Source organism: Oncorhynchus tshawytscha, linkage group LG07 (assembly GCF_018296145.1).
Source record: "Oncorhynchus tshawytscha isolate Ot180627B linkage group LG07, Otsh_v2.0, whole genome shotgun sequence".
NCBI lineage: Eukaryota > Metazoa > Chordata > Actinopteri > Salmoniformes > Salmonidae > Oncorhynchus > Oncorhynchus tshawytscha.
Genome location: NC_056435.1, coordinates 16711414 through 16782950, shown reverse-complemented (window position 1 = coordinate 16782950; position 71537 = coordinate 16711414). Strand labels below are relative to the sequence as shown.

Below are 71537 nucleotides of genomic sequence, written 5' to 3'. Positions count from 1 at the left end.
GGCTTGAGGTGGTCTCCCACAGCTCTGCTTATGTCATGTTCTGTGGCCTTGCCGTTCCATTTCTTTACTGCATATATTCAGTGGCCTGACTGCATCCAGACTGTCAAAGGCCCATCCTGTTAGATCTGAACCTAATGCTGCTTGGAGTGATCAGATGACAGAAGTCACATTTAGGTGCCAGGTGTAACTGAGGCCATAGATGCTCCATATCCATTACTTTGAGTGTTGTATATAATATGACTAAATGTGTTTCTGGTCAGCGAGCTGGAGCCCAACTTAAACATAACTGAAGATCAAAAGAGCAGAGACATACATAATGCTGGCAGGGAAAATCCCCAACATCTAAAAAAAGATAGATTACAGATGTCAGTCAGCGCGGTAGCAGTAAACCAAGGTGGAAAAAGTTACAAAACTCTCGTAGTCGACTTCACAGAGAATATGCTGAAAAGTAGTGACGGGGAAACAACGCTTCCTGAAGCATTGACGCTTTCCAGCCGATTGTGTCAAAAATAGGTTCATTACTCACTTACTTTGAGCAACACAGAATTTAGAACAGCCACATTTTTTGAGATTACGTCATTTATAGACGATGTTCAACGTAGTCTTTATGTCATCTATTAAACCACTGGCCATGTTCGAGAGCATCAAATCCATGCCGCATTGTGGGTAAATGATGACTGGCTGACTGATTTATAAATTATAATGAGTAGTTATTTATGATGCAAGGTGATTTGTAAATCAATCAGTCAGTCAGTCAGTCAGCAGTCACCTGTACTGGGGCTGCAGTGTCGAACAAGCCCAATACCAAACCAATCAGGTGGTTGTTTGACGAAATGAAGCTTCAGACGTAATTGATCACGCGCTGCTGATAAAGTGACACAGGCATCAGCACACTGCTTTGAAGTATAATGCTTAAAGTGCATGCCTCGTAGCTCTGGTCTCGAACATAACCCCGTTCCTGCTAAAGAAGAGGGGGTCTGCTGGAAGGAGAAAGAAGCTCTAGTGAAAGAGGAGGAAGAGGAGGCTGTTATAATACAAAAACAAGTAGAGGGTGAGGCTGTTACCGTGAAAGAAGAAGAGGAAGCCGCTTCAGTGAACGAATGGGAGGAGGGGGAGATGACTGTCACATCGAAGAGGAAACTGGAAATCTGGGCCCGGTTTCCCAAAGGCATGTTAAGGCATCCAATGGTTCTAACGATGAACGTGCCGTGGTTAACACTTGTAAGTATTGTCTTAAAAACAGAGGCACAAATTATGCGGTTGTTGAACTGATGTTTGGTGTTAAAGGGGAAATCTGCAATTGCTACATCCATATTTGGACTTATGTATAGCCATTGATTCTTGAAGAATATAACACTTGCCTCATGAGCTTAGTTCAACTGTTGTACCCCATCAGAACCCCAAATAAGATTTTTTTTTTTAAACTCCAATGTCTAGAAACAATGTAAATCAACACTATATAGCCTCAACATGGTTAAAACTAAAATGTGGATATCATGGATGGTCAGTCCTTGCATCCATAGATGGGTCTGTCTATGAACTAGAGACTAGTTACATTTCTCCAGCCCCATCCATTATCTTATTACTAAAACAGTGGTGGAATTACAGCTTTGTTATTGTTTGAACTGCAGATTGGTTGATTGTTGTGGGTTTTTTAAAGGAGCTAAATGGCACTGGGTGGTTAAATGGCACTGGGTGGTTGTATGCAGGTTGTTCACTCTGAATTCTTGATTGCGGCTGTGGTTGTGGCTGAGGGGATGTCCTGTAGCCACCCCTCCATCCTGGTGGACCGTAGAAGGGCCTTCCTCCCCTGGGTGGGCGCTGAGGTTGAGACAGTGGATATGGGCAGTCCCTGGAGTAGTGACCGGGTGTCCTACAGTTGTAGCAAACTCCCCCTCTAGGCAGTCCTGGAATCCATTGTGGCTGGAATGCAACCTGTGGTCCCCCTTGTGGTGCCATTGGCATTGGCGTTAAGTGCCCAGGGCCAGGAGCGGGTGCGGAGGTCTGCTGGACAGTTTGTTGCTGCATCATCTGGGTGACTGTTTTAGTGACTATATCAACAATGTCTGTAGATGCCTCGGCCATCATCTGTTTCTTTGGTTTGTCTCCCCTCTGCGCGTCCTTCAGCTGCAACTTCAAGAGCTCAACCTGGAGCTTTTGCACCTGGGATTCAGCTCCCCCTTTATCCTTGTGATGTTGAGCAACGTGATGATGGATGTGTGTGTTGAACTGGGTCAGAGGGAGGGAGATGAGGCCCACTGTGCCCCTCAACTGTGCTTTCACTTCAGTAGGACATCCATTTACCACCATTTCTTTCCACATCGCTAGAGTGGTGTCGGTGTGATCGAATGGCTCTTCATGCACCGACCTCCATGTTGTCTTTGCTCTATCCAGGTAGGCAGCGGGTTGTTCACCAGGTTCCATGGTAAAGGAGGTAAGGGTGGCATGGTTCCTTTCCGTAGGATATGCTCTTCTCAACTCAGCCCATAACTGAGTTCGGAATCGTCCTAGACCTAGTGCAGCTGGGGCCGTGGCCAGATCTGCGTCTCTCATGAGAGCCATCATGGTGGTATGGTCTGTAGCCCTAGCCAACAGGGCCTTCATGTCTACCAGACAGAGGCGTAGGCCAGAGGTAAGTGTCTGTAGTTGGAGCCATGCAGAGGCCCCCCCATGTAGACTGGGCAACTGTTCCATTAAAGTGGTGAGGTCTGTCATTTTCCATGGTTGGTACTCTTCGTATTCTCCATCAGGAGTGGGCCTCAACAGCATTTGGAAGCCTGTCTTTCCTGTCTCTCCATGTTGGGGATCCCAGTCTGCTCTGGAAGAGACCCCCCTGCTTCTTAGTTCTGAGAGCCTTACGGACTGTCTGACAGTTTCGATCAGGTCTGTCACTGTTCCTACCATTACCACTTCCACATGGAATGTGCTCCCTCCACGTTCAGCTTCGTCTATCATAGTTCTGGCTTGAGCTACAGAGTTCCGGATGTCCCGTCCCATTTCCTCCTCATCACGTCCAGGTCTACTTTCGTTTTCCTCGTCTTTACTGGGGTGATCTCTTGACGAAGCCCCGACGGAACATTTTCCCTGTGACACCCACGACCCTTGATCATCTTTATCTCTGCGTCCGTACCAGTCAGTGTTCGGAGTAGAGGAGAGCTGAATAAGATCGTGGCCCTCTTTCCTTAGGAGGCCCGGTTGAGATCCACCTTCCCTTGGTTGTGTGTAGTTCGTCAGGGACCCACCTGGGCCTTGTAGTGCTATGGGGCTTGAGCAATCGGGCCTTTCTTCACAGACTAGTAGGCCATCTTGAATACCCACAGTCATGTTCCCTTTTAGCTGTCCTCCCTGCACCATAAAGACCGGGGCCTGTACGGCGGCTGGGGTGGTGTGGGTTTTAAACGGGTTGTGTGGGAGGTGTGTGAATGGATTTTGTGAATAGGGAGGTGGCACTGCAGTCTTCTCTTCCTGTGGCAGTGGTGGGTATAGAGAGGGCGGGGCTGATGGGGTGGTCACGGTGGGCGGTGATGTGTTGTGGTTGTTGATTGTGCCTTCGCTGACGTCATCTGAGGCCCCGGCAAGCACGCCCATCATATCAGGTTTTTTGTGTGGGCGTGTCCTTTTTGTCTCTTCTATTGCCCACGTTCCTATTTTTAGCTCAGCTTCCGCGCTCTCCCTATTCTTCGTCCCTTTATTTTTGAAAAAATGGCTCTTATTTATTTCTGCTTCACTGTTTTTACTGTGTTCCACTGCTTCCGCTAATTCTCTCTCCATAGCGCCGAGCTGTTCCCTTGACGAGGCGACTCCACTAATGTAACCTGCCTGTGTCCATTTCAGCCTAATTCCCTCCCATACTTTCTTTATAGATTTATATTCCTGTTTTCCCCCTGATCTCTCATGTATTCTCAGATCTAAATATTCATTGAATTTGAGTTTGGGAATGGTGGTTGTGGCCATTCTGTCGTTTAACTATGTCTGGGTTTAATAACTATCTTCATACACTTAGCCCGTCACTTGGTCTAAACCAGCGACGTATTCACGGTGCTCACACAGACTTATCTCTTGTGTCTCACCCTCGTGCACAAAGTTTTGTAGAATTACTATACTATAATATCGATGGGGATATTCGCGAGATAATTATGCGTCTAAGGTTTTTTTTTTTTTTTTTTTTTTTTTTTTTTGTAATTCTACAACTACCCACATTTCTACTGCCTGGCCAAATGTTAGTGTCCCTAACGCCTACTTTTGGGTCAGTGTCAATGTATTCAACTGCCTTCTATAATATTGGTCGAATTAATTCTAGGCAACACCAACAGCACAAATGGGACAAAAATCCACTCGTTCCCAGCACGGTGGCCGCACCACCCCGCCCCACTTTTGACTCGGCGGTCAATTTAGAGTCGTGGTCATTTATCACTCGGTCTCATGAAACGGTCAATCAGTGACATTAATCTGGAGAGATCAGGTTTAATTCCTTCACTCCTAGTCCAATCTTAATCTATAACCGAGGCTCCTGGTGGGATGCCAGCTCCACCAGTCCCAGTCTTGACTACACGTCTCGATCAATTAACAAAACATTTCATAATCACATTCACATTTCAATTTCACATAGTCATCAAATCCTCACTGTACACCTAGTCGATCGCCACATCGTCTAGTGCCAGGCTATGTAGATAAGATTTACAATATATCACAGAGTCATCAAATTCCTCACTGTACACCTAGTCGATTCATGTCAGACTGTCAGACTATTTGAATATGAAATGACAATATATCACTCAGATATCATTACGGAATGCCTTTTGTTATCGGATAATTTTTCCCATAAATTTAACAGAAATTCATACCTACGCCTTTAGTACTTCTGATCAATAATTTGGATAATGACTGATATAATATGCAGATTTTGATTTAACAGGTTTCTGCCTACCTTATAGTGTCGAGCTCTTTAGATCAGTTTCCTAAGGCGAGTTGAATCCCCGATGGCTCCTAGTAAACAGGTCGCCCGTCCTTTGAATCAGTCGTCAACTTGTCTTTTCTCTCATCAACTCTCTATGGACCGAATTCATGGGTTTAAACCATCGTCTGCTACCAATTTGTTGATGAATAGGTATATGAGAAACGAGACCAAGTCGAGACGCTGGACAAGGCGGATACGGTATAGTAAAGGCCGTTTATTCAAGAGTAATGATATCTGGCAATTACGTGCACGGCTCCGTTTCGTCAAGTTCTCAAGCGAACCATTGGAAAAAGAGACCGGACACATGTCGGACAGTTCATTTTATACATTGAAATGACGTAGGTAGATTCTGGTAGTCCTGGCTCCTGGTAGGTTGTTCGTAGATGATAGACAGTCTCCTCCAGCCTGGTGTCAGTATCCCATTGGTTCTCGACAGAGTTCTTTGTCTTTGGAGCCCATCCAGAAGGGGAGGGGCTGCGTGTGTGTAGGTGTGTGCGTTCCTGTCTTGGCAAGTCTGTGTCTTTTCAGTGAGTGTGTGTGTGAGAGATATCCTGTATGGCCCTACCATGTTTTACTGTGAAAATACGTTGCTATGTGTTGTCTCAGTTATAGCAATGCAATAGCAGTAAGCTGGTCATTTGCATAGGAAATAGCACTTCATTACAGTTCCCAGATGTCGTGCTACATTCACCAAAATATGAAGTATACATGCAGAGGACACTATTTCTGTGCTTTTAGGGCCCAAAATGCAGTTCTTCATGGAATGGGCGTGGCTTCAACAAATTTCAGATTTGAAGAAAACGGCAGAAAATATGCACCCGAAGTCCGACGAGAGAGCGGATACAAATGAACTGCTTTAAATAATTATGACAAATGTTGAGCAATGTAATGACTTTTCAAATAAGCTACGTTACATGTTATGTTAGCAACACTCTCCTGACAAACCGCATAGCATATCTTTATAGCCATATGTACCAGTATGTCAGCTAGCTACATAACGTTAGTTGGCTACTAATACATCAAACTTGCCAGTATAGTAACTATATATTCTAACTAACTGCCCAATGTTTATTGACCTGATTATTCATGTCATTCTTAGCCAAGGGGTCGCGGTGCGTTCTCAAAGGACATTGTTAATTCGGGTGCGTTCATGAATTCGCTCTGGCTCTCTTCTCAGGTTTCAGAGCACTCTCGTCTGAGTGTACCAGAGCGCAGAATAACTGATGAATTTAATAACACTCAACACCTGTTGAATATGGCCGGTGTCAGTAAACGTAGGTAGAAAAACCTCAAGTTAAATTGTTGCCAGCAGCACAGTTAGTCACCAACGCTCTGGATAACATGAAACAGCCTAACCAGCTCTGCTAGGGAAAGTAAAATGGTCAGAGTGAGGTTCTCTCTCATTTGTGTCTAGCAAGCTATCCAACGTTAGCCAGTTAGCTTACGTGCTTTAATGTCATTGTGAGGTCAGAACGCTTGGATTGACCCTACTCCTCAGCCATATAGTATTAGTTTACAAACAGAGGCCTTATACCAGCTCATGTTTTGGTTTCTGGTAGGGTAATACAGACTAAACATTTGAGGCATTTATCAAATCAAATCAAATGTATTTATATAGCCCTTCGTACATCAGCTGATATGTCAAAGTGCTGTACAGAAACCCAGCCTAAAACCCCAAACAGCAAGCAATGCAGGTGTAGAAGCACGGTGGCTAGGAAAAACTCTCTAGAAAGGCCAAAACCTAGGAAGAAACCTAGAGCGGAACCAGGCTATGTGGGGTGGCCAGTCCTCTTCTGGCTGTGCCGGGTGGAGATTATAACAGAACATGGCCAAGATGTTCAAATATTCATAAATGACCAGCATGGTCAAATAATAATAAGGCAGAACAGTTGAAACTGGAGCAGCAGCACGGTCAGGTGGACTGGGGACAGCAAGGAGTCATGTCAGGTAGTCCTGGGCCATGGTCCTAGGTCTCAGGTCCTCCGGGAGAGAGAGGGAGAAGGAGAGAATTAGAGAATGCACACTTAGATTCACACAGGACACTGAATAGGACAGGAGAAGTACTCCAGATATAACAAACTACTGCAGCATAAATACTGGAGGCTGAGACAGGAGGGGTCAGGAGACACTGTGGCCCCATCTGAGGACACCCCCGGACAGGGCCAAACAGGAAGGATGTAACCCCACCCACTTTGCCAAAGCACAGCCCCCACACCACTAGAGGGATATCTTCAACCACCAACTTACCATCCTGAGACAAGGCCGAGTATAGCCCACAAAGATCTCCGCCATGGCACAACCCAAGGGGGGGCGCCAACCCAGACAGGATGACCACATCAGTGAATCAACCCACTCAGGTGACGCACCCCTTCCAGGGACTGCATGAGAGCCCCAGTAAAGCCAGTGACTCAGCCCCTGTAATAGGGTTAGAGGCAGAGAATCCCAGTGGAAGGAGGGGAACCGGCCAGGCAGAGACAGCAAGGGCGGTTCGTTGCTCCAGAGCCTTTCCGTTCACCTTCCCACTTCTGGGCCAGACTACACTCAATCATATGACCCACAGAAGAGATGAGTCTTCAGTAAAGACTTAAAGGTTGAGACCGAGTTTGCGTCTCTGACATGGGTAGGCAGACCGTTCCATAAAAATGGAGCTCTATAGGAGAAAGCTCTGCCTCCAGCTGTTTGCTTAGAAATTCTAGGGACAATTAGGAGGCCTGCGTCTTGTGACCGTAGCGTACGTGTAGGTATGTACGGCAGGACCAAATCAGAGAGCTAGGTAGGAGCAAGCCCATGTAATGCTTTGTAGGTTAGCAGTAAAACCTTGAAATCAGCCCTTGCTTTGACAGGAAGCCAGTGTAGAGAGGCTAGCACTAGAGTAATATGATAATGTTTTTGGTTCTAGTCAGGATTCTAGCAGCCGTATTTAGCACTAACTGAAGTTTATTTAGTGCTTTATCCGGGTAGCTGGAAAGTAGAGCATTGCAGTAGTCTAACCTAGAAGTGACAAAAGCATGGATTAATTTTTCTGCATCATTTTTGGACAAAGTTTCTGATTTTTGCAATGTTACGTAGATGGAAAAAAGCTGTCCTTGAAATGGTCTTGATATGTTCTTCAAAAGAGAGATCAGGGTCCAGAGTAACGCCGAGGTCCTTCAGTTTTATTTGAGACGACTGTACAAGCATTAAGATTAATTGTCAGCTTCAACAGAAGATCTTTGTTTCTTGGGACCTAGAACAAGCATCTCTGTTTTGTCTGAGTTTAAAAGTAGAAAGTTTGCAGCCATCCACTTATGTCTGAAACACATGTTTCTAGCAAGGGCAATTTTGGGGCTTCACCATGTTTCATTGAAATGTACAGCTGTGTGTCATCCGAATAGCAGTGAAGGTTAAAATCATGTTTTCGAATGACATCCCCAAGAGGTAAAACAATAGTGGTCCTAAAACGGAACCTTGAGGAACACCGAAATTTACAGTTGATTTGTCAGAGGACAAACCATTCACAGAGACAAACTGATATCTTTCCGACAGATAAGATCTAAACCAGGCCAGAACTTGTCCGTGTAGACCAATTTGGGTTTCCAATCTCTCCAAAAGAATGTGGTGATCGATGGTATCAAAAGCAGCACTAAGGTCTAGGAGCACAAGGATAGATTCAGAGCCTCAGTCCAATGCCATTAAAATGTCATTTACCACCTTTACAAGTGCCGTCTCAGTGCTATGATGGGGTCTAAAACCAGACTGAAGCATTTCGTATACATTGTTTGCCTTCAGGAAGGCAGTGAGTTGCTGCGCAACAGCCTTTTCTAAAAATTGAGAGGAATGGAAGATTCGATATAGGCCGATCGTTTCTTATATTTTCTGGGTCAAGGTTTGGCTTTTTCAAGAGAGGCTTTATTACCTCCACTTTTAGTGAGTTTGGCACACATCTGGTGGATAGAGAGCCGTTTATTATGCTCAACATAGGAGGGCCAAGCATAGGAAGCAGCTCTTTCAGTAGTTTAGTTGGAATAGGGTCCAGTATGCAGCTTGAAGGTTTAGAGGCCATGATTATTTTCATCATTGTTTTAAGAGATATAGTACTAAAACACTTGAGCATCTCTATTGATCCTAGGTCCTGGCAGAGTTGTGCAGACTCCGGACAACTGAGCTTTGAAGGAATACGCAGATTTAAAGAGGAGTCCGTAATTTGCTTTCTAATAATCATGATCTTTTCCTCAATTTATCACTGCTAAAGTGAAAGTCATCCTCTCTTGGGGAATGCTGCTTTTTAGTTAGCTTTGACAGTATCAAAAAGGAATTTTGGATTGTTCTCATTTTCCTCAATTAAGTTAGAAAAATGGGATGATCGAGCAGCAGTAAGGGCTCTTCGGTACTGCACCGTGCTGTCTTTCCAAGCTAGTCGGAAGACTTCCAGTTTGGTGTGGCGCCATTTCCGTTCCAATTTTCTGGAATCTTGCTTCAGAGCTCGGGTATTTTCGGTGTACCAGGGAGCTAGTTTCTTATGAGAAATATTTTTAGTTTTTAGGGGTGCAACTGCATCTAGGGTATTGCGCAAGGTTAAATTGAGTTCCTCAGTTAGGTGGTTAACTGATTTTTGTCCTCTGGCGTCCTTGGGAATCTGGAAGGACATCAAGGAATCTTTGTTGTCTGTGAATTTATAGCACGACTTTTGATGTTCCTTGTTTGGGGTCTGAGCAGATTATTTGTTGCAAACGTAATAAATAATAAGTTATATTTCTAAGTTATATTCTTCAAGAATCCATGGTTATATAGTAAATGGGTCTATCTATAACTGCCAGTGAAGGTTTCCCGTGGGGGTCAAATTGTTAGAGCTGTTAAGTCATTATTCTGGCAATTCTTTTCATGCCATTACATTGAAGGTGAAAGTTTGTATTTTCTTAGCAAGGTGTTGCTAAAATAATGTTAGCTGCTAATCGCTAGTTAGCAGGCTAGCTAGCTTGCTAAATGTATTAAGTCAGAGCAAATGTAGCTAACTAATACTGCCTGGTACCAGTGCTGGTGTAGGCCAGATAAGCATGTTTGTGCAGCGGTATCTTATCAGAGGGGAATAAGAGAAGTATGAATGTTGTCTGGCTAGCCGGCTATGTGAAGTAAGTCAACATGTAATGTAACATTTAATTAGGGTCACCTGGAAACACTGACCAACACTTTGGTTCCTACCATGTCTTCTTCTGAGGTTTGTCAGACTACACTCACCAGGTGTATTGCTGCTACCTACTGTACGGGGTTGTAAAAAATAACCAATGCAACAAAAAAATTGGATTAACAAATCATGCTAATTACAAAAAATAAAATCTAAAATAAACATGAACTAAATTCACTCCACTACCCTGAATTTCAAACAAAAACGGTACTATTCAGATCCCTACACAGGTTCAGGAACCTGGGCGGGGGAACCTCTTCAGACTGTACTCCCTGTAACATTTTGGCTGTAGATTTCTGGATCTCCAGGACTTTATTTGCCGCCTTCACAATGATGTCAAGCTTCTTAGATGTTTCATTAGTTTGACTAGTGCAATTTATCTCTTGCTCTATAAACACAACAAAGTCCACCTTCTACACTATTAGTGTGTTGGGATCCTTCTCCTGCATGGCATCACTGCAGACTGTGGGACATCCACTACCATCTCCTCTCTACTCACTCCTTCAGCTATTTTCACAACCTTCACATAGGACACCTGCTGGATGGGACTCATCCTAGCTACTGCGACCTCTTTCATCCATAAGGGGCACTCCAGGAACTCTGGAATGTGATTCCCATCACAATTATAACATGCTTCATCTGACTGACATATTTATTCCTTCGAAAAAACACTTGCCGTGTGTCCAAACTTTTTACAATTTTAACACTGCAGCGGCTTCTGTACAGTTGTGGCAAAGTTTTGAGAATGACACAAATATACATTTTCACAGTCTGCTGCCTCAGTTTGTATGATGACAATTTGCATTTACTCCAGAATGTTGTGAAGAGTGATCAGGTGAATTGCAATTAATTGCAAAGTCCCTCTTTGCCATGCAAATTAACTGAATCCCCAAAAAACATTTCCACTGCATTTCAGCCCTGCCACAAAAGGACCAGCTGACATGTCAGTGATTCTCTCGTTAACACAGGTGTGAGTGTTGATGAGGACAAGGCTGGAGATCACTCTGTCATGCTGATTGAGGTCGAATAACAGACTGGATGCTTCAAAGGGAGGGTGGTGCATGGAATCATTGCTCTTCCTCTGTCAACCATTGTTACCTACAAGGAAAGTGCCATTATCATTATTTTTAGTACAAAAAGGACTTCACAGGCAAGGATATTGCTGCCAGTAAGATTGCACCTAAATCAACCATTTATCAGATCATCAAGAACTTCAAGGAGAGTGGTTCATTTTTTGTGAAGAAGTCTTCAAGGCACCCAAGAAAGTCCTGCAAGCGCCAGGACCGTCTCCTAAAGTTGATTCAGCTGCTGGATCGGGGCACCACCAGTACAGAGCTTGCTCAGGAATGGCAGCAGGCAGGTGTGAGTGCATCTGCACACACAGTGAGGCGAAGACTTTTGGAGGATGGCCTGGTGTCAAGAAGGGCAGCAAAGAAGTCACTTCTCTCCAGGAAAACATCAGGGACAGACTGATATTCTGTAAAAGGTACAAGGATTGGACTGTTGAGGACTGGGGTAAAGTCATTTTCTCTGATTAATCCCCTTTCACACATCCTCCGAGAGCAACTTCTCCCAACCATCCAGGAACCGTTTGGTGACAAACAATGCCTTTTCCAAGGCAAAAGTGAGAAGTAAGTGGCTCAGGGAACAAAACGTTGAAATTTTGGGTCCATGGCCAGGAAACTCCCCAGACCTTAATCCAATTGAGAACTTGTGGTCAATCCTCAAGAGGTGGGTGGACAAACAAAACTCCACAAACTCTGACAAACTCCAAGCATTGATTATGCAAGAATGGGCTGCCATCAGTCAGGATGTGACCCAGAAGTTAATTGAAAGCATGCCAGGGCAGATTGTTCTCATTCCAGCACATCTGTTGCTTCACCAACTTGTTATCCCTTTCATCTGCACTAATTGCTGCTATTTCCCTTCCTGATTTCCATCTCTTGGATGTCTCCACCATGCTCCTACTCTGTCAGTATTTCCTCCCTGGTTTATTAATTGGTAGTCAAACAACAATATATTGAAGGTGCTGCACATTCTATTCCAAATCTAGAATTAGAATCGCCATTATGTTTCCATGATTAACAGTTCACCAGTTAACTAAGCCTATAATGTGGACACCAAGGATGTGGATACCAAGAAACTTGAAGCTCTCAACGTGCTCCACTACAACCCCATGAGAATGGGGGCATGCTCAGTGTTTAGTCATAGGGTCCTTAGCTTAGGGATGAGCTTTGAGGGTACTATGGTGTTGAACACTGAGCTGTAGTCGGTGAATAGCATTCACACATTGGTGTTCCTTTTGTCCAGGTGGGAAGTGCAGTGTGGAGTGCAATCGAGATTGCATCATCTGTGGATCTGTTGGGGCGGTTTGCAAATTGGAGTGGGTCTAGGGTTTCTGGGGATAATGGTGTTGTGAGCCACGACCAGCCTTTCAAAGCACTTCATGGCTACAGACGTGAGTGCTACGTGTCGGTAGCCATTTAGGCAGGTCACCTTAGTGTTCTTGAGCACAGGGACTGTGGTGGTCTGCTTGAAACATGTTGGTATTACAGATTCAGACGGGGGGTGAAAATGTCAGTGAAGACCCTTGCCAGTTGGTCAGCGCATGCTTGGAGCATACGTCCTGGTAATCCGTGGCCTACGGCCTTGTGAATGTTAACTTGTTTAAAGGTCTTACTCACATCGGCTGCGGAGATTGATCACACAATCGTCCGGAACAACTGATCTCACTGATCTCAACTGCTCTCACGCATGTTTCAGTGTTACTTTCCTCGACGTGAGCATAGAAGTAATTTAGCTCATCTGGTAGGCTCGTGTCACTGGGCAGCTATCTGCTGTGCTTCCCTTTTGTAGTCTGTAATAGTTTGCAAGCCCTGCCACATCTGACGAGGGTTGGAGACTGTGTTCAAGGGGTATATCAATCTCCCCAGGGTAGCAGTAATACGTTGAGAGATTTGTCCACAAAGGGTTACCCCTCCATAGGTGGCTCATTATTGGGATTCATTGCTGATTCCTACCTGTAGCTCACTATGAAGTGTCTAGTGATACAGGTAAAGGGCCCTGTTGGAGATTGGTGGTTGGTAGCGGAGTTGAGGGAACAAGCATGGTTGGACGCATTTTAATTTGGTTACTGTCCATATGTAGCTTCTTTTTGGTCACAGAATGGCTGAAGTGCAACATTCTACCTGCAGCTAACTATGCAGAGCAAAGCACTAATGGTGGATTTGAAAAGGCATATAATACTTTTAGCAAAACATTTTATCTGTGGAAACTGTCTATAAAAACATTTGTGAAACATCACAGCACAGATATACAGTGGGGCAAAAAAGTATTTAGTCAGCCACCAATTGTGCAAGTTCTCCCACTTAAAAAGATGAGAGTTCTGTAATTTTCATCATGTGTACACTTCAACTATGACAGGCAAAATTAGAAAAACAATCCAGAAAATCACATTTGTAGGATTTTTAATGAATTTATTTGCCAATTATGGTAGAAAACTTTTGTTATTGACCAAATACTTATTTATCTCAATACTTTGTCATTGCCAACAAATGTCTAACAGAGGTCAAATGTTTTCTGTAAGTCTTCACGAAGTTTTCACACACTTGCTGGTATTTTGGCCCATTCCTCCATGAAGATCTCTAGAGCAGTGATGTTTTGGGGCTGTTGCTTAACAACACGGACTTTCAACTCCCTCCAAAGATTTTCTATGGGGTTGAGATCTGGAGACTGGCTAGGCCACTCCAGGACCTTGAAATGCTTCTTACGAAGCCACTCCTTCGTTGCCCGGGCGGTGTGTTTGGGATCATTGTCATGCTGAAAGACCCAGCCACGTTTCATCTTCAATGCCCTTGCTGATGGAAGGAGGTTTTCACTCAAAATCTCACGATACATGGCCCCATTCTTTCCTTTACACGGATCAGTCGACCTGGTCTTTGCAGAAAAACAGCCCCAAAGCATGATGTTTCCACCCCCATGCTTCACAGTAGGTATGGTGTTCTTTGGGTGCAACTCAGCATTCTTTGTCCTCCAAACACGCTGAGTTGAGTTTTTACCAAAAAGTTATATTTTGGTTTCATCTGACCATATGACATTCTCCCAATCTTCTTCTGGATCATCCAAATGCTCTCTAGCAATTTTCAGACGGGCCTGGACATGTTAAGCAGGGAGATACGTCTGGCACTGCAGGATTTGAGTCCCTGGCGGCGTAGTGTGTTACTGATGGTAGGCTTTGTTACTTTGGTCCCAGCTCTCTGCAGATCATTCAATAGGTCCCCCCCTTGTGGTTCTGGTATTTTTGCTTAAAGTTCTTGTGATCATTTTGACCGCACGGGGTGAGATCTTGCGTGGAGCCCCAGATCGAGAGCGATTATCAGTGGTCTTGTATGTCTTGCATTTCCTAATAATTGCTCCCACAGTTGATTTTCTTCAAACCAAGCTGCTTACCTATTGCAGATTCAGTCTTCCCAGCCTGGTGCAGGTCAACAATTTTGTTTCTGGTGTCCTTTGACAGCTCTTTGGTCTTGGCCATAGTGGAGTTTGGAGTGTGACTGTTTGAGGTTGTGCACAGGTCTTTTTTATATTGATAACAAGTTCAAACAGGTGCCATTACTACAGATAATGTTACAGGTCTGTGAGAGCCAGAAATCTTGCTTGTTTGAAGATGACCAAATACTTACTTTCCACCATAATTTGCAAATAAATTCATAAAAATCCTACAATGTGATTTTCTGGATTTTTTTTCTCATTTTGTCTGTCATAGTTGAAGTGTACCTGTGATGAAAATTACAGGCCTCATCTTTTTAAGTGGGAGAACTTGCACAATTGGTGGCTGACTAAATACTTTTTTGCCCCACTGTATGGCAAATAGAAATCCAATATGGATGGTGTTAAGAGATAGACGAGAGGGGTTGAATGGAGCTGAAGGGTGGGACTAACAAACTCATGGACACATATTTTACGTGAAATGTATATATGTTCAGAACTTTTGTAACAGTACAGTTCAAAATATATGGAAAATAGAAATCAAACTGGATGGACAGGTTTATGGTAGAGGAAGGACAGGACGAAAAGAAAATATAACTTGTAAAATAGATTGTGTTTGTAAAATGAATATAGTATGTATCAGCTAGAAGTAGAAGCCTAAGTGTTGTTCATTAGTTTCCTCCAAATAGGGAGGGGTGGAAGGGTTAGTGGAAAATATTAAAAGCAAATATATTTTAACCTGTTGCGACGAGCAATCCCGTATCCGGGATCCTATTTATAGCCTCAAGCTCATTACCATAACGCAACGTTAACTATTCATGGAAATCGCAAATGAAATGAAATATATATTTGCTCTCAAGCTTAGCCTTTTGTTAACAACACTGTCATCTCAGATTTTCAAAATATGCTTTTGAACCATAGCTAAACAAGCATTTGTGTAAGAGTATTGATAGCCTAGCATAGCATTAAGCCTAGCATTCAGCATGCAACATTTTCACAAAAACAAGAAAAGCGTTCAAATAAAATCATTTACCTTTGAAGAACTTCAGATGTTTTCAATGAGGAGACTCTCAGTTAGATAGCAAATGTTCAGTTTTTCCAAAAAGATTATTTGTGTAGGACAAATCGCTCCGTTTTGTTCATCGCGTTTGGGTAAGAGAGAACCCGAAAATTAAGTCATTACAACGCAAACTTTTTTTTCCAAATTAACTCCATAATATCGACAAACATGGCAAACGTTGTTTAGAATCAATCCTCAAGGTGTTTTTCACATATCTATCGATAAATCATTCGTGGCAGTTTGGTTTCTCCTCTGAAGAAAATGGAATGCGCATGGACCTGGAGATTACGCAATAATTTCGACGGAGGACACCGGGCGGACACCTGGTAAATGTAGTCTCTTATGGTCAATCTTCCAATTATATGCCTACAAATACGTCACAATGCTGCAGACACCTTGGGGAAACGACAGTGTAGGCTCATTCCTTGCGCATTCACAGCCATATAAGGAGACATTGGAACAAAGCGCATTCAAAATCTGGGGCATTTCCTGTTTGAAATTTAATCTTGGTTTCGCCTGTAGCATCAGTTCTGTGGCACTCACAGACGATATCTTTGCAGTTTTGGAAACGTCAAGGTGTTTTCTTTCCAAAGCTGTCAATTATATGCATAGTCGAGCATCTTTCCGTGACAAAATATCTTGTTTAAAATGGGAATGTTTTTTTTATCCAAAAAGTAAGAGCGCCCCCTATATCGAAGAAGTTAAACACTCTGTCGATTCATAAGAATTTGTAAGACCCTTATTTTATAGGAATGGACAGAGCCCGGTCTTAAAGTCAAGTAACAGCCTTTATTCAAGAGAGTACTGAGTACTTACACATTTTACCACAGGTTATAAACTGAAAATGACGTCAGCGTTTTCTAAATGTTCCGTCTAGTAGAAAGGCTCTATAGTTCTCAAGCCTTCCCTCCTCGCCTAGAGCCAAGGTCAGCTAGTGTAGATAAGCATTCTAATCAGTCTGGAGATATAGTTCATTCATTTGTACCAAGGAACAGACTGTCATTGTTCTAAACTCTTAACCACATTCACCACATTATATTCAGTACTGGGATCAAGAAAGAAAATTCATACATGTACAGTAACATAATAGTATTCTGATTAGTACATATACAGTAACATAATAGTATTCTGACTCGTCAGGCCTGATTGAAATGTATACATAATTAGTCATTATAGGTAAAAATTCCCTTAACACACAGTTAAACAAGAAGTAGAGGTTGAGGCTGTTACAGTGAAAGAAGAAGAGATACGTTTCAGTGAAAGAAGAGGAAGACGTGTTCAGAGTGAAAGATGAGGGTGAGAAAGAAGAGGATGCAGTTTTTGGTGTGAAAGAAGAGGTTGGAGATCTGTTTAACACCACTAAGTACCGTCTCTGCAGTCGTTGAACCAATATGCAGTAAAGGGGTTCTACACTTTAGTGTTCTGTAGGAATGGCTGAAGCTACACTGTAACGTGTAGAACATCAAGAGTTGACCATCAACAGAACGTCAACAATTGATCAAATTCATCCAAAGGCAATGCCTGAAATACTGAAGTCCTCAATCTCCTATTAGATTAGCCCAAGATGTAGTCTTAAAGGGACAATCAGCAGTTGTTACATCAATTTTGGGACTTATACATTAATGATATGCACCCATCTGTTTCTTGAAGAAGTCACTTAAAGTGACTCATAAATAATAAACAGAGTAGCAGCAGCGTAAAAGAGGGGTCTTCTACACTACCCACAATGCACTATTTCTCAACATCATATGGAGGATCTACTCTGTGCTACCGAGTTTGTATGTTACCTTGATATCCAGCGCAAGCTTGCAAACGTTAGCCACACCTCATGCTTTCATGCACTGTGTGGTTGTGTTATCTAGTGGGAACCCGTTAGCATGGTAGGTTCTGGTGCCTTCTTGCCGTGGGCTCAAAATGAAAGACCTGCTTGCTCCATTTATACAGTGTTTTTATAGTAATAAAAAAAGCTTATTTGGGGTTCTGATTGGGTACGACAGTTTAACATTTATAGGCATTTATAACTCTACCTACATGTACATGTTACCTCAATTACCTCGACTAACCGGTGCCCCCGCACATTGACTCTCGACAGGTACTCCCTGTATATAGCCTTGCTATTGTTATTTTACTGCTGCTGTTTAATTTTTTGTTACTTTTATTTTGCATTTTTTACTTAACACATTTTTCTTGACTTCTTTGTTGGATTAAGGGCTTGTAAGTAAGTCTCTACCCTTGAATGTTATCCAATGTGTTATATGGTTACTGTTCCAAGTCTGTAGCCTTGAGCACCGAGATGTCTTCGATATATAACATTCAGCCATTTATTTCAGCAAAAACATACCTAGATTCCATTACATTAAAGGTGAAACATACTTAGATTCCATTACATTATTAAAGGGAAACATACCTAGATTCATCCATGATGTCATAATAATACCTAGATTCAATTACATTCATGAATTGGTTTGAAACCTTTATTTTAAACCCTTCTCAAAGTTGGTGCCTTGATGGATTTGTTAAAAAAAAGTTTGTCATAAAACACTTTTTAAATGTAACCTTTATTTTGCTGGGCAAGTCGGTTAAGAATAAAATCTTATTTACAATGGCTGCCTATCCCGAACGACGCTGGGCCAATTGTGCACCACTCTGTTACTCCCAATCACGTCCGGTTGTGATACAGCCTGGATTCGAACCAGGGTGTCTGTTGTGACGCCTTGAGCACCGATATGCAGTGTCTTAGACCGCTGCGCCACTCGGGAGCCCCAAAATCATGTTCTAGTGTTGTCCCCAACTAAAATAATTATTGGTCAACCAAGAGTCATCTGTTCTTTCTACCAATCGCCCCATGTGTTTTTATAAAATCAACTATTATGTACTTAACTTGTCTGATGTTTTAAGCACGCTGTTTGATTAAATACTTGCAGATACACAAATTACTCAAGGGAGCCAGTCATCAATATGTCCTAACCAGAAGAAGAAAATTATACTTTTATTGCCATTGCCAAGTATGTAAAAAATTGCCTACATAAAGCCAACAAATAAAAATATTGCTGCCTTCAGGTAGAATCGTCTGATAGGCTAATTGACAACATTTGAGTCAATTGGAGGTGTATCTGTGGATGTATTTCAAGGCTTTACCTTCAGGCTCAGTGCCTCTTTGCTTGACATCATGGGAAAATCTAAAGAAATCAGCCAAGATCTCAGAAAAACAATTGTAGACCTCCACAAGTCTGGTTCATCCTTGGGAGCAATATCCAAATGCCTGAGGGTACCACGTTCATCTGTACAAACAATAGTTTGCAAGTATAACACCATGGGACCACGCAGCCGTCATACCGCTCAGGAAGGAGACGCATTCTGTCTCCTTGAGATGAACATACTTTGGTATCGAAAGGTGGAAATCAATCCCAGAACAACAGCAAAGGACCTTGTGAAGATGCTTGCGGAAATGGGTACAAATGTATTTATATCCACAGTAAAACGAGTCCTATATCGACATAACCTGAAAGGCCTCTCAGCAGGGAAGAAGCCACTGCTCCAAATAGCCATAAAAAACAGCCAGACTACGGTTTCAACTACACATGGGGACAAAGATTGTTCTTTTGTGGAGAACTGTCCTCTGGTGAGATGAAACAAAAACATAACTGCTTGGCCATAATGACCATTGTTATGTTTGCAAAAAATGGGGAAGCTTGCAAGCCGCAGAACACCATCCCAACCGTGAAGCACGGAGGTGGCAGCATCATGTTGTGGGGGTGCTTTGCTGCAGGAGGGACTGGTGCACATCAAAAAATAGATTGCATCATGAGGAAGGAAAATGATGTGAATACATTAAAGAAACATCTCAAGATATCAAATGGGTCTTCCAAATGGACTATGACCTCAAGCATTCTTCCATAGGATGAGGCAAAATGGCTTAAGGACAACAAAGTCAAGGTATTGGAGTGGCCATCAAAGCACTGACCTCAATCCTATAGAAAATGTGTGGGCAGAACTGAAAAAGCATGTGTGAGCAAGGAGGCCTACAAACCTGACTCAGTTACACCAGCTCTGTCAGAAGGAATGGGCCAAAATTCACCCAACTTATTGTGGGAAGCTTGTGGAAGGCTTTACAAAATGTTTGACCGAAGTTAAACAGTTTAAAGGCAATGCTACCAAATACTAATTGAGTGTATGTAAACTTCTGACCCAATGGGAATGTGATGAACGAAATAAAAGCTGAAATAAATCATTCTCTCTACTATTTTTCTGACATTTCATATTCTTAAAATAAAGTGGTGACCCTAACTGACCTAAAACAGGGAATTTTTCCAGGATTAAATGTCAGGAATTGTGAAAAACTGAGTTTAAATGTTTTGGGCTAAGGTGAATAAACTTCTGACTTCAACTGTATATGTACCTAAATGTTTAATATCCATAATCTTTATGATTATAAATTTGAATTGCGTGCCCTCCAGTTTCACTGGAAATTTAACGCTAGCGGAACGCCTAGACTTAAGAATGTGAGTTTAAATAACTGAATAAGTTCAGTTTCCTTGAGTAGCACTCCTGATCTTGCACTGATGGTGCTCTGTAATATTCAGAATACATTGTGAAAACAAATCTTCGCTCACCATTTTTGCTCCAGGCAGATATGCTATATCCAAACTAGCGGTTTCCTCATTAGCATGGAGGAGTTTCTGCAACCAAATGGTGTGTGCATCACCCTTGTGCTGCAATTTTAGCAAACACAGAAAGTGGCCGATATTGGAAACCAAAAGTAATCTGGCACACTGCTTAGGATTTCAATAACTTTAACTTTTTTTATATCCTACAATCATCAATGTTACTACTAAGGTGAAAACAAGATGACAATATGACAATTCTTTTTCATTTTAAGACATTTGTTAAATAATTGTAACTTTTATTACAGATGTCATGGCTACGCTGTTGGCATCACCTTTTACAGTGGATTTCTGCTCTTGTGGGCCTTTAACCATCTGTCTAACTTTGTTGTTCACACAGGAGAGATACGGGACTATTGTGGATCCTCTGGGGAGCCTCAACAACATCATGATGTTGACAAGGCAGAGAATAGTCTGTCCACATCAGAACACCTCCAAGAAACACCGGCAGAGATCCAAAGAGAAGAGAACTCACTGCTGCTCTGATTGTGGGAAGAGATTCACCTCATCAGGCATTAAAATGCATCAGAGAATCCACACAGGAGAGACATCTTTTAGCTGTACTCAATGTGGGAAGAGTTTTACTCAGTCAACCAGCCTGATATCACACCAGAGAACACACACAGGAGTGAAACCTTATAGCTGTGCTCAATGTGGGATGAGATTCACCTCCTCAAAAGTTGTTAAAGTACATCAGAAAATTCATACAGGAGAGAAACCATTTAGCTGCTCTAACTGTGGAAAGAGTTTTCTTTTCTCAGGACAATTAAAATCACACCAGAGAACACACAGGAAAGAAACCTTATTGCTGTGGTCAATGTGGGAAGAGCTTTACTCAGCCACACACCCCGATATCACACCAGAGAATACACACAGGAGAGAACATTTATAGCTCTGATCAATGTGGAAAGCGTTTTACTCAGTCAAGCCACTTGATATCACACCAGAGAACACACACAGGAGAGAAACCTCATAGCTGTGCTCAATGTGGGAAGAGTTTTGCTACATCTAGCCAGCTAACTACGCACCAGAGAACACACACAGGAAATAATCCTTATAGCTGTACTCAATGTGGGAAGAGTTTTACTCAGTCAAGCCACCTGATATCACAACAGAGAACACATACAGGAGAGAAGAGTGGGCAGTCAAAAAGTTTTGTGTTTTGCTTTTAGCCAGTGCATTGCCATGGATCACAATTTATTTTAACTGCACGTTTTTCGCATTGGAGATGAGTTTGGTTTGGGCTTGTTCCAAGGGGACAACAGTTCTACAAGCTAGTGAGTTTTAGGAAGACGAGAGTTCTAGAAGCTAGTGTGGGAAAAATATAGCTGAGTTTTAGGATTCTATAGAAAGAAAAAGAAGAAAAAAACACTGTTGTATATTATTATTTAGAAATGTGTTTTTTTCTTGTTTTTAATTGTTGACAGTAGACGCCATGTTTATATTGGTGAAGGTGAAGCATTGTAGTTGATTATGTGAAATGGAAGTTTTCTGTTGGTGGTGGAATACTTGTCCAACAAAATATAGGATATATTTGTTGTCTTAAGGTGGAAGGTGTTACAGCCTTTGGTTTTTCCATTTATGTTTTGAGATTGGACTTTAGCACGTAGGAATGGGGGATACCTAGTCAGTTGAACAACTGAATGCATTCAACTGAAATGTGTCTTCGGTGCACTAATATCTCGTTAGCACGTAGGACACACTGATTGGTGTCACCTCATTAGTCAGTATGTGTTACACCTGTGCTGGCTTGTCCATCTCGTTAGTGGGCAGGTGTTTCACCTGAGCTGGTCCTGGTTCTATTTAAGAGTGTCTGGCCCAGTGTTCCAGTTGTCTTGATTGATGTGGAGAGTCAACATCTTTAGTTGCTCCACCTTTTTGGTTTAAGACGTTTTCATTTTAGGTTGAAGCTTCTTTCTGAAGAGAGCTTTTTTTTTGAAGAAAAATGAATACAAACAAGCAAACCTGGTCGGTTCCGGGGATTGGTATAGCAAATACCGTAAGATTTTCATGGACTGAAAAGGAGATGGAACCTTGGGGCAGGGAAACTTTTGGAAGGACCATATTGATGGGATGCCTCAGGATAGAGGTGAAGGAAGTACTCTGCCTTCAAGGGAACCCGAATGAGAAGGCTTTCGATGTGACGTTTCACAAAGAGGAGAAACATGATGATGTATTGAAGATGGCAAAGGAAGCGGAGAAAACGGGACCCCTGTGCCATTATGCGGTGACCAGCCTGGCGAAGAACAACTTCAGGGTGGTCACCGTAACCATGTACAATCCGCATGTGAAAGATGAAGAGGTGAGGGCCTTTCTGGGGAGGTACATGGACAATGTCTCCTCAGCGAGGTACCTCAGGGACTCCCTGGGTTTCTGGAACTGGGAGGAGAGGGTTCCAGGCGTTACTCAGGGAGTCCCCGAAGAGTGTGGATGGCTACCTCCATCCTCCGGCGATGTTCTCCCTGGGGGCTGACAGGGGAACACTCTACTATGCACGTCAGCCCCCGTTCTGCAGGCGTTGCATATCCTGGCCTCGTGCAGCGCCAAGAAATGTTGTTTTTGTGGGTCGGAAGAGCACGAGGCCAAGGAGTGTGACGAGCCCAAGGCTTGCCACGGGTGTGGCTCGAAAGTACACCTGTGGCGTGATTGCCCGGCTCGTCACAGGTCATACGCGTCTGCAGCTGGGGGGGAGCGGGGGGAGGGAAGAGAGGACGCATGCGGATTGTACGGATGGCACAGGGGAAAGGAAGGAGAAGGACGAAGAAGGAAGAGGTGAAAAGAAAGAGGAGAGAAGATGGAAAGAAGGAAAAAGGAGAGATTAAAAAGGTGGAAGAACGTGGAGGAGCTGAGAAGAGGGAGAAGGGGACAGTGGTATGAGAAGGAGTGGAAGAAGGAACGGGGACGGAGAAGGAGGGAGGAGTGGAGTTGGGAGGGGGGGGAGATGGGGGGGGGGAAGGAGTGGGGGACAGCCTGCCAGGCTTCCTCGAGGTCGAAATGAGGGATTTGGTGGAGGAGTTAGCGGGGATGGGACGTTGTGTCTCCCCGCTACCTCCTTCACTAAAGAAGAAAGGGATGAAGAGGGGGAGCTTGGCAGGAAGTGAGAGGGAGGGGGGTGGAGGGGGGGGGGCTAAGAGAGTGGCGGGGGGGGGGAGGGTAATTTGTCCTCCCGGTTTGCCTCAGCCCCTTGCATTTTAGTGGATGACTCCAGTGAGGGGTCGGTGGGCTGTTTGCTAGAGGGATCCCAACTCCTGTTTGAGGAGATGGGGTCCCCTACATGCAGCCCCGAGGCAAACAGGGAGGGGGATGGTGGGTGGGGAGGGAGGACCCAACACACTGCCTGGGTCATGGGTTGGGATGGAGGACGGGGGGTCAGGAGAGGAGAGGACGTCCCCGCCGGTGGAGATGGACCAGGGGAGCATCGGGTGAGTCTCCTGTTTTTTTTTTTTTTTTGGGGTTTTTATTTGTTGTTAATAATTAAATGAATAGTTCTGTTTCTTTTTTAGTCTAAATGTTAGGGGTTAAGGAATAATGTTAAAAGGAGGGCGGTTTTTTGTTATTTAGAGGGTGTGGGGTTTGATTTCTGTTTTTTACAGGAGGTTCACCTGAGGGATGGTGGGGATGTGTGTAGATTTAAGAGGGAGTGGGATAAGGGGGAATCTTTTGGGGCATAGGAGGGGTGCACTCAACAGGAGTAGGGATTTTGTGTGGGCATAGAGAGGTTAAAATAGAGAACACTTTTGTAATAATGCAGGGTAGAGTTTTGGGGATAGATGTTAAGTTTAGAGAAGCTAGATATAGGTTAATTGGGGTGTATGGGCCACAGGTGGCGGCAGACAGGAGGGAGATGGTGGACTGTCTGGCGCCCCTGTGTGTTACAAACAGGCACTTGGTGATAGGAGGAGACTTTAATATAGATTTAGGGGTAGGCGGTGATAGCAGTGCAGGTGCCATCTCTGGGCTAATGGCTTGCCATGGTCTGGTTGATGGTATCCTGCACACTACTCCGGCAATGGTCGGTCCTACATGGCGCAACTCCAGGGGGGTTGCGCGGAGGCTCGACTACATTTTTGTATCCAGGTCTTTGGGTCAGTTGTCTGGGCGGCTGTTGCCTGTTTTCTTCACGGATCACGACGGGGTGTTCCTGCAGGTGGGGTCGCCAGTCTGCTTCTTCGGTAGGGGGTACTGGAAGTTAGATCGGGATATACTGGAGGAGCAGGCTTTCGTTGACGCATTTTTTTTTTGTTTCTTTCGGAGGCTTGACGGACTCCGGTCCATGTGCGAGGGGGTGTTAGAGTGGTGGGATTTAGTCAAGGTGAGGATTAGGGCTTTTATAATAGGATATTGTAGAAGGAAAAAAAGGGAGGAAAGGAGGGAGGTGGATCGTATCCAAAGGTTAATTGAACTCGAGTACGAGGCAGGCAACCTCGGCGGGTCGATTGACTGGGAGAGATTCGCAGCCCTAAAGGCGCAGCTCAGGGAGCTGCAGGAGCAGAAGGCTCGAGCTTTCCTGGAGCGTGCGCATAGTGGCTTTCTAGAACATAATGAGACTTGTTCCGCTATGTTCTTTAAGTCGGTTAGGGCTAGGCAGAGTAGGAAGGTAATGCATGGAGTTAGGGAAGAAAATGGTAGTATAGTAAGTAAACCAGAGGAAATGGTCAGGGTGACAACTGATCATTTCCAAGGTTTATTTAAGGAAAGGGAAATAGATGTAGAGCAGGGAAACGTGTTTTTAGAACACTTGTCCCGGCGGTTGCCAGAGGACATTAGAGACGTGATGGAGGCCCAGATCTCACTAGAAGAGGTTGAGAGCGCTCTTAGGAGGATGGGAAAAGGGAAGGTGCCTGGGATGGATGGGCTGCCGGCTGAGTTTTACCTCAAGTTTTGGGGTATACTTGGACCAGTGGTTCTCAAAGTCTTGAAGGCCATCCTTGAGACGGGGTCCCGGGGGATCAATGGCTGTTGGTGTGCTGTCACTTCTTTATAAGAAGGGGGAAGCAACTGACCTTGGCAACTGGCGGCCATTGACCATGCTGTGCGTAGATTACAAGATTCTTGCAAAGGTTTTAGCAGACCGGTTGCGCACAGCCCTTCCCTACGTCGTCCACGAGGATCAGACGTGCGGGGTAGAGGGCCGCTCTATAAGATGGAACCTACAGTTGATCAGGGATTCCATCGCTTGGGTTGAAGATAGAGGGCTGCCTTTAATGGTAGCAGCGCTAGATCAGGCGAAAGCTTTTGATCGCGTGAATAGATCTTTTCTATTCAGGGTGTTAGGTAGATTAGGATTTGGGGAGAAGTTTATAGGATGGATCCGTACTTTATATGTCGGAGCGGGGTGTCGAGTTAGTGTAAATAGTCACTTAGGTGACGTTTTGACCTCTCGTCTGGGGTCAGGCAGGGATGCCCACTCTCGGCTCTCCTCTTCGTTCTGTACATGGAGCCTCTGGGGGCTGCCATTAGGGCAGACACAGGGGTGGAAGGCTTGTTGATCCCTGGAAGTGGTGGGCTGCGTGTTAAGATGACGCAGTACGCCGACGACACTTCCTTGCTGTTGTGCAAGGACTCGTGCCTGACAAGGTCCCTTGCCATCTTTGGGGATTTCACCCGAGCGTCGGGAGCAGTTCTGAACCATGCAAAGTCTTCCGTCAAGTTTTTCGGAAGATGGCGCGGTAGAACGGATGTGCCTGGGGGGTTATCTCTCTGTGAAGGGGCCCTGAGGATTCTCGGGGTTCATTTTGAGACCTCCGGCTCAGCGACGCTAAACTGGAACATGCGTATCGCAGTGGTACAGAGGAAGCTAGCAATGTGGAAGGCTAGGTATTTGTCTTTTATGGGCAAAGTCCTGGTCCTAAAGGTGGATGTGTTGCAGTCTCTTTTGTATTTGGCATACATCTACCCATTGCCGGCTTGTCTGAGGAGGCCTCTAGTGAGGCTTGTGTTTCAGTTTATGTGGAGTGGCAGGTGCGAGTGGGTCGCCAGGGCACGCATGATCTGTCCCATCGGGGAGGGAGGTAGGGGGGTACCACATTTCCCCCTCAAGCTGGACGCCATTTTTGTTTCTTTCTTGTTGACGGAGCTTGCTCGTCCGGTTATACACCCGTCTGGTTACCTCCTGCGGGTGTTCTTCTCGTTTATGGCGAGAAGCGTAATGGTGTGGTCTAACGCGGGTCCTCGGGCGGAACAGCTGCCGTGGCACTTTGGCCATGCGGCCAAGTGGCTGCGTGCGCACCCCGAGGTTGAAGTTGCCCGAGTAGGTTTAGACCACAGGCACCTGTACGAGGAGGTCGGGCAGGCAGGGAGTCCTGCGCCTGTAGCGGGCATCTCGTCAGTGGTCTGGGAGGGAGTGCAGGCGCGGGGCCTGGACAACAGGCTCAAGGACCTGAATTGGTTGGGCCTCCATAAGCGCTTGCCGGTACGTGCCATCTTGTACCGGTATAGTTTGGTGCAATCCCCCACCTGTCCAAGATCCTCTTGTGGCAGGGAGGAGACTGTGCGCCATGCCTTCTGGGACTGTGCCTTTGCCGGACTAGTCTGGGCTAGGGCACGGGTGATGCTAGGTGTGGTTAGGAGTGATTTTGTTTTGACATGGGCTAGGCTAGAGAGAGGCGTAGGGAGAGCAAAGGGAACGGATAGGGACAGGTTTCTGCTCTGGCTTCTCATGAGTCTCTTTAAAAGGGGACTGTGGGAAGCCAGGCAGAATTTAGTCAAGACAGGGAGAGATTGGGGGGTGGAAGGGATAGTGAGAAGGGTGGAAGGTGATTTGAGGGGGAAGATGAAGAGGGAGGAGAGGAAGTGGGAGAAGCATGCGGCACGGGAGAGGTGGAAAGGGGGTTTAGGGCTGGGAGTGTTAGAGTGATTTTGGTAAGGGGATAGATTAGGGAAGGGGAGATAGGGAAAGGGTTAGGTATTGGTTAGGTATGACAGGGAGGGACGATGCTCCCCTGAGGTTTGTTTTTGTTTGATGTTTTTGTAAATAGAATTCATTAAGAATGAATGAGAATTATGATTTTGTAATAGTATGAATGGTATTGATTGTAATTATTTTAACCACCTTTTTTGTTTGCTTCTTGTCTTTAAGTTTGTTGAGGGTTTTTCTTTTGTTTGCTGCTTCTTGGGCAGATTTGGTGGGTGTCTTTTAGGTCCCAGTTGTTGTTACTAGTCAACTTTCAGTGGACACCCCCATAGTGTCTTTCAGAGCCCCTCCTTAAACCCCACCTCTTTAATTTTTGTTGTCAGTGACTCTTTGTTCGTTCCACTCTTCTATATTAGGGATATTGCATGCAATTCTTAATATTTTAATCAATGGCAATTCTGTAGAATGCTCATTAGTCTTTCAGTTATAATTCTGTTTGTGTACTAAATAATTGTTTATTCAATTTGTTGTTTTTACCTGTGAAGCCATTGTGTTGCATCCATGTCTGACATTTGCTGTATAAATAAAGCTTTATTTTGATTTGAACATATTGCAAAACAAATGAACTGGATGACTGACCAACAGATTCTTGCTAAACCAATGAACAAATATGTGCAAAAGCAACACACATCTTGGTCCATCTTAGTGTAAATGCAGTAAATCTTCCACAATGGTATGTATGTTTAGTATCACTTTTCAACCACCCATTTGTTGAAGATGAAAAATGTTGAAATCAACATTACGTCAAAATATTCAACTACTGAAAATTGAAACAAACAAATGGATCTAATAGATCAATCCCACTTTTCAAGCCTGCTGAAGGCGTGGTGGAGTGGTAAAGAGCACCCCCGACTCTACCAGGGGCTTGAGGTCTCCCACAGCTCTGCTTATGTCATGTTCTGTGGCCTTGCCGTTCCATTTCTTGACTGCTCCTGCAACACAGAAGGAAACACATTTAGTCATATTATATAACACGTTCAAAGTAATGGATGTGGAGCATCTATGGCCTCAGTTACACAAGGCACCTAAATGTGACTTCCGTCATCTGATCACTCCAAGCTGCATTAGGTTCAGATCTACCAGGATGGGCCTTTGACATAGTCTGGATGCAGTCAGGCCACAGCATATAAATAAGCAATGTAAAGAGATGTGGGGAAAAGTACATTCTACACAAATTACCTTCATAATTTTAAAGAACAAATGTGTCTGAGGGGAAATTAACTTTAATTGAGCCAAAAGGGGTGAGAAATTACACCAATATCAGTGGACATTTCGCACTAATGTGAATAAACATAGACATGGAACATACTCCCTTTTGCTTACGTGATGAACCGCTAAGGAGACATACATATTTACCATCTAAACCATGTGTGACCTCTCACCTCTCTGGCTGTAGAAGTGTTATTCCTAACCAGCCCCTCAACAGCTCTCTGACTGAGCTCCACCCTCACTGGGTCTTCAGAGGAGAGGAAGGCTGAAGAGGGATGGAAGAATGAATGGGTCAGTCAGTCAATAAAGTGTAGAGCTACAGTCTATGCTGTCTGACAAAATCACTATTTTAGTAGTTCATTAAAGTAAATTAGGCATTATGACTGCTGAATACCAACTATCAATCACTTAGATCATGTATTTACAGGTAGAGCTACATCCTTGGGACCTACCTAGCCCGTTGAAGTTGACATTTAAAATGGTTACAGTAGTGGTTAGGGTACCAGATAGCGTTGACCAGCATTGCATTCTTCTGTTTCTTTTACATAGCAGGTGTAAAAGAAACAGTGGTGTAAAAAGTACCCAATTGTCATACTTGAGTAAAGAAAACGTTTAAAATGCGCAATGGATTATGGTCATTGCAGTTTAAAAAATAGCATCTAATTATGCCAATCTGTATGTGGGGTTGTTTGAGAAGAACGTGATTGTCAGCCCTAACAATCCATTCTAGCAGCTCATCAGGCTCTAAAAAAGACTTCATTTTTACGTGTTCTTTCTATTCCAGAGGACAGCAGAGGAACTTAATCGATTCCACTGCTTCATCAATACAAGCAGTGAACATCTGAAATTCACCCTCACCTTTGATGTGCATGAAACAAGTTACCCGATGGTTGGACGATACTTTTCTCCTCAATCATCTTAAATACTTCAACTGGAAATCAACCAATCCTCCATTGTTAACACAGTGGAAAGGTCAAATGCTTTATTATCGAAAAATTGAAAGTGAGTGACGGAGGGTAATAAAATGGTTAAGTTACGGTAAAGTATATAAAAGATCAAATAAAATATTTTCCCCAAAAATGTTTTAAGTTCCATTGCAAAGTTACACACCACTGTTCTATTTTTGAAGTTAATACATAAAACCAATCAGAATTCAGAAGAATGCCAAAGTCAGGTGTGATGTAATATGGAGGACCAGCCTATTCCCTATGATGTCAACTACAACAGAAATATCTTCACATGTATAACTTCAAATTAAACCAATCGTTTGCGCTCATGACTTGAGTGATTAAAGTAAACCAACGTTTTGGAAATACGTAACACCATCTAACAAAATATCAAAGAATGTTAGCTATATTTAGTTATCTTAGCCAGCCAGCTAACATTAGCTATTTAGCCAACTATATATGGTCAGCGAGCTGGACCCCAACTACAGGAGACCAGTTAGAACCCACTAAGTTAGAACCCACTAGTTAGCCAAGGTGGAAAACGTTACAAAACTCGCATAGTCTACTTCACAGAGAATATGCTGAAAAGTAGTGATGGGGAAACAAAGCTTCCTGAAGCATAGATGCTTTCCAGCTAATTGTGTCAAAAATAGGTTCATTACTCAAGGCTTTGAGCAACACAGAATTTAGAACAGCCACATTTTTATAGATGACGTCCCACAACGTAGCAGCGTAGCCATTATGTCATATATTAAACCATTGGCCGTGTTCGAGAGCATCAAATCCATGCTGCATTGTGGGTAAACGGTGACTGGCTGACTGATTTATAAATAATAATGAGTAGTTATTTATGATGCAAGGTGATTTGTAGATGAGGTCAGTCAGCAGTCACCTGCAGTGTCTCCTGCAGTGTCGAACGAGCCCAATACCAAACCAATCAGGTGGTTGTTTGATGAAATTAATCTTCCGACGTCATTGATGACGTGCTGCTGATAAAGTGACACAGGCATCAGCACACTGCTTTGAAGTTTACTGCTTAGCGATTTGGAAGCATGCCTTGTAGCTCCGGTCTCAAATCAAAAACAAGAACATTCTGCAGAATGGTATGGTCCCTACAATGGTGAACCCCCAAATGAATAGTTGACAAAACAAAAACGAGCAAGCAGGTTGAGAGAATCGAGAGGCTGTGTTCTGACTTGTGTTGTTGACTGAGAATGTGTGTGTTTGTTTGGGCTGTCAGACTTGACCTTTTTGTAATGTTAGTGCACTATTTTATCATTGTGATGAATCCATTTTGTCTGAAAGGTTTAAAAACACACTGAAAACACAAAATACATCTGTATACCGCTGCAATCTACAACGCCATGTAAAAACACACTGAAAACATCCAGAATACCTCCTGTATACCGCTGCAATCTAAAACGCCATGTAAAAACAAGATGACATTGAGGTTAAATAAAGTGTGCTTTATCAATGTAACATATTGTGACCCGTCCACTGTGGGGCGCTGTAGAATCATAATATCCATAACAACTACAGGTCAAACATGGAAATAGTTCACATAGTTTTTCCACCATTCATTTTTCCCACAGGGCTGTGTTTTGTTTAGGCTCACCGTGGTGTGATGTTTTGATAACCATGTAAATCTCTCTAGGACAAGGTGACTGAGGGTGAATGTACACTAGATAAATAGCGGTAAATTGCTGTGTGCCGCTTAGGCCGCCCGTTGTGACTCCGGCAAGAATTCAGCAGAACAAGTTTGTATGTAGGTCTGGTTATTAAATGGGTACATAGTTCATTAGTAATATCCTCTAAAACGCTCTGGTGACAAACTTTGCTGCCCTATTTCCAGTTGTCCAAATGGCTGGGAGAACCTATTCAAGTAAGTAAGTAAATAGGTTTTGGAAATGTAAAAAAACAACAATGTATTATTAGCTAACTAGCTATAGTGCAGGCTAACTCAAATGAGCTGCTAAATGATCTATCTAACCAACTTCAAATACTGTATAGATAGATAGCTATCTAAGTGAATTCAATTTCACCAGCTACCTAACTTAATATTAGCTAGTTATCTATTTATCACAGAAAAAACAAACTCCAAATGCATTTGTAGGTAGCTAGCTAACAGCCATGGAGGGTGAAAGGATAGCAGCCCCAACTGTCAGTGAGAGAGGAGAGAGGAGGCTATTCTGGATAAGGCAGGTACTTTTGTGTAGTTCCTGTTCCTAGAAGTGAGGACTAAGATAATAGTAACATAATATTCAGTGTGGTGTAATTTGACTAGAATGAAATCTGTTTCTTGTGAGGTTTTCTGTCCTCAGATAAAGAGCGCTATGAAAGCCAGTCTACATATGAAGAGGTCCCAATGAAGAGCAGTGGTTCTCAGTCCTGGGGACTCAAAGAGGGGCATATTGTTGTTTTTGCCTCAGCACTGCACAGCTGATTCAAATGATAAACTCATTATCAAGCTTCAAGTGGTATTTCTTTATTCATTTGTGATGCCGTCCTTGATATGATCCTGTTATTGTCACATGCTACACATGCACATACAGTGGGGCAAAACAGTATTTAGTCAGCCACCAATTGTGCAAGTTCTCCCACTTAAAAAGATGAGAGAGGCCTGTAATTCTCATCATAGGTACACTTCAACTATGAGAGACAAAATGAGAAACAAATCCAGAAAATCACATTGTAAGATTTTTTATGAATTTATTTGCAAATTATGGTGGAAAATAAGCATTTGGTCAATAACAAAAGTTTATCTCAATACTTTGTTATATACCCTTTGTTGGCAATGACAGAGGTCAAACGTTTTCTGTAAGTCTTCACAAGGTTTTCACACAGTGTTGCTGATATTTTGGCCCATTTCTCCATGCAGATCTCCTCTAGAGCAGTGATGTTTTGGGGCTGTTGCTGGGCAACACAGACTTTCAACTCCCTCCAAAGATTTTCTATGGGGTTGAGATCTGGAGACTGGATAGGCCGCTCCAGGACCTTGAAATGCTTCTTACGAAGCCACTCCTTCGTTGCCCGGGCGGTGGGTTTGGGATCATTGTCATGCTGAAAGACCCAGCCACGTTTCATCTTCAATACCCTTGCTGATGGAAGGAGGTTTTCACTCAAAATCTCACGATACATAGACCCATTAATTTTTTCCTTTACACGGATCAGCCCCAAAGCATGATGTTTCCACCCCCATGCTTCACAGTAGGTATGGTGTTCTTTGGATGCAACTCAGCATTCTTTGTCCTCCAAACACGCTGAGTTGAGTTTTTACCAAAAAGTTATATTTTGGTTTCATCTGACCATATGACATTCTCCCAATCTTCTTCTGGATTATCCAAATGCTCTCTAGCAAACTTCAGACGGGCCTGGACATGTACTGGCTTAAGCAGGGGGACACGTCTGGCACTGCAGGATTTGAGTCCTTGGCGGTGTAGTGTGTTACTGATGGTAGGCTTTGTTACTTTGGTCCCAGCTCTCTGCAGGTCATTCACTAGGTCCCCCCATGTGGTTCTGGAATTTTTGCTCACCGTTCTTGTGATCATTTTGACCCCACGGGGTGAGATCTTGCGTGGAGCCCCAGATCAAGGGAGATTATCAGTGATCTTGTATGTCTTCCATTTCCTAATAATTGCTTCCACAGTTGCTTTCTTCAAACCAAGCTGCTTACCTATTGCAGATTCGGTCTTCCCAGCCTGGTGCAGGTCTACAATTTTGTTTCTGGTGTCCTTTGACAGCTCTTTGGTCTTGGTCATAGTGGAGTTTGTAGTGTGACTGTTTGAGGTTGTAGACAGGTGTCTTTTATCCTTATAACAAGTTCAAACAGGTGCCATTAATACAGGTAACGAGTGGAGGACAGAGGAGCCTCTTAAATAAGAAGTTACAGGTCTGTGAGAGACAGAAATCTTGCTTGTTTGTTGGTGACCAAGTCCTTATTTTCCACCATAATTTGCAAAACAATTCATTAAAAATGCTACAATGTGATTTATTTATTTTTTTCTCATTTTGTCTGTCACAGTTGAAGTGTACCTATGACGAAAATTACAGGCCTCTCTCGTCTTTTTAAGTGGGAGAACTTGCACAATTGGTGGCTGACTAAATACTTTTTTGCCCCACTGTATGTATGCCCATGCATCTCTATCAATCCAATGTTATCATGATTTGCTATCAGGGATATTATACTTTAGTAATCCATAATAACCTGGTGATGTAACAGTCTAGTAATTACATTGTCTTCCATATTCCCACAGATACCTTGTAACTGGAGATTCCTTCAAAACATTTGCCTACAGTTACCGTGTAGGGCACTGCAAGGTCAGGTGACCAGGGTGTGAAGGCTACCGGTGTCCTGCGTAACTTCATGAAGATGGACTCTAGGACCAGGAGAGGACCTGCAGCTCACCGCCAAGTGCCAGAGAAGTCTGCTGCTCTGCAGGATTGTTCAGTCATTTTTTTATCAATGTTCATAAATTCCAATTATCTTTATCTGTCTGATACCCAGAGGTTGTAAAGTTCTGGTCTTAAATAAAACAGACAGAATTCCCAGCTCACAGTTGATCAGATCCAAGTTTATTTGCGAGAGCTCTGCCGTGCATACACAAATACGTTCCTTTTATAACATTCTAACCTACGCACATACATACACACAAACATAGGGATTTTCTCACGAGTCTCACCACAGTTTATAACCACTCAGCTGACAGTTCCAGTCTCCCCCAGATACTAGAGCTCTGGAGGGGCTCTCCCTGTCCTATCTTATCTCTCCAGAGTTACAGCCAGGTCGGTTCAAACATAGGTTAATGCTCCTCTTCATTCTCTTTCTACACCCACATACATTCCTTTCTTCCTAGATCTATGCTACATAACCCCTTCCTAATGAACAAACATTATTTAACACTACTAGAAATACAGGGTAGAATTCTGTTAGTTATAATTCTACATTAACTGTATACATTATTTAGTAATTATTCATTAAAAAAATCCCGTAACAAGAATGTTTCAAGGATGGGGTCCATCAACGCAGCAAGAGAGGCAATCCGTGTGCAAGAGATCTTCACCTCCTACTTCTTCAAAGAGGGTGTTGTTCCCTGGCAACACCATAGACTACACTATGCACAACCAAAGGCTCTTTTGAGAGCCATTCACATTGCAATAAGAGTATTCTTCCATTTACTTAGCTATGTTAACTGCAGTTATTCCATTCCTAGTTTCTCTCCCTTTGATTTCTACTTCTCAAGTGAGGGTGCTGTTTAGGTAAGGGTGTGATGTCTGTGCAAAAAAACAAAACAGGCTATTTTAAATCACCCATATTGAAAAAAATGTAGAACAATTAGACACCCTATAACCTACACCTACACACTCATGAATCAATCTGGTTGATGGATTTTGTTGTGCAGTAAGCAGGCTCAGGTGGAAAACTGTGGCTCCTTCCGCCTTCCAATAGTAAAACACTTCATTATTTCTATAACTACGCTATATTGTTTGTCCTTGTGGGTCCGTTCATGTTTTTCAGCATAAAGTACTCTGCAGCCACTTAGTGTGGTGTGGACACCAGGTGAGGCCACATACAGATTCCTGTTGAACACTGGCTTTAACTACCTTGTTTTCTCAATAACAGTCTCTCTCCTTCACTTCATCCCTCTCTCCCTAAATCCTATAGGTTATATCAGCTGTGTCGGTGAACCCCTCCTGCATCTGAACTGGCTACAAAGAGGACACAGCATGATCAGAGGTGAGAGGTCACTTGGTATTATTAAAGAGATGCTTTACATTGAAATACAGATAGAAATGCAGTAGTCCCAGAGTTAATGATCCCAGGTCAGTTTATATTATACAGGAAGTATTATTAAAGAGATGCTTTATATTGAAATACAGATAGATGCAGTAGTCCCAGAGTTAATGATCCCAGGTCAGTTTATATTATACAGGAAGTATTATTAAAGAGATGCTTTACATTGAAATACAGATAGATGCAGTAGTCCCAGAGTTAATGATCCCAGGTCAGTTTTGCATTTCACCTCCTGATTGATGTTAACAATGTTAGATTAAAAATAAATACACAAGGCTTAAACGTTATGTAATTGTGATGAACTGAGAGAATATTTATGTAGCACTGTGATTCATTAATCACGTGCTGCCTTCCCTGCTCCTATGTGTTTACCTCTTTCCCTTTCTGTCTTTAACACCTCTCTCTCCTCCTCTTTCTTCCTGTTTTTATAATTCACAACAGATGTGTATTGAAATACAGATTGAACTTGTATTTATAACACTTGGATAATGAGCTTTTCAATAAAGTGTTTCACATTCTCTACTGGTTGAAATATAGTGTAATGTGATGAAATACTCCACCTATCCTGTGTTTACCAGATCAATGCAGATGAAGGGCATTAGATGTTGAGATGAACCGGTGTTAAGAGTATTTACATGATGCATAGGAAGTGTAGTGTTTGTTTTTTTAACATTATATTTCTGTATATATGAATTAACTAGTTAAATCCTGTTTCTAGTCTATTAGTTACAATGTGTAACCATTGATGTCCCAGGACCAAGATTGGTAAACACTGTTGAAGTGTATAATTGTAATACATACATGCAGACACGGCGTCATTCAAAGACAGGAATTTGATCACCTCAAAGACATTCATACCTAAACTGCACATTAATTTGCCAAGGTAGAGTACATGATCAGTGAATATATTAAATGTACAGGCTACAATGTGGGGATCTCATGCATGGTAATAACTACATGTATATACGACTTGCATCCTTGGTACAACATGATAATATATTATTCTCAATCCATAGGCTTCATTAATGTCATTCAGGCTGTTTTGAAGTTGATACAACTGGCTATGATAGCTAAGGTTCATAGCTAGGTTCTGAACTATTATGTGTACCAAACGTTTGGGTCCATACAAAGATCGGCTAGATAGCTAGTTACACATCCATGGGCATACAGGGATTTTAATCATCCACTGCATAATAAGCAAGAACCCAGAATAACAAGAACATAGCAATCTACGCGATTTCATCTATCAGCAAGGCAAGCTTACAAAATTGTACATTCAATTTGCAGTAAATTATTCAACTAGCTAGATTCTATACATCCACTGTTTCACAAAATGACAGCCTGGTTTGCTGGCAATCATTGATCCATTTCAGGTCTGTGTAGGGGTACCCCTCTCTCCTCGTATTTCTTTCCACCATCTTTGCTGAAGAAAGTCCAACAGTCACGAGTGCAGCAGCAGCCTCCCCCGGTCCGAGTGCCGAACCGATATTAAGTTTAAGATGCGATGGAACAGTTGACGAAAAAAAGCAATCACAGAAAAAATATATGGACTGATATTGATTTATTTAGTGGGGGCTAATATATATTTTAGTTTTAGCGATGTCCCTGATTCCTACCCTTTAACTTTTTGTCTGATAATAAAATATACATTTTACTCAACTGCGTTACCCACTCCAGTCAGCAGATGGCGGTCTGGGAATTTATGGTGATGCTGTTGGTGTGACGTATAATCTAGTGGACGGAACTCTTCTTTCAACAGCAACAGTAAGTTATCCACCTCGGTAGCTTGCTAGACAAAAAAGCTGAACCAATAAAGCTTTTTAGACGCTTTCGTGTTTATTAGCCACTGTATTTTAAACACACTTCTTTTGTCTAGTTAGTTATCCGATTTAATTTAATATTTACGGCGTTGTTGTTGTTAGTCAGCTAGCAGTCTGGTTAAGTTAGCATTAGCATAGCTAACATCCGCGACCATGCGGTCACTAAGCTACTCTCCTTCTGCTAAAGAAGAGGTGGATATCACAGTAAATCAAGAAGTAGGGAGTGGGGCCGTAACTGTGAAAGAAGAGGAAGACGCGTTCAGAGTGAAAGAGGAGGAGGATGTTACAGTAAAACGAGAGGAGGATGCAGTTTATAGAGTGAAAGAGGAGGAGAGAGAGATGACTGTTACATCGAAAAAGGAGGAAGAAGAGGAACCTGGATATCTGGGCCCGGTTTTCCGAATGCATCTTAAGGCATCCAATGGTTCTAATGATGAATTTAGCCAAAATGTGATTTTGAGAAACCGTAACCTGACTAACACTAGTAAGTACTGTCTTAAAAACAGAGGCACAAACTCTGCAGTTGTTGAACTGATGTTTGGTGTTAAAGCAGAAATCTGCAATTGCTACATTCATGTTATGACTTTTAAATAATTTATTTATAGCCATTGATTCTTGAAGAATATAACACATGCTTCATGAGCTTAGTTCAACTGTTGTACCCCATCAGAACCCAGAATAAGCTTTTTTTACTTTAATGTTTAGAAACAATGTAAATAAACACTGTATCGCCTCAAAATGTCAGCTCGGGGATGTGAACTTGCAACCGGTTACTAGTCCAACGCTCTAACCACTAGGCTACCCTGCTGCCTCAACATGGTTAAAACTATAATGTTGATATCATTGATGGTCAGGCCTTGCATCCATAGGTCTGTCTGTAGTTACATTTCTCCAACCCCATAATCATTTTATTACCAAAACAGTGGTGAAATGACAGATTTGTTATTGTTTGAACTGCAGATTGCTGGATTGTGTTTTTTTTTTAAACCACAACAAAATGGCTGCCCAGAGACTTGGTAAACAGCTGAGGGATGGGGGAAGGAGAAGTGTAACCACTCTCAAATTCATAGAGAACGATATTGTAGAAACCATAACCCAACACCGAGCGACCTCGTCAAGAAGTTCAGACATCTTGGCGTAACAGTTATAAGGTGTTGACTTGACAGTCGCTGGACCCAGGTTTGAGTTCAGCTCAGTCCCTCCCCCTGAATTCAATACACTATGAATACAAGGACTGGCCATCCATGATGTCATAATGATAATTTAACCAGTTTTCTAGGCTATATAGTATATTCTAGAATTCATCCATGATGTCATAATGATAGTTGCTGACTTTTGCCTAATACCTGCAGCAAATGCCTCTACCCCGTCCTCTGGCTAGGCAGAGGACTTTAGGATTTTAGTTACTGCAGTGTAACAAGGGCCGAACCCTTCTGTTTCTTCGTAATGGCCCTTCGTGTGAGTTGGGTTTGTTCCTTCGTTCACGTTGTCACTCCCTTATTTTCCGGTCTAGTATGAGGCCTTGGATACGGTTTGAAGGTTCCTTTATCTTACCATTTTAGTTACTGCAGTGTAACTTGTTTATACAGTTATGCTTTTAATATTCACATTTTCCGGTCTAGTATGAGGCCTTGGATAGATATACTCCTATTTAAATATTCGGAGTGTTATGGATTCCTCCTGTATTTCCTTACCTTCAAGTTTCTTTTACCTCTGTATATATCAATACCTAATAACTTCTTCTATTGGTTATTATGCTCGTCAGCTAGTAGTCACTTGGAAACTAGTATTGGTATATATTTTGACACACAATGACAGTTTTTTTATTTTACCTTTATTTTACTAGGCAAGTTAGTTAAGAACAAATTCTTATTTTCAATGACGGCCTAGGAACAGTGGGTTAACTGCCTGTTCAGGGGCAGAACGACAGATTTGTACCTTGTCAGCTCAGGGATTCAAACTTGCAACCTTTCGGTTACTAGTCCAACGCTCTAACCACTGGAAATCTGTTTTTGAAGGTATTCTTTAACGAAACATATCCTTTGGGGCTTCTCACTTGCAACTCTGTGTATGACTTATATTTTGACTTGGCTGTTTCCTTGTAGACGTGTTTACTTCTTTTGAATTGGTTCAAGAGGTATTGTCACAGAACTAACCTCAGATTCAAACCAATATCCTAATACAATTCAAACTCTATGTATGGACTCAATATATTGTAACTGGTACTTGGCTGTTTCCTTGTATTGCTAATCACATCTGTACTCTGATGTCTCACTGTTTTACTGCCGCTTTGTCTGTGATCAAGAGGTGTCAAGACCCCTGTGTTTCAAATATTGTTCTACGTCTAACAAAAAGCGTATAGTGCAATAGTAAATTTACCTATGAGGATTCTCCATATGAAGTCTGTCTCATATGTCAGTGAGGATCATGCCTCTACAATGTGATTTTCTGTTTTTTTTATATACCTTTTTACAGGGAAGTTCCTATGATCAAAATTACAGACCTCTCATGCACTTTTGTGGGAAAACCTGCACTTTTCTATTCATGTCAAAATACGCTGTGGCACTGGCTGACTGTAAATGCTTTTGCTTGCCACTGATGTTACTTAGCACTGTAGAGGTCTTACAAGGAGTGCTTACTGTGGGACTGTAGATTGCTTACACTGAGTGCTTACTACGGGGACTGTAGATTGTTGTTGTTACTGTGCTTACTGGGGGACTGTTGGCAAACACTGAGTGCTTACAACCCCTCATTGGGACTGATGGATTGCTTACACTGAGTGCTTACTGGGGACTGTTTTTTGCTTACACTGAGTGCTTGTGACACTGGGATGGTAGATTGCTTATTAAGTGTCATCTTCAGACCTTACAAATGGAAGCTTCCAAATCTAGTGTCATGCACTCATAAACTCCCATTCTGGAAATGGAGTGTTACTGTTGGCTGATTTTCCCCCATGATACCAGCTGGTTGTTTCTACCACTTGAGGCGGCGTTAGGTGGCCATTTTCAAGCGTCAGCTGGGAGAAGTCTATGATAGGTATCTACTCTGCTTCCCCCTGTTGTCCAGTTTCTGCAGGTGTGGTCCATGGTTCCATGAGGTCCCGTGAATGCCCTGTGTTGCTGTCCCCATTGCTTGATGGAGTGGGCAGATTCTTTTCATCTCTTGTCACACCAGATATACGACATCCATAACTAGTGGTTTCCTCATTAGCATGGAGGAGTTTATGCAATCAAATTGCCCTCGTGCCGCAATTTTAGAAAACACAAAGGGGCCTGTATTGTAGACCAAAAGTCTTCTACCACACTGCTTAGAGTTTCAACAACATGAATAACTTATTTCTAGTCTACAATCTTAGATGTTACTACTAATGTGAAAACAAGACAAAATATGACTTCTTGCTCATTTTAAGACAATAATTTTAACATTCATTACAGACATCAATTGTTGTACAACATCATGGCTATGCTGTTGGCATCAACTTTTACACTGGATTACCACTGTTGTGGGCCTTTAATCATCGGTCTGACTTTGTTGTTCACACAGGAGAGAGACGTGACTATCGTGGATCCTCTGGGGAGCCTCAACAACCTCATGATGCTGAGGAGACAGAGAAGAGTCTCTCCAGATCAGAACACCTCAATAAACACCCGCAGAGACCCACAGGGAAGAAAACTCACTGCTGCTCTGACTGTGGGAAGAGATTCACATCATCAGGCATTAAAATTCATCAGAGAACACACACAGGAGAGAAATCTTATAGCTGTGATCAATGTGGGAAGAGTTTTACATCTGGCAATCTGACTCAACACCAGAGAACACACACAGGAGAGAAATCTTATAGCTGTGATCAATGTGGGAAGAGATTTGCTACATCTGGCCACCTGACTCTACACCAGAGAACACACACAGGAGAGAAATCTTATAGCTGTGATCAATGCGGGAAGAGTTTTACAGATCTGGCCACCTGACATCACACCAGAGAACACACACAGGAGAGAAATCTTATAGCTGTGGTCAATGTTGGAGGAGTTTTACAACATTAATCTCTCTGAAAGTACACCAGAGAACACACACAAGAAAGAAAAGTTATAGCTGTGATCAATGTGGGAAGAGATTTTCTACATCTGGCAACCTGACTCAACACCAGAGAACACACACAGGAGAGAAACCTTATAGCTGTGATCAATGTGGGAAGAGATTTGCTACATCTGGCAACCTGACTAAACACCAGAGAACACACACAGGAGAGAAACCTTATAGCTGTGGTCAATGTGGGAGGAGATTTGCTACATCTGGCTCTCTGACTCTACACCAGAGAACACACACAGGAGAGAAACCTTATAGCTGTGGTCAATGTGGGAAGAGATTTGCTACATCTGGCTACTCTGACTCTACACCAGAGAACACACACAGGAGAGAAACCTTATAGCTGTGGTCAATGTGGGAAGAGATTTACTACATCTGGCTATCTGACTCTACACCAGAGAACACACACAGGAGAGAAACCTTATAGCTGTGGTCAATGTGGGAAGAGTTTTACTACATCTCGCTATCTGACTCTACACCAGAGAACACACACAGGAGAGAAACCTTATAGCTGTGGTCAATGTGGGAAGAGTTTTACTCAGTCGACCAGCCTGATGTCACACCAGAGAAAACACACACAGGAGAGAAATCTTATAGCTGTGCTGAATGTGGGAAGAGTTTTACTCCATCTGGCCATCTGACTTGCACCAGAGAACACACAGGAGAGAAATCCCAGCTGTGACAGTGTGACAGAGATAATCTGATAAAATATCTCTGATCAAACATCAGAAAATACATACATGGAGGAGTTGTTTCATGATATCAATTAATTAATGTCACAATGTTGTACAAGAGTATTTTGATAATGTCATAATGTCGATCCGTAATCATTTGCCCCCTGTTCTATTGATTTCAACTTATATTCGCCTAACGGAAAAAATCCAGGCTCTGAATTGAAAGAGTTACTATTTATGTAATTTAACAAAAAGTGGCTACCAAAAAAAGAGGTGTTGGCGACCCACTTGAATCAAAATGAAGCAGTCTGTTTTATACAAATTGTCCTCTAACCAGAGATGTACGCATTATTCCCAGGTTCCGTGTGGTTTTTGAGCTGTTGGTTTTAACAGGATGTGCAACCTCATTTCCCTCCTCTCGCACAAATGATTTTTGCGATGAGTTATGACAAATAAGTATTGTGTTTGTTTGTTTAGCGACCCCTAAATTTTAATGCATCACTCCAAATGTAGCTGACTGTCTTCTGCAGGTTGTCCTCTAACCAGTGAGGGGAAAGATATCTCCCATTTCCATGTTTTTTTTTTAGTTGTGTTAGTTTCAACATCACATACAACCTGATTTCCCCCCTAATTGATATCGGTGATTTATTGCTACTTGTCAAAACAACAGTGTTTCTGATGCTTGTGCAGTTTTATAAGGAGCTTGTTTAAAAAATACAAGTAAAATGATTATTATTAATATGATTATTACAAACAGATGTTTGTGTACATAGCACATTTTATGTTTAGGTTTTCAATATATCCCAAACTGTTTCTGAATATTGGTTATTGATTTGGACACGTTAAATCTGTGTTTTGACATTGGGGCTATTCCAAACAGAAAATGTTGTTGAAAAATGATTTTCATTTTTTAAAACTTTAAGAACAACAAAATTTCAACTACAGGAAAAACCAGTCACCAAAAGGTTGCTGGATCCAATCCATGAGCTGAGTAGTTGTTCTGCCCCTGAACAGGGCAGTTAACACTTTCTCAGCTGTCATAAGTTGGCTTTGATTGCCTAGGATCATTAAATAAAAAGTTCCAACCTGCTGTCTCTAGAGAGTTGAAAACAGCAGGTTTGGGAAAGGTAGCACATCCGGTGAATTGTTGACAGGTCAGGGTTCCATATTGTAGAAGGTGAAGCATTGTAGTTGATTATAATGTGAAATGGAGTTGTTGGTGGTGAGCAAACTCGCCAGGTGGACTGGGGACAGCAAGGAGTCATCATGCCAGGTTGTCCTGAGGCCTGGTCCTATCTCGTTAGCACAAAGGACGCACTGATTGGTGTCACCTCGTTAGTCAGTATGTGTTACACCTGTGCTGGCTTGTCCATCTCGTTAGTGGGAAGGTGTTTCACCTGAGCTGGTCCAGGTTCTATTTAAGAGTGTCTGGCCCAGTGCTCCAGTTGTCTTGATAGATGTGGAGAGTCAACACCTTTAGTTGCGCCACCTTTTTGGTTAATTTGCTTCCTGTTTATAAGTTTGAAGCTTATTTCTGAAGAGAGCCATTTTTTTTGAAAATGAATACAAACAAGCAAACCTGGTCGGTTCCGGGGATTGGTATAGCAAATACCGTAAGATTTTCATGGACTGAAAAGGAGATGGAAGCATGGGGGAGGGAAACATTTGGAAGGACTATATTGATGGGATGCCTAAGGATAGAAGGTTAAAGATGTACTCTGCCTTCAGGGAACCCAATGGAGAAGGGGTTTGATGTAACCCTTATTTGGAAGAAAAAACACAATGAGATTATGAAGATGGCGAAGGAAGGGAAAGAAGAAGGACCCCTGTGCCATTACGCGGTGACCAGCCTGGCAAGGAACAACTTCAGGGTGGTCACCGTAACTATGTACAATCCGCATGTAAAGGATGAAGAAGTGAGGGCCTTTCTGGGGAGGTACATGGACAATGTCTCCTCAGCGAGGTACCTCAGGGACTCCCTGGGTTTCTGGAATGGGAAGAGAGGCTTCCAGGCGTTACTCAGGGAGTCCCCGAAGAGTGTGGATGGCTACCTCCATCCTCCGGCGATGTTCTCCCTGGGGGCTGACAGGGGAACACTCTACTATGCACGTCAGCCCCCGTTCTGCAGGCGTTGTATGGCCTACGGCCATACCCTGGCCTCGTGCAGTAACAAGAAATGTCGTTTTTGTGGGTCGGAAGAGCACGAGGCCAGGGAGTGTGACGAGCCCAAGGCTTGCCACGGGTGTGGCTCCAGAGAACACCTGTGGCGTGATTGCCCGGATCGTCACAGGTCATACGCGTCTGCAGCTGGGGGAGCGGGGGATGGGGGGAGGAAAGAAAGGACGCGTGCGGATTGTACGGATGGCACAGGGGAAAAGAAGGCAAGAGAAGAGGATGGAAAGAAGGAAGAAATGAGAAGAAAGAGGCGGGAAGAAGGAAAGAGTGGAAAAGAAGAGGAGAAGGAAAAGAAGGCAGAAGAACGTAAAGGAGCGGTGAAGGGGACAGTGGTGCGAGAAGGAGTGGAAGAGGGAACGGGGACAGTGACGGAGACAGTGAGGGAGAAGGAGGGGGAGGGAGTTGGGAGGGGAGGGGGGGGAGGAGGGGGATGGGGGGGAAGGAGTGGGGGACAGCCTGCCAGGCTTCCTCGAGGTCGAAATGAGGGATTTGGTGGAGGAGTTAGCGGGGATGGGACGTTGTGTCTCCCCGCTACCTCCTTCACCAAAGAAGAAAGGGATGAAGAGGGGGAGCTTGGCAGGAAGTGAGAGGGAGGGGGTGTGGAGGGGGAGGGGGGGGCTAAGAGAGTGGCGGGGGGGGGGGGATTTGTCCTCCCGGTTTGCCTCAGCCCCTTGCATTTTAGTGGATGACTCCAGTGAGGGGTCGGTGGGCTGTTTGCTAGAGGGATCCCAACTCCTGTTTGAGGAGATGGGGTCCCCTACATGCAGCCCCGAGGCAAACAGGGAGGGGGGGATGGTGGGTGGGGAGGGAGGACCCAACACACTGCCTGGGTCATGGGTTGGGATGGAGGACGGGGGGGCGTCAGGAGAGGAGAGGACGTCCCCGCCGGTGGAGATGGACCAGGGGAGCATCGGGTGAGTCTCCTGATTTTTTTTGGTTTTTGGGGTTTTTATTTGTTGTTAATAATTAAATGAATAGTTCTGTTTCTTTTTTTAGTCTAAATGTTAGGGGGTTAAGGAATAATGTTAAAAGGAGGGCGGTTTTTTGTTATTTAGAGGGTGTGGGGTTTGATTTCTGTTTTTTACAGGAGGTTCACCTGAGGGATGGTGGGGATGTGTGTAGATTTAAGAGGGAGTGGGATAAGGGGGAATCTTTTTGGGGCATAGGAGGGGTGCACTCAACAGGAGTAGGGATTTTGTGTGGGCATAGAGAGGTTAAAATAGAGAACACTTTTGTAATAATGCAGGGTAGAGTTTTGGGGATAGATGTTAAGTTTAGAGAAGCTAGATATAGGTTAATTGGGGTGTATGGGCCACAGGTGGCGGCAGACAGGAGGGAGATGGTGGACTGTCTGGCGCCCCTGTGTGTTACAAACAGGCACTTGGTGATAGGAGGAGACTTTAATATAGATTTAGGGGTAGGCGGTGATAGCAGTGCAGGTGCCATCTCTGGGCTAATGGCTTGCCATGGTCTGGTTGATGGTGGCCTGCACACTACTCCGGCAATGGTCGGTCCTACATGGCGCAACTCCAGGGGGGTTGCGCGGAGGCTCGACTACATTTTTGTATCCAGGTCTTTGGGTCAGTTGTCTGGGCGGCTGTTGCCTGTTTTCTTCACGGATCACGACGGGGTGTTCCTGCAGGTGGGGTCGCCAGTCTGCCTCTTCGGTAGGGGGTACTGGAAGTTAGATCGGGATATACTGGAGGAGCAGGCTTTCGTTGACGCATTTTTTTTTTGTTTCTTTCGGAGGCTTGACGGCCTCCGGTCCATGTGCGAGGGGGTGTTAGAGTGGTGGGATTTAGTTAAGGTGAGGATTAGGGCTTTTATAATAGGATATTGTAGAAGGAAAAAAAGGGAGGAAAGGAGGGAGGTGGATCGTATCCAAAGGTTAATTGAACTCGAGTACGAGGCAGGCAACCTCGGCGGGTCGATTGACTGGGAGAGATTCGCAGCCCTAAAGGCGCAGCTCAGGGAGCTGCAGGAGCAGAAGGCTCGAGCTTTCCTGGAGCGTGCGCATAGTGGCTTTCTAGAACATAATGAGACTTGTTCCGCTATGTTCTTTAAGTCGGTTAGGGCCAGGCAGAGTAGGAAGGTAATGCATGGAGTTAGGGAAGAAAATGGTAGTATAGTAAGTAAACCAGAGGAAATGGTCAGGGTGACAACTGATCATTTCCAAGGTTTATTTAAGGAAAGGGAAATAGATGTAGAGCAGGGAAACGTGTTTTTAGAACACTTGTCCCGGCGGTTGCCAGAGGACATTAGAGACGTGATGGAGGCCCAGATCTCACTAGAAGAGGTTGAGAGCGCTCTTAGGAGGATGGGAAAAGGGAAGGTGCCTGGGATGGATGGGCTGCCGGCTGAGTTTTACCTCAAGTTTTGGGGTATACTTGGACCAGTGGTTCTCGAAGTCTTGAAGGCCATCCTTGAGACGGGGTCCCGGGGGATCAATGGCTGTTGGTGTGCTGTCACTTCTTTATAAGAAGGGGGAAGCAACTGACCTTGGCAACTGGCGGCCATTGACCATGCTGTGCGTAGATTACAAGATTCTTGCAAAGGTTTTAGCAGACCGGTTGCGCACAGCCCTTCCCTACGTCGTCCACGAGGATCAGACGTGCGGGGTAGAGGGCCGCTCTATAAGATGGAACCTACAGTTGATCAGGGATTCCATCGCTTGGGTTGAAGATAGAGGGCTGCCTTTAATGGTAGCAGCGCTAGATCAGGCGAAAGCTTTTGATCGCGTGAATAGATCTTTTCTATTCAGGGTGTTAGGTAGATTAGGATTTGGGGAGAAGTTTATAGGATGGATCCGTACTTTATATGTCGGAGCGGGGTGTCGAGTTAGTGTAAATAGTCACTTAGGTGACGTTTTTGACCTCTCGTCTGGGGTCAGGCAGGGATGCCCACTCTCGGCTCTCCTCTTCGTTCTGTACATGGAGCCTCTGGGGGCTGCCATTAGGGCAGACACAGGGGTGGAAGGCTTGTTGATCCCTGGAAGTGGTGGGCTGCGTGTTAAGATGACGCAGTACGCCGAGGACACTTCCTTGCTGTTGTGCAAGGACTCATGCCTGACAAGGTCCCTTGCCATCTTTGGGGATTTCACCCGAGCGTCGGGAGCAGTTCTGAACCATGCAAAGTCTTCCGTCAAGTTTTTCGGAAGATGGCGCGGTAGAACGGATGTGCCTGGGGGGTTATCTCTCTGTGAAGGGGCCCTGAGGATTCTCGGGTTCATTTTGACACCTCCGGCTCAGCGACGCTAAACTGGAACATGCGTATCGCAGTGGTACAGAGGAAGCTAGCAATGTGGAAGGCTAGGTATTTGTCTTTTATGGGCAAAGTCCTGGTCCTAAAGGTGGATGTGTTGCCGTCTCTTTTGTATTTGGCATATATCTACCCATTGCCGGCTTCTCTGAGGAGGCCTCTAGTGAGGCTTGTGTTTCAGTTTATGTGGAGTGGCAGGTGCGAGTGGGTCGCCAGGGCACGCATGATCTGTCCCATCGGGGAGGGAGGTAGGGGGGTACCACATTTCCCCCTCAAGCTGGACTCAATTTTTGTTTCTTTCTTGTTAGCGGAGCTTGCTCAGCCAGTGATACACCCGTCCGGTTACCTCCTGCGGGTGTTCTTCTCGTATCAGGCGAGAAGCGTAATGGTGTGGTCTAACACGGGTCCTCGGGCGGAACAGCTGCCGTGGCACTTTGGTCATGCGGCCAAGTGGCTGCGTGCGCACCCCGAGGTTGAAGTTGCCCGAGTAGGTTTAGACCACAGGCACCTGTACGAGGAGGTCAGGCAGGCAGGGAGTCCTGCGCCCGTAGCGGGCATCTCGTCAGTGGTCTGGGAGGGAGTGCAGGCGCGGGGCCTGGACAACGGGCTCAAGGACCTGAATTGGTTGAGCCTTCATAAGCGTTTGCCGGTACTTTCCATCTTGTACCGGTATAGTTTGGTGCGATCCCCCACCTGTCCAAGATCTGCTTGTGGCAGGGAGGAGACTGTGCGCCATGCCTTCTGGGACTGTGCCTTTGCCGGACTAGTATGGGCTAGGGCACGGGTGATGCTAGGTGTGGTTAGGAGTGATTTTGTTTTGACATGGGCTAGGCTAGAGAGAGGCGTAGGGAGAGCAAAGGGAACGGATAGGGACAGGTTTCTGCTCTGGCTTCTCATGAGTCTCTTTAAAAGGGACTGTGGGAAGCCAGGAAGAATTTAGTCAAGACAGGGAGAGATTGGGGGTGGAAGGGATAGTGAGAAGGGTGGAAGGTGATTTGAGGGGGAGGATGAAGAGGGAGGAGAGGAAGTGGGGAAGCATGCGGCACGGGAGAGGTGGAAAGGGGGTTAAGGGCTGGGAGTGTTAGAGTGAGTTTGGTAAGGGGATAGATTAGGGAAGGGGAGATAGGGAAAGGGTTAGGTATTGGTTAGGTATGACGGGGAGGGACGATGCTCCCCTGAGGTTTGTTTTTGTTTGATGTTTTTGTAAATAGAATTTTATTAAGAATGAATGAGAATTATGATTTTGTAATAGTATGAATGGTTTTGATTGTAATAAATTATTTTTAACCACTTTTTGGTTTGTGTCCCATCTTTACGTTTCTTGTGGGTTTTTCTTTTGTTTGCTTCTTCTTGGGCAGATTTGGTGGGTGTCTTTTAGGTCCCAGTTGTTGTTGCTAGTCAACTTTCAGTGGACACCTCCATAGTGTCTTTCAGAACCCCTCCTAAAACCCAACCAGTTGTGGTTCTTGTCAGTGACTCTTTGTTAGTTCCCTCTTCTATTTAAGTGGCATTTCTGGTTTTCTTGCTGGGGAACGTAACAAACAATGGAGTACAATGAGCTTATATTTTCAGTTTGATATTGCATCCAATTAAACATTTTAATCAATGGCATTTCCTTAAGGTGCTCATTAGTCTTTCAGTTGTTGATCTTCTGTGTTATTAAATCTTATGTTGTGTACTAAATAATTCTGTTTATTTTCATTTTTGAATTTGTTTTTTTCCTGTGAAGCTATTGTGTTGCATCCATGTCTGAAATGTACTCTATAATTAAATTTTGATTTAAACATATTGCAAAACAAATTAACCCAATGACTGACAATCAAGACTCTTGCAAGGCAACGCATATCTTGGTATGAAAAACTGTAACTTCAGTTTTTCTCCCACTATGTCAAAATAGTGCATGGTATGTAAGTTTAGTATCACTTTTCAACCAACCCATTGGTTAAAAAGTCATTGAAATCAACAATAAGTTGAAGGACTCAACTACTGAAATAAACAAATGGATCAATCCCACTTTTCAAGCCTGCTGAAGGAGTGGTAAACACCATCCCCGGCTCTACCAGGGGCTTGAGGTGGTCTCACACATCTCTGCTTATGTCATGTTCTGTGGCCTTGCCGTTCCATTTCTTGACTGCCCCTGCAACACAGAAACACTCAAAGTAATGGATATGGAGCACTGCCTCAGTTACACCTGACACCTAAATGTGACTTCTGTCATCTGATCACTCCATCCTGCATTAGGTTCAGATCTACCAGGATGGGCCTTTGACAGTCTGGATGCAGTCAGGTCACTGAATATAAATAAGCAATGTAAAGAGGTGTGGGGTGAATGAGCGTGGAAAAAATACATTCTACACAAATTACCTTCATAATAAATCAAATGTTATTGGTCACACGCAGGTGTTCAGCAGATGTTATTGCGGGTGTTGCGAAATGCTTGTCCTTCTAGTTCCCACAGTGCAGTAATATCTAACTATTTCACAACATGTACCCAATACACACAAATCTAAGTAATGGAATAAGAATATATGGATAAACAATGTCAGAGCAGCATAGACTGAGATACAGTTTATACATATGAGATGAGAAATGCAAGATAGGTAAACATTATTAAAGGGCCAATGATTTCATGATGCCTGTTTAACAGTCTGATGGCCTTGAGAAAAACAGCTTCTTTCAGTCTTTTGGTCCCAACTTTGATGCACCTGTACTGACCTCGCCTTCTGAATGATAGTGGGGTGAACAGGCAGTGGCTCGGTTAATAACAAAGAACAAATGCGTGTCTCTGAGGCGAAATTCACTTTCATACAGCCAAAAGAGGTGTACCATTACACCAATATCAGTGGACAATTGGCACTAATGTAAATAAACATAGATGGAACATATTACCTTTTGCTTCTGTGATGAACCGCTAAGGGGACATAAATATTTACCATTTAAACCATGTGTGACCTCTCACCTCTCTGGCTGTAGAAGTGTTCTTCCTAACCAGTCCCTCAACAGCTCTCTGACTGAGCTCCACCCTCACTGGGTCTTCAGTGGAGAGGAAGACTGAGGAGGGATGGAAGGATGAATGGATCAGTCAGTCAATAAAGTGTAGAGTTGCTGTCTGACAAAATCCCTATTTTAGTAGTTCATTAAAGTAAATACGGCTTTATGACTGCTGAATACCAACTATCAGTCACTTAGATCATGTATTTTCAGGTAGAGATACATCCTTGGGACGTCCATAGCTCATTGAAGTTGACATTTAAAATGGTTAAGGTAGGGGTTAAGGTTAGGGTTTAGGGTAGTGATGTCCCAAGGATCCCAGATAGCATTGACCATTGTGCATTCTTCTGTCTCTTTCACATAGCAGGTGTAAAACAAACACAGACAAGACAAGTAGGCACGCAAATGATTATGGTCATTGTAGTTAATTATGTTTTATGCACTAAACTATGTTGAATATTGGCCTGTTGGAAACTACAAGTCTACTACATTACACAGTTCAGTCTGGATCCGATTTATCTCTAGAGAAACTACAACTCCCTACTACATCAGACAGTTCAGACTCGGTCTGATTTATCTCTGTGCAATGTTGTGAGGGAAAATCCTATGTTAACCTCTAAGTTGATATGACTTCTTATGTGTTGAAGGATCTCTTTAAGGTTGAGAAGTTTATGTGTATGTTTGTGTGGGTGTGCAACGACACACCCTCTCGGCAGACAGGCCAAAGGTGCTTGGCCCAATTCAGGGAACCGTTGATCTACTTCAGAGGAACTGTTTCGAGAGTGATTTCCTGTTGTTTTGACACCTCACTGGAAAACTAGAATAACTCGCTGTTGCTACAGAACGAGACGACCAATTCACAGTTCGTCTGTGTCTCGTTCTCCACACACAGACACATACCAAGATCACGTGTTTTCTATATGCACAAGATAGTTTGACTATATAAGGCTTCTGAACTCCTTGTGTCATCGAGCTTTCGGCCTTTCACCTCAGAGTGTTGGGCTGACCAGCTACATCATTGCACTTCTTATCAAATAAAGTTTGATTATTTGAAGAAATTACCAAGTCTCTCCTGATTGGTTAGAATCTCCACCACAATGTGCAGTAGGCTTTTTCAATAACAACAATGGTAGACCAGACTGTGAAGAATGAATGACCTACTGCCCAGTTCAACATCAGTTTACCGTCTCACCTCATACTGTATTGGAAGAGCAGCAGCTGACTTGATCGTTGATGCGAATCAGCATGTTTGAATCTGAAAGTGAATAGAGCCGACTACACTAAAAATGAAGGGTTCAACTGGAGTTGTTCTCAGATCCCCTATAATCCGTGGGGTTCTTGGTCCATGAAAAACAGCCCCAAAAGGTTCTTCAAAGAACTTGTTAGAAGGTGGGTTCATCGAGGAACCCTCGTTGTTGCTGGACTTGTTCCGGGAACTTTGCAATTACAACTGAAAATGATGGTGACAAGTTTGGATGCGACAACAAGTTAAAAAGGTTAAATTGGGTTGATGTTAGGCTCTGAATACGTCTCGAAATAATTTATAGAATAATAATATAACATAATAATAATGAATAACGTAGACAATGATGTTTTTTTGTGAATATCTTCCATAACGTTACTATAGTTAATTACCGTAAATATTAGAAAGACGGGTTTGACCGTCGGCGTTGTATGAGCTACAGTACAGTACCGTTATCTAGCTAGATAACGTTTTGTCCTAACTAGGCTCAACTAGGTTTGGATTATTTCCCTGAACTATATTATTTCCCATATATTGCATATTGTTTCCATAACATTCATTAACGTAAGTTTCCAATCTAGAGCAGTTCTCACTTTTGTGAGAATGAACGAGCAAACTAACTAACTAACTAAGGACGGTAACCTGTCCAGACGAGATGTTACAACGAACTAAATCGTCAATGGTGGTCTTCCTCTTTATAAAGCCTGCTACAGCATGCAGTACTATTAACTCACAAGGGGGCATAACGTTACATGGACAATACTATCCCATTTAGGAAACGTTGCATGTACAATACTATCTCATTTTGGAAACGTTTACATGGACAATACAATCCCATTTTGGAGACGTTACATGTAACATACTATCCCATTTTGGAAACATTACATGGACAATACTATCCCATTTTGGAAACATTACATGTACAATACTATCCCATTTTGAAAACATTACATGTACAATACTATCCCATTTAGGAAACATTACATGTACAATACTATCCCATTTAGGAAACGTTACATGTAAATTACTATCCCATTTTGGAAACGTTACATGTACAATACTATCCCATTTTGGAAACGTTATATGGACAATACTATCCCATTTAGGAAACGTTACATGTACAATACTATCCCATTTTGGAAACGTTATATGGACAATACTATCCCATTTAGGAAACGTTACATGTACAATACTATCCCATTTTGGAAACATTATATGTACAATACTATCCCATTTTGGAAACGTTACATGTACAATACTATCCCATTTAGGAAACATTATATGGACAATACTATGCCATTTAGGAAACATTATATGGACAATACTATGCCCTACCTCTTCAATGAGGACCCGAGTGGCCTTTATGTCTGTCTTTCTTCATAACTTTTCAGGGAAGTTAGGAACAAATATACACAGGCAGTTAGGAATGCTAAGGCTAGATTTTTCAAACAGAAATGTGTATCCTGTAGTACTAACTCAAAAAAGTTCTGGGACACTGTAAAGTCCATGGAGAATAAGAGCACCTCCTCCCAGAGGCCCACTGCTCTGAGGCTAGGAAACACTGTCACCCCTGATAAATCCACTATAATTGAGAATTTCAATAAGCATTTCTCTATGGCTTGCCATGCTTTCCACCTGGCTACCCCTACCCCGGTCAACTGCCCGGCACTCTCCACAGCAACCCGCCAAAGCCCCCACCATTTCTCCTTTACCATAATCCAGATAGCTGATGTTCTGAAAGAGCTGCATCTGGACCCCTACAAATCAGCCGGGCTAGACAATCTGGACCCTCTCTTTCTAAAATTATCTGCCGAAATTGTTGCAACCCCTATTACTAGCCTGTTCAACCTCTCTTTCGTATCGTCTGAGATTCCCAAAGATTGGAAAGCTAACGCGGTCATCCCCCTGTCACGACTTCCGCCGAAGTTGGCTCCCGGTGCTCGGCGGTCGTCGTCACCGTCCTACTAGCTGCTACCGATCCCTTTTTCGTTTGTCTGTTGGTTTTGTCTTATTAGTTTCACTTGTGTGTATTTTGGTTTAATTAGCTTCCCTATATGTAGTAGTTTGACCCGCCCTTGGTTTGTGCGGGATTGTCTTTTGTTACGTGTGTACATATTAGGTCGTGGTGTATTTTTATTTTCTATACTGGACACCCTGTGATTTTGGGTTGTCTGGTATAGTGTCCTGCACCCTGTATTGTATTGGGCTTATCAGTTTGGTGTGCAATAGTAAAGCACTTTACTCCGTTACTCTCTCTCTGCGTCTGATTCCTGCACACACACCTAGTCCTACATGACAGAATCCCGCACCAACACATGGAATCAGCAGGAGCAGCCGCATCTCCTCTCCCATCGATGGAGGAAAGGGTCCTCCATCATACCAGCGTTCTCCATAGGATTGGTTCGGCCATGGACCAAATGATGGAGAGGATGGATCGATGGGAGAGGAGTGGCCTTCCCACCTCATCTCTAGCACCCCCTCCTCCAGCACCTCCTGTTCCTGCTACCGCATCTGGCTCCGGGGCTCTTCAGCTGACGCTCCCACGGGAGTATGATGGAACGGTGGTGGGGTGCCAGGGTTTCCTTCTACAACTGGAACTGAACCTGGCTACCATGCGTCCTGCTCCCTCCGGAGAGGAGAGCGTGAGCGCCCTCGTCTCCTGTTTGACTGGGCGAGCTCTCGAGTGGGCCAACGAAGTGTGGAACGGTCCGGACTCTGCGAGGGATCATTACCCCGAGTTCACCCACCGATTCCGAGCTGTGTTTGACCACCTGCGTCAGGAGAGGAGGAGCGCGCAGGACTTTGCCCTGGAGTTCAGGACCTTGGCCGCAGGAGCAGGGTGGAACGACAGGGCCCTGATAGATCATTTCCGATGCAGTCTCAGGGAGGACGTCCGCAGGGAGCTAGCATTTCGGGACACCACTCTCACACTGGATGAACTCATTGACATGGCTATCCGTCTCGACAACCTACTGGCTGCCCGCAGGCGTTCGGATCAGGTCCTGTCGTTTCCACTTCCCAGCCCTCCTGCCCCTATCCCTATGGAGTTAGGAGGGGCGGCTTCGAGGGGGACCGGAGGAGGAGTGTCCTCCTGCACCAGTTGTGGTCGGCGAGGGCACACGGCCGACCGGTGCTGGATGAACTCGTCTGGGAGTCGGGAGGGCAGGAGGAGCACTACTCGATCACCCCAGGTGAGTAAGCACCAGACTCACCCAGAGCTTCCTGTCGGTCATATGTATGTGTTAACTTCTTTCCCTGGGTTTCTTCCCTCTCTACAGCATAAGGCGCTAGTCGATTCAGGTGCAGCTGGGAATTTCATGGATCGTGGGCTCGCGTTAAGGCTAGGGATTCCTCTGGTGTCGTTAGACCTACCTTTCCCCGTGCACTCCTTAGATAGCCGACCATTAGGGTCAGGAGTAGTTAGGGAGGCTACGGTGCCGCTGGACATGGTAACGCAGAGGGGTCATAAGGAGCAGATTAGTCTGTTCCTTATAGATTCACCTGCGTTTCCAGTGGTGTTGGGCATTCCCTGGCTAGCTCAGCACAACCCGGTGATTTCCTGGCGACAGAGGGCTCTTAAGGGGTGGTCAGAGGAGTGTTCAGGCAGGTGTATAGGAGTTGCCGTTGGTGCGACTACGGTGGAGAGTCCAGACCAGGTTTCCACCGTGCGCATTCCCTCTGAATATGCCGATTTGGCTATCGCCTTCAGTAAAAAGAGGGCGGCCCAATTACCACCCCATCGTCGAGGGGACTGCGCGAAAAACCTTCTGGAGAACGCTACACTTCCTAGGGGTCACGTGTATCCATTGTCCCAGGAGGAGACAGTAGCGATGGAAACATATGTTGCTGAATCGCTGGGACAGGGGTACATTCGGCCCTCCGCATTACCCGTCTCCTCTAGCTTCTTTTTTGTGAAGAAGAAGGGCGAGCTCTCGAGTGGGCCAACGAAGTGTGGAACGGTCCGGACTCTGCGAGGGATCATTACCCCGAGTTCACCCGCCGATTCCGAGCTGTGTTTGACCACCTGCGTCAGGAGAGGAGGAGCGCGCAGGACTTTGCCCTGGAGTTCAGGACCTTGGCCGCAGGAGCAGGGTGGAACGACAGGGCCCTGATAGATCATTTCCGATGCAGTCTCAGGGAGGACGTCCGCAGGGAGCTAGCATGTCGGGACACCACTCTCACACTGGATGAACTCATTGACATGGCTATCCGTCTCGACAACCTGCTGGCTGCCCGCAGGCGTTCGGATCAGGTCCTGTCGTTTCCACTTCCCAGCCCTCCTGCCCCTATCTCTATGGAGTTAGGAGGGGCGGCTTCGAGGGGGACCGGAGGAGGAGTGTCCTCCTGCACCAGTTGTGGTCGGCGAGGGCACACGGCCGACCGGTGCTGGATGAACTCGTCTGGGAGTCGGGAGGGCAGGAGGAGCACTACTCGATCACCCCAGGTGAGTAAGCACCAGACTCACCCAGAGCTTCCTGTCGGTCATATGTATGTGTTAACTTCTTTCCCTGGGTTTCTTCCCTCTCTACAGCATAAGGCGCTTGTCGATTCAGGCGCAGCTGGGAATTTCATGGATCGTGGGCTCGCGTTAAGGCTAGGGATTCCTCTGGTGTCGTTAGACCTACCTTTCCCCATGCACTCCTTAGATAGCCGACCATTAGGGTCAGGAGTAGTTAGGGAGGCTACGGTGCCGCTGGACATGGTAACGCGGGGGGGTCATAAGGAGCAGATTAGTCTCTTCCTTATAGATTCACCTGCGTTTCCAGTGGTGTTGGGCATTCCCTGGCTAGCTCAGCACAACCCGGTGATTTCCTGGCGACAGAGGGCTCTTAAGGGGTGGTCAGAGGAGTGTTCAGGCAGGTGTATAGGAGTTGCCGTTGGTGCGACTACGGTGGAGAGTCCAGACCAGGTTTCCACCGTGCGCATTCCCTCTGAATATGCCGATTTTGCTATCGCCTTCAGTAAAAAGAGGGCGGCCCAATTACCACCCCATCGTCGAGGGGACTGCGCAAAAAACCTTCTGGAGAACGCTACACTTCCTAGGAGTCACGTGTATCCATTGTCCCAGGAGGAGACAGTAGCGAGATGGAAACATATGTTGCTGAATCGCTGGGACAGGGGTACATTCGGCCCTCTGCATTACCCGTCTCCTCTAGCTTCTTTTTTGTGAAGAAGGATGGAGGTCTGCGTCCGTGCATTGATTATAGAGGTCTAAATTCCATCACAGTGGGGTTTAGTTACCCACTACCTTTCATCGCTACGGCGGTGGAGTCATTTCACGGGGCGCGCTTTTTCACAAAACTGGACCTGAGGAGTGTGTATAATCTGGTATGTATCCAGGGAGGAGATGAGTGGAAAATCGCATTTAGTACTACATCTGGTCATTATGAGTACCGCGTCATGCCATATGGGTTGAAGAATGCTCCAGCCGTCTTCCAATCCTTCGTAGATGAGATTCTCCGAGACCTGCTCGGGCAGGGAGTGGTAGTGTACATCGATGACATCTTGATCTATTCTGCCACACGCGCGGCGCATGTGTCTCTGGTGCGTAAGGTACTTGGGCGACTGCTGGAGCATGACCTGTATTGCAAGGCGGAGAAATGTGAGTTTTTCAAACAGGCCGTTTCCTTCCTGGGTTATCGTATTTATACCTCTGGGGTGGTGATGGAGGATGACCGCGTTACAGCCGTACGTAATTGGCCGACTCCGACCACGGTGAAAGAAGTGCAGTGGTTTTTAGTGTTTGCCAATTACTACCGGAGGTTTATCCGGGGTTTTGGTCAGGTGGCTGCTCCCATCACCTCACTGCTGAAGGGAGGACCGTTGCGCTTGCATTGGTCAGCAGAGGCAGGCAGAGCTTTCAGTCATTTGAAGGAGCTGTTCACCAATGTGCCCGTGTTGGCGCATCCGGACCCTCTTTAGCGTTCATAGTGGAGGTGGATGCGTCCGAGGCGGGGGTTGGGGCCGTGCTGTCCCAGTGCTCGGGCAGGCCACCCAAGCTCCGCCCTTGTGCCTTCTTTTCGAGGAAGCTCGGTCCGGCGGAGCGAAACTATGACGTGGGGGACCGGGAGTTGTTAGCTGTAGTCAAGGCTCTGAAGGTGTGGAGGGGGCGAAACACCCTTTTCTCTTCTGGACTGACCATCGTAATCTCGAGTATATCCGGGCAGCGAGGAGACTAAATCTACGTCAGGCTAGATGGGCCATGTTTTTCACCAGGGTTCGGTTTACCATCTCATACTGGCCAGGCTCCCAAAACACCAAAGCCGACGCGCTGTCCCGCCTCTATGATACCGAGGAGCGGTCTGTTGAGCCAACTCCCATCATTCCACCTTCATGTCTCGTGGCACCGGTAGTATGGGAGGTGGACGCGGAGATAGAGAGGGCCTCACGGTTAGAGCCGGCTCCCCCTAACTGTCCAGCGGGGGCTCAGTACGTGCCGAGGAGGGTCCAGGATAAGCTGATCCGTTGGGCTCATACTCTCTCCTCCTCGGGTCATCCTGGCATCGAGAGGACAGTGTGGAGTCTTAGAGGGAGATACTGGTGGCCCACGCTGGCTAAGGACGTGAGATTTTATGTCTCCTCCTGCTCAGTGTGCGCTCAGAGCAAGGCTCCTCGGCACTTGCCTAGAGGGAATTTACAACCCCTCCCCGTTCCACAACGGCCGTGGACACACTTATCGGTGGCCTTTCTTACCGACCTTCCCCCGTCCCAGGGAAGTACTACAATCCTGGTCGTTGTGGATCGGTTTTCTAAGTCCTGTCGTTTCATCCCTTTGCCCGGTCTCCCTACGGACCTGCAGACTGCGGAGGCCTTGTTTCCCTAAGTCTTCCGGCACTAGGGGGTGCCTGAGGACATCGTTTCTGATCGGGGTCCCCAATTCACGTCCAGAGTATGGAGGGCGTTTATGGAGAGACTGGGGTCTCGGTCAGCTTAACCTCAGATTTTCACCCCGAGAGTAATGGGCAGGTGGAGCGTGTAAACCAGGATGTGGGCAGGTTTCTGCGGTCATATTGACGGGACCGGCCTGGTGAGTGGGCAAGGTATGTTCCTTGGGCTGAGCTCGCTCAGAACTCCCTATGCCACTCCTCAACTAACTTGTCTCCTTTTGAGTGTGTGTTAGGTTACCAGCCGGTCCTGGCCCCATGGCATCAGAGCCAGACCGAGGCTCCTGCGGTTGAGGAATGGGTACAGCACTCCAAGGACACCTGGAAAGCCGTCCAGGAATCGCTAAGGTTAGCGGGAGAACGGCAGAAGAGGAGCGCTGACCAGCACCGCAGTGAGGCTCCCGTGTTTGCACCGGGGGACAGGGTCTGGCTCTTGACCCGAAACCTGCCCCTCCGCCTGCCCTGTCGGAAGCTGGGGCCGCAGTGTGTGGGGCCATTCAAAGTCCTGAGGAGAATAAACGAGGTGTGTTACAGGTTACAACTTCCTAGGTATTACCGTATTAACCCCTCTTTTCATGTGTCTCTCTTCAGGCCGGTGGTTGCTGGTCCCCTGCAAGAAGGTGAGGTGCCTGAGGTCCCTCCGCCCCCTCTGGACATCGAGGGGTCCCTGGCATACACAGTCCGTGGCATTTTGGACTCGAGACGCCGGGTGAGGGGCCTACAGTACCTCGTGGACTGGGAGGGGTAGGAGAGAGGGAGGAGAGATGCTGGGTTCCGGTGGGGGACATTTTGGACCCTTCTCTCCGGAGAGATTTCCACCGCCTCCACCCGGATCGCCCGGCGCCTCGTCCTCCGGGTTGTCCTCGAGGCCGGTGGCGGCGCGCTTCAGAGGCCGCACGTCAGGGGGGGGGGGCTACTGTCACGACTTCCGCCGAAGTTGGCTCCCCTGCCTGTTCGGGCGGTGCTCGGCGGTCGTCACCGTCCTACTAGCCGCTACCGATCCCTTTTTCGTTTGTCTGTTGGTTTTGTCTTATTAGTTTCACGTGTGTATTTTGGTTTAATTAGCTTCCCTATATGTAGTAGTTTGACCCGCCCTTGTTTTGTGCAGGATTGTCTTTTGTTACGTGTGTACATATTAGGTCATGGTGTATTTTTATTTTCTATACTGGACACCCTGTGGTTTTAGGTTGTCTGGTATAGTGTCCTGCGCCCTGTATTGTAATTGGGCTTATCAGATTGGTGTGCAATAGTAAAGCACTTTACTCCGTTACTCTCTCTCTGCATCTGATTCCTGCACACACACCTAGTCCTACGTGACACCCCCACTTCAAAGGGGGTGACACTTTAGACCCAAATTGCTACAGACATATATCTATCCTACCCTGTCTTTTAAGTTCTTCGAAAGCCAAGTTAACAAACAGATTACCAATCACTTCGAATCCCACCGTACCTTCTCCGCTGTGCAGTCTGGTTTCAGAGGTAGTCATGGGTGCACCTCAGCCATGCTCAAGGTCCTAAACGACATCATAACCGCCATCGATAAGAGACATTACTGTGCAGCCGTATTCATCGACCTGGCCAAGGCTTTTGACTCTGTCAATCACCACATTCTTATTGGCAGACTCGACAGCCTTGGTTTCTCAAATGATTGCCTCGCCTGGTTCACCAACTACTTCTCTGATAGAGTTCAGTGTGTCAAATCGGAGGGCCTGTTATCCGGACCTCTGGCTGTCTCTTTGGGGATGCCACAGGGTTCAATCCTCGGGCCGTCTCTCTTCTCTGTATACATCTATGATGTTGCTCTTGCTGCTGGTGATTCTCTGGTACACCTCTACGCAGACGACACCATTCTGTATACTTCTGGCCCTTCTTTGGACACTGTGTTAACTAACATCCAGACGAGCTTCAATCTCATACAACTCTCCATCCGTGGCCTCCAACTGCTCTTAAACGCAGGGAAAAATAAATGCATGCTATTCAACCGATCACTGCCCGCACCTGCTCACTCGTCCAGCATCACTACTCTGGACTGCTCTGACTTAGAATACGTGGACAACTACAAATACTTAGGTGTCTGGTTAGACTGTGAACTCTCCTTCCAGACTCACATTAATCATCTCCAAACCAAAATGAAATCTAGAATTGGCTTCCTATATCGCAACAAAGCATCCTTCACTCATGCTGCCAAACATACCCTCATAAAACTGCCCATCCTACTGATCCTCGACTTCGGTGATGTCATCTATAAAATAGCCTCCAACACTCTACTCAACAAACTGGAAGCAGTCTATCACAGTGCCATCCGTTTTGTCACCAAAGAACCATACACTACCCACCATTGCGACCTGTACGCTCTCGTTGGTTGGCCCTCGCTTCAAACTCGTCGCCAAACCCACTGGCTACAGGTTATCTACAAGTCTCTGCTAGGTAAAGCTCCGCCTTATCTCAGCTCACTGGTCACCATAGCAGCACCCACTCGTAGCAAATGCTCTAGCAGGTATATCTCACTGGTCACCCCCAAAGCCAATTCCTCCTTTGGTCGTCTTTCCTTCCAGTTCTCTGCTGCCAATGCCTGGAACGAACTGCAAAAATCTCTGAAGCTGGAGACTCATATCTCCCTCACTAGCTTTAAGCACCAGCTGTCAGAGCAGCTCACAGATCACTGCACCTGTACATAGCCCATCTGTAAATAGCCCATCTATCTACCTACCTCATCCCCATACAGTATTTATTTATTTATCTTGCTCCTTTGCACCCCAGTATCTCTACTTGCACATTCATCTTCTGCACATCTATCATGCCCGTGTTTAATTGCTATATTGTAATTACTTCACCACCATGGCCTATTTATTGCCTTAACTTCCTTGTCTTACCTCATTTGCACTCACTGTATTTAGACGTTTTGTTTTCTGTTGTTCTACTGTATTATTGACTATGTTTTGTTTATTCCATATGTAACTCAGTGTTGTTGTATGTGTCAAATTGCTATGCTTTATCTTGGTCAGGTCGCAGTTGCAAATGAGAACTTGTTCTCAACTAGCCTACCTGGTTAAATAAAGGTGAAATAAAAAATAAAATACATTTTTTTTGCAATGAGATTGGTAAAGTATAACTTGTGTGCAGTGCCTCTTTGTATGCAGTCTATTGATTTACCAGAGCCTGGGGTTGCAGTTAGGTTTGTTTGCAGTCTGAAGATTTACCAGGGACTGGGGATACAGTCAGGTTTGTATGCAGTCTGATGATATACCAGGCCCTGGGGATGCAGTCAGGTTTGTATGCAGTCTGATGATATACCAGGGCCTGAGGATGCACAGTTAGCTTTGTTTTCCTCTAGCTATTCTCCAGTTTGCTCCCAGCAGCTTTCATAGAACGTAGATCATTGTTAAACGAGGCTGCAGAGCGTTTGTTTGACTGAATGAATATGACAATGCCTTAAATGCAGCGTTAGATGTCGAGTATAAATTCTCATTCATTACAAATCTTCACTAATCAATCAACACATGCTTTCCTTTGTACGTATCAATATAAAATTATTTAATGAAATACATTTTAAAAATACCCCTTTTTGTCAAGAAATTAAATAAACATTTCCTTTTCCGCGTTACCCACTCCAGTCAGCTGATGACGATGCTGCCAGTGTGACGTATAATCTAGTGGACGGGACGCTCCTTCAACAACAACAGCAAGTCAGACAGCTCGGTAGCTTTCTAGCAAACATAGCTACAACATTCACGCTCTTTACACTGTTTAAGTTCATATTTGCCGATATGTTTTAGACATACTTCTGTTTTATAGCTATTTGCCTAATTTATTTTAATATTTACTTTATTTTAATATTTAGTCAGGCAGATGTCTTAAATTTGCATAGTCGCTCATGCTAATTAGATAGCTAGCTAACATCCCCGCCATGAGCTCCCTAAACTTCTCCCCTCCTGTTAAGTTAAAGAAGAGGGGGTCTGCTGGACGTAAAAAGAAGCTCTGGGGCTGAACATTGTCGTGAAAGAGGAGAAGGAAGAGGAGGATGTCACCGTAAATCAACAAGTAGAGGGTGAGTGACTTGTGTCATGCTCAAAGTAGATGTCCTAACCGACTTGCCAAAACTATAGTTTGATAACAAGAAATTTGTTGTTTTAATGACTCCTACCTAAGTGTATGTAAACTTCCGACTTCAACTGTACATCTACATGATGTATTGTTACACCGTGTAGGAGCAGTATAGACCTAGTCTGTTCATTATATACTGTACATCTACATGGTGTATTGTTGCACAATGTAGGAGCAGTATAGACCTAGTCTGTTCATTATATTCATCTACATGATGTATTGTTGCACAATGTAGGAGCAGTATAGACCTAGTCTGTTCATTATATACATCTACATGATGTATTGTTACACCGTGTAGCAGCAATGTAGACCTAGTCTGTTCATTATATACATGATGTATTGTTACACCATGTAGGAGCAGTATAGACCTAGTCTGTTCATTATATACATGATGTATTGTTACACCATGTAGGAGCAGTATAGACCTAGTCTGTCAATTTTATATACACTACCATTCAAAAGTTTGGGGTCACTTATAAATGTCCTTGTTTTTGAAAGAAAATCACTTTTTTTTGTCCATTAAAATAACATCAAATTGATCCGAAATACATTATAGACATTGTTAATGTTGTAAATGACTATCGTAGCTGGAAAAACAGCAGACTTTTTAATGGAATATCGACAGTTGAAGTTTACATACACTTAGGTTGTAGTCATTAAAACTATTTTTTTCAACCACTCCACAAATGTCTTGTTAACAAACTATAGTTTTGGCAAGTTGGTTAGGACATCTACTTTGTGCATGACACAAGTAATTTTTCCAACAATTGTTTACAGGCAGATTATTTCACTTATATTTCACAGTATCACAATTCCAGTGGGTCAGAAGTTTACATACACTAAGTTGACTGTGCCTTTAAACAGCTTGGAAAATTCCAGAAAGTTATGTCATGGCTTTAGAAGCTTCTGATTGTAGGTGTACCTGTGGATGTATTTCAAGGCCTACCTGCAAACTCAGTGCCTCTCTGCTTGACATCAAAGGAAATCAGTCAAAAATAAGTGTAGACCTCCACAAGTCTGGTTCATCCTTGGGAGCAGTTACCCAACGCCTGAAGGTACCACGTTCATCTGTACAAACAATAGTACGCAAGTATAAACACCATGGGACCACGCAGCCGTCATACCACTCAGGATGGAGACGTGTTCTGGCTCCTAGAGATGAACGTACTTTGGTGAGAAAAGATCAAATCAATCCAGAACAACAGCAAAGCACAATGTGAAGATGCTGGAGGAAACAGGTACAAAAGTATCTATATCTACAGTAAAACAAGTCCTATATCGACATAACTTGAAAGGCCGCTCAGAAAGGAAGAAGCCACTGCTCCAAAACCGCCATAAAAAAGCCAGACTACGGTTTGCAACTGCACATGGGGACAAAGATCGTACTTTTTGGAGAAATGTCCTCTGGTCTGATGAAACAAAAATAGAACTGTTTGGCCATAATGACCATTGTTATGTTTGGAGAAACAAAGGGGATAATGAAGAACAGCATCCTAACCTTGAAGCACGGGGTGGCATCATCATGTTGTGTGGGTGCTTTGCTGCAGGAGGGACTGGTGCACTTCACAAAATAGATAGGACCATGAGGAAGGAAAATTATATGGATATATTGAAGCATCCTCTCAAGACATCAGTCAGGAAGTTACAGGCTGGTCGCAAATGGGTCTTCCAAATAGACAATGACCCCAAGCATACTTCCATAAGATGAGGCAAAATGGCTTAAGGACAACAAAGTCAAGGTATTGGAGCGGCCATCACAAAGCCCTGACCTCAATCCTATAGAAAATTTGTGGGCGAGTGCGAGCAAGGAGGCCTACAAAACCTGACTCAGTTACACCAGCTCTGTCAGGAGGAATGGGCCAAAATTCACCCAACTTATTGTGGGAAACTTGTGGAAGGCTACCCGAAGCATTTGACCCAAGTTAAACAATTTAAAGAAAATGCTACCAAATACTAATTGAGTGTATGTAAACTTCTGACCCACTAGGAATGTGATGAAAGAAATACAAGCTGAAATAAATAATTCTCTCTACTATTATTCTGACATTTCACATTCTTAAAATAAAGTGGTGATCCTAACTGACCTAAGACAGGGAATTTTTACTAGAATTAAATGTTGGGGATTGTGAAATACTGAATTTAAATGTATTTGGCTTAAGGTGTATGTAAACTTCCGACTTAAACTGTGTATCCACCTACATGGTTCACTGGACCCTATGATCACTTGGCGTACAGAGGCCCATTATCAGCAACTATCACTCCTGTGTTCTAATGGCACGTTGTGTTAGCTGATCCAAGTTGATCATTTTAAAAGGCTAATCGATAAGTTGAAAACCCTTTTGCAATTATGTTAGCACAGCTGAAAACTGTTGTGCTGATTTAACAAAGCTTTTGTAAACAGTATGTGGGCCTTGTTCTTTATCAAAGCTTTTGTAAACAGTGTTTTTTCATGCAGCAATTCAACCATGAAGGCCTGATTCACACAGACTCTGAACAGTTGATGTTGAGATGTGTCTGTTACTTGAACTCTGTGATGCATTTATTTGGGCTGCAATCTGACATGCAGTTAACTCTAATGAATGTCTCTTCTGCAGCAGAGGAAACTCTGGGTCTTCCTTTCCGGTGGCAATCCTCATGAGAGCCACCCATACCTTGTCACAACACAACTGTTTGGCTCAAACGCATCAAGAAGGAAAGAAATTCCACAAATTAACATTTAACAAGGCACACCTGTTAATTTAAATGAATTGCAGGTGACTACCTCATGAAGCTGGTTGAGATAATGCCAGAGTGTGCAAAGCTGTCATCAACGCAAAGGGTGACTGCTTTGAAGAGTCTCAAATATAAAATATATTTTGATTTGATTAACCCTTTTTTGGTTACTACATGTGTTATTTCATTGTTTTGATGTATTCACTATTATTCTACAATGTAGAAATAAAGGAAAAACCCTTGAATGAGTAGGTGTGTCCAAACTTTTGACTGGTACTGTATGTAAATGTGATACTTTGGTTGTTGTTTTTGTTACATTTGAAACATTTATAAAAACTGTTTTTGCTTTGTCATTATGGGGTATTGTGATGTCATTATGGAGTATTGTGTGTAGATTGAGGGGAAAATATCGATTTAATCCATTTTAGAGTAACAGAACAAAATGTGGAAAAAGTGAAGGGGTCTGAATACTTTCCAAATGCACTGTGTATATATAGGGGCAGTACTTAGTGACATCACTTCCTGAAACAGGAGGAACAAACAGGTTAAAAATATCAACATTCAATGTATAAAATATATGACCAAGCTGGAAGTGTAAACGCCAGCCCATCCACAATCCTAGAGGTTCACTGTTGATCAACCTCCTCCTTCATATCTGAATCCTGATGATCAATCTCGTCCTTCACATTTGACTCTTGATGATCAACCTCCTCCTTCACATCTGACTCCTGATGATCAACCTCCTCCTTCACATCTGACTCCTGGTGATCAACCTCCTCCTTCACATATGACTCCAGTGATCAATCCAGTGTCTTCTTTTTTGGGGAATCCCGATGGACGACGTCATCCAATAGGCCATCATCATGACCACCGCCCACAAGTTAATTTTCATTCGGGTTTTCAATGGGAAGAGCATTAGCAAGAACTCCTCTCTGGTAAATTGTCTCATTTAATGGATTTACATTGGCAGGTGAACATGGAGAAATCCCATTACATTTTTTTTTGTCAATCTCAAACTGCAGAATCACTGTTGGAATTCCTTATCAAAGTCTGTGGCCTGTGATGTTGGGACAATTGATAGTCCCTTATTATACAAGAGACCATATTCTACAGCACAACGGCAGAGTCATGTCTTCAGTGTAAAACTAACAATGACTCAATAATCCTTTTGGGAATGTTATGATGTCATAAAGTTATGGGCGGAGTTAGAAAGTTGGCTGTCAGAAGTACAATTATACAATGTAAAATTACTTTTAATCTGTCTGTCTGCATATTTCAAGACATGGCATTTGAGGGTGCAGTGAGATACTTTTCTCATCAATCATCTTAAAAATGATACTTAATTAAAACCTGGAAATCAACCAATCCTCTGTTGTCCTCTATTTTTGGAGTTATTACATTAAACTAATCAGATTTCAGAAGAATGCCAAAATCAGGTGTGAAGTAATATGGAGGACCAGCCTATTCCCTATGATGTAAACTACAACAGAAATAACTTCAAATGTATAACTTCATATTAAACCAATCGTTTTCAGTCATGACTTGAGTGATTAAAGTAAACCACAGTTTTGGAAATACATAACACCATCTAACCATATATCAAAGAATGTTTTCTATATGCAGTTATCTTAGCCAGCCAGCCAACGTTAGCTATTTAGCCAACTAGCTATTAGCCTAACCAGCGTATCCAACCAGCACGGTTATGGTCAGTGAGCTGGAGCCCAACTAAAACATAACTGCAGATCAAAAGAGAAGAGACATACAGAATGATGGCAGGGAAAAAAACACATGGAAATTGGAATTCACATGAAAATTCACCTCACTGGTTAGAGAACAACCTGCAGAAGACAGTCAGCTACATTTTAAATGTAGGGGTCGTTAAACAAAGGAACACAAAACTTATGCCATTTGTTTGAGAGGAGGAAGACTAATGGAGCCCAACTACCGGACTGCATAAAAGAGAGAATGATGGACGAAATGAAGCTTCAGACGTCATTGATCACTGCTGATAAAAGTGACATACTGCTTTGAAGTATACTGCTTAGCGATATCGGCGCATGCCTCGTAGCTCCTATATTAAATGTAACACGCGTGCTACGGGTGAGTGTTGTTATCGTGACCAGTGAACTGAATAACATCCATATAGAAAAGTTGACAAAACAAAAAGGACTATCAAAATATATCAAATTAACCTGAAGAATTACTCAATATCCCCCTCTGTTGGCGAAGAAGTATAATACACCTAAACTAACAAAACCGGGCAAGTCAACTGGCTGGTGTTCATGAGTTTATAAAACGTGTACTTTATACATTTGTCATAAATTACCTGCAATGATGAGACACACAGTGTGGATGAATGATCAGTAGTCGACAGGATAAAAATATCACTCCTAAAGAAGATGCATTTTCCAGTTAACTGCCAACTTGAAAGAGGGAACTTTATCATAAAACCCACATTGAAAACTGAGATTCGGCAAATAACATATAAAGAGAGGCTTATTAGACGCCAAACCAACAACAGTTGTTACTAGAACATAAGTTGCTAATGTCAACTTTATACATTTCTATCCCAGGACCACTCAATTTTCAAATTCTCCATAAATCTGCTGTGGATTACCCAGAATCCCATACCATTATTACTGAGTGTATTACACTGAGTGCAATGCAAACACACGATCCGCGCAGCGGTCTAAGGCACTGCATCTCAGTGCTAGTGGCGTAACCACAGACCCTAGTTCAAATCCAGGCTGTGATTGGGAGTCGCATAGGGCACAATTGGCCCTGCATCGTCTGGGTTAGGGTTTGGCCGGGGTAGGCCATCAATGTAAATACGAATTTGTTCTTAACTGGGTTAAATATATTTTTAAAAATGTAACTTCATTACACCGTTACACTGGCATACAAACTCAGTAGCACAAAGTTGATCATCCATATGACGTGGAGAATTACTGCATTGTGGGTAGTTTGGAAGATTTCCCGAAATAAGTTAATAAATATGTAATAACACAAAAACATAACTGTTTGTACTTACAGGTAACCAGATCGTGCCTACAAATAGCTTACTACGTCCTTAACCACACTGTGTTGTACACTGGTGTGTAAAAACTAATGATTCCTACCCTTTAACTTGTCTGAAAATCAAATAAACATTTTAGTCAACTGCGTTACCCACTCCAGTCAACAGAGGGCGGTCTGTGACTTTAAGGCGATGCCGCTAGTGTGACGTATAATCTAGTGGACGGAACGCTTCTTTCAATAGCAGCAACACTTAGTCAGACACCTCGGTAGCTTGCTAGACAAAATAGCTGAACCAATAACGCTCTTTAGACGCTTTCGTGTATATTAGTCACTGTGTTTTAAACCCACTTCTGTCGTCTAGTTAGTTGTCCGATTTAATTTCATATTTACGGTGTTGTTGTTATTATTCAGCTAGCGGGCTGGGTAAATTAGCATTAGCCTAGCTAGCTAGCATTCTCGACCATGAGCTCACTAAGCTACTCTCCTCCTGATAAAGAAGAGGAGGTCTGCTGCACGGAGAAAGAAGCTCTCGTCAAAGAGGAGGAGGAAGAGGAGGCTGTTACAATACAAAAACAAGTAGAGATTGAGGCTTTTACCGTGAAAGAAGAAGAGAAAGATGTTACAGTTAAAGAAGAGGAAGACGCGTTCAGAGTGAAAGAGGAGGAGGATGTTACAGTAAAAGAAGAGGAGGATGCAGTTTTTGGAGTGAAAGAGGAGGAGGGGGAGATGACTGTCACATCCAAAAAGGAGGAGGAAGAAGAGGAGGAAACTGGATATCTCGGGCCGGTTTCCCAGACGCATCTTAAGGCATCCAACTATGAAGTTAGCCTTATGATGCCTTCGGGAAACCAGTCCCTGGTTAATACTAGTAAGTACTGTCTTAAATACAGACTGATAAATACAACTGATGTTTGGTGTTAATGGCGAAATCTGCAAATGTTACATCCATATTTGGTCTTTTAAATTATTTATATATAGCCATTGATTCTTGAAGAATATAACACATGCCTCATGAGCTTAGTTCAACTGTTTTTCAGAACCCCAAATAATTTTTTTTTTATTCCATGTCTAGAAACAGTGTAAATCAACACTGTATAGCCTCAACGTGGTTAAAACTATAATGTTGATGTCATGGTCGGCCAGTCCTTGCATCCATTGCTCTGTCTATGAATTTGAGAGTAGTTACATTTCTCCAGCCCCATCATCATCTTATTACCAAAACAGTGGTGGAATTACAGCTTTGTTATTGTTTGAACTGCAAGTTGGTTGATTGGTTCATGTGTGGCTTTTTTAAAGGGACAACCTGGGTTTTAAACAGAACAAAATGGCTGCCCAGAGACTTGGTAAACAGCTGAGGGATGGGGGCTGAAGAAATGTAACCACTCTCGTGCCGAGTGGATGTAGAAAAACCGAGAGCTGGACATTGTCATTCGCAATTGATTTCATTAAGACTTTGTTTACTTGCTGTTTGAGGTGAAGAAAAAATTACTTTGAGAAGCTCCACAACTCATTAGTGGTTGTGCGTTAAGACAATCAGAAATACTATCAGACATCCCCAAATGGGCACATTTATAGACCTACATTTGCGCGCAGGCCAGGTAGACTAGTCCTACTTCTGTATGTGTAATCAGTTGTGCGTCCTTACTCAACATTGACAGGAGTGTTTCAAATGAAAGACAATGAATAAATTGATAAAACTGGCGCATCTTGTGGGGTCAGGTCTGGGTGGTCTGCCATGGGACGTTTCATTTAGTGTCTCTCCTCCAGGGAACAGTAGTTGTAGTCATAAAGTTAAGCTTGTCATATTATGAACTTCAACTTAAATACTGGATCTTGCAGTCAAACATTTTTTTGACAGTCAAATGACAAACATCACGACATGCAACAACAACCAAAGTGCTTCTTCATTCATTACTCTGGTAACGACAGTTATGCTGTGCTCCATGTTGGATCCAACATCCCTAACAAATTGGTCTTTATAATGTGTTATTGTCTGCTTGATTTACAGTAGGGTGCCGTTGGTCAGTTTGGGCACGGATATACTTTGCACATAATGTGTAGAGAACTGTTCCTTGATATATATGCTGTTGTACCACACACAGAGATATTTTCCTTTATTCAGGACAGAAAGAATGACAACACATTACAGAATAGTCTAGTGGGGTTACTCACACAATTATCTGGTGATCAAGTTATGAAATGTCATGACAAAGACATTTTAGTTTCCATGTTTCACCTGAAATATTAAATGATTTATAGTCCTAGGTCTATGTTATTGTTAGGTGAAGTTATGGGTTCTACAGTAGGTCTGATATGCAACTTTTCATGGAAGTTAGGAACGAATATACACGGGCAGTTAGGAAAGCTAAGGCTAGCTTTTTCAAACAGAAATTTGCATCCCGTTGTACAAACTCAAAAAAGTTGTGTGACACTAAAGTCCATGGAGAATAAGAGCACCTCCTCCCAGCTGCCCACTGCACTGAGGTTAGGTAACACTGTCACCACCGATAAATCTCACTATAATTGAGAATTTCAGGAAGCATTTTTCTATGGCTGGCCATGCTTTCCATCTGGCTACCCCTACCCCGGTCAACTGCCCGGCACCCTCCACAGCAGCTCGCCAAAGCCCCCACCATTTCTCCTTCACCCAAATCCAGATAGCAGATGTTATGAAAGAGCTGCAAAATCTGGACCCCTATAAATCAGCGGGCTCAACAATATGGACCCTCTCTTTCTAAAATTATCTGCCAAAATTGTTGCAACCCCTGTTACTAGCCTGTTCAACCTCTCTTTCGTATCACCTGAGATTCCCAAAGATTGGAAAGCTGCTGCGATCATCCCCCTCTTCAAAGGGGGAGACACTCTAGACCCACACTGCTACAGACCTATATCTATCCTACCCTGCCTTTCTAAGGTCTTTGAAAGCCAAGCAGATTACCGACCATTTCAAATCCCACCGTACCTTCTCCGCTATGCAATCTGGTTTCAGAGCTGGTCCTGGGTGCACCTCACCCACGCTCAAGGTCCTAAACGATATCATAACCGCCATCGATAAGAGAGATTACTGTGCAGCCGTATTCATCGACCTGACCAAGGCTTTCGACTTTCGTCAGTCACCACATTCTTATTGGCAGAGTAAACAGCCTTGGTTTCTCAAATGACTGCCTCGCCTGTTTCACCAACTACTTCTCTGACAGAGTTCAATGTGTCAAATCGGAGGGCCTGTTGTCCGGACCTCTGGCAGTCTCTATGGGTGTGCCACAGGGCTCAATTTTCAGGCCGACTCTTCTCTCTATACATCAATGATGTTGCTCTTGCTGCTGGTGATTCTTTGATCCACCTCTACGCAGACGACACCGTTCTGTATACTTCTGGCCCTTCT

The 71537-nt window shown here is 44.0% G+C and overlaps 2 protein-coding genes, 1 long non-coding RNA gene and 1 pseudogene across 3 annotated transcripts in view; all 4 read left to right on the top strand.

Annotated features, from left to right (window-relative positions):
• Positions 1 to 16956: 16956 nt before the first annotated feature.
• Positions 16957 to 21607, top strand: LOC112232303 (annotated as a pseudogene).
• Positions 21608 to 30938: 9331 nt separating this feature from the next.
• Positions 30939 to 34654, top strand: LOC121846778. The gene is made up of 3 exons (XR_006083705.1): positions 30939 to 31281; positions 31513 to 31876; positions 33653 to 34654. It is a non-coding gene; the product is annotated as an uncharacterized LOC121846778 (long non-coding RNA).
• Positions 34655 to 36935: 2281 nt separating this feature from the next.
• LOC112241250 (zinc finger protein 771-like) lies at positions 36936 to 58064 on the top strand. The gene is made up of 6 exons (XM_042325004.1): positions 36936 to 37494; positions 40554 to 40754; positions 41003 to 41419; positions 53925 to 54212; positions 57791 to 57901; positions 58039 to 58064. Exons 1-6 carry the CDS (start codon positions 37164 to 37166, stop codon positions 58062 to 58064), a joined length of 1374 nt encoding a protein of 457 aa, XP_042180938.1. The 5' UTR covers positions 36936 to 37163.
• Positions 58065 to 68818: 10754 nt separating this feature from the next.
• Positions 68819 to 71537, top strand: part of LOC112220173 (zinc finger protein 501-like) — a 7087-nt gene continuing 4368 nt past the window's right edge. The window contains exon 1 of the mRNA XM_024381854.2: positions 68819 to 69023. Within this exon, the coding sequence (XP_024237622.1) occupies positions 68882 to 69023 (142 nt within the window). The 5' untranslated portion in view covers positions 68819 to 68881. The remainder of the gene's footprint in view (positions 69024 to 71537) is intronic.

Coding starts and splice junctions, on each gene's coding strand:
- LOC112241250 (XM_042325004.1), top strand. CDS start 37,164: ATGCGGTCACTAAGCTACTCTCCTTCTGCTAAAGAAGAGGTGGATATC. Junction 41,420..53,924: donor CTCTACACCAGAGAACACAC/ACAGGAGAGAAA, acceptor CCCCTCCTCCAG/CACCTCCTGTTCCTGCTACC. Junction 54,213..57,790: donor AGCTGTGTTTGACCACCTGC/GTCAGGAGAGGA, acceptor TGGCACCGGTAG/TATGGGAGGTGGACGCGGAG.